At 32.4% G+C, this 72,089-nt stretch overlaps 3 protein-coding genes, 1 long non-coding RNA gene and 1 pseudogene across 5 annotated transcripts; all 5 read right to left on the reverse strand.

Annotated features, from left to right (window-relative positions):
* Window positions 1-10,182: 10,182 nt before the first annotated feature.
* On the reverse strand, window positions 10,183-34,787 carry LOC117910120 (annotated as a pseudogene).
* On the reverse strand, window positions 24,036-26,457 carry LOC117910125. Its single transcript, XR_004650546.1, has 3 exons — window positions 26,174-26,457; window positions 24,480-25,020; window positions 24,036-24,379 (listed from the first exon to the last, which is right to left on the reverse strand). It is a non-coding gene; the product is annotated as an uncharacterized LOC117910125 (long non-coding RNA).
* A 1,051-nt stretch (window positions 34,788-35,838) lies between the features above and the next one.
* On the reverse strand, window positions 35,839-38,513 carry LOC117910122 (receptor-like protein EIX2). Its single transcript, XM_034824181.1, has 3 exons — window positions 38,114-38,513; window positions 37,735-37,961; window positions 35,839-37,678 (listed from the first exon to the last, which is right to left on the reverse strand). The coding sequence occupies exons 1-3, from the start codon at window positions 38,511-38,513 to the stop codon at window positions 35,888-35,890; spliced, it is 2,418 nt and encodes an 805-aa protein (XP_034680072.1). The 3' UTR covers window positions 35,839-35,887.
* A 29,165-nt stretch (window positions 38,514-67,678) lies between these two features.
* Window positions 67,679-69,019, reverse strand: LOC117910123 (receptor-like protein 47; the record flags this gene model as incomplete). Its single annotated transcript, XM_034824182.1, has 1 exon — window positions 67,679-69,019. A coding segment is annotated over one exon (1,263 nt), but the record flags the coding sequence as incomplete, so codon positions are not given.
* A 683-nt stretch (window positions 69,020-69,702) lies between these two features.
* Window positions 69,703-71,656, reverse strand: LOC117910126 (receptor-like protein EIX1). Of its 2 annotated transcripts, none has more exons than XM_034824185.1 (2): window positions 71,320-71,656; window positions 69,703-70,486 (listed from the first exon to the last, which is right to left on the reverse strand). In XM_034824185.1, the coding sequence occupies exons 1-2, from the start codon at window positions 71,621-71,623 to the stop codon at window positions 69,741-69,743; spliced, it is 1,050 nt and encodes a 349-aa protein (XP_034680076.1). In that variant the 5' UTR covers window positions 71,624-71,656; the 3' UTR covers window positions 69,703-69,740. The 2 variants fall into 2 exon arrangements, with proteins under 2 accessions (XP_034680076.1, XP_034680075.1); XM_034824184.1 differs by having other exon boundaries at window positions 71,245-71,656.
* Window positions 71,657-72,089: the final 433 nt, after the last annotated feature.

A 72,089-nucleotide genomic window follows, 5' to 3' on the forward strand; every position in this document is an offset into this window, starting at 1 on the left:
TAAACAAGTTGGAAGCATATGCTCATTCAAGCCTTCATTTTTCCTTTTCGATTTGCTATAAAGTTGATTTTCTTTCCTAAAGAATTAAATATTTTAGAAAATTTTGAAAAGAAATAAAAGAAGTTATAAATTAAAACCACAATAAAAAATAATAAGAAAAATAAAATAATAAAAAAACAAAAACAAAAAACTTAAAACATGTAAAACACGAGTTATGTAATTTGCCCTAAAGCCTACATTCACAAACTTAACAAAGATAAAAACGAACTTTTACTATTATTTAAAAAGGTTATAATCCTATGACTCTTAAATCCTAAAGTCTAAATTAATTATACCTAGAAAAATAATTCTTTCTTATTATCTAAAATGTTTTCTCATATTTTCTTGATTATATTGGAATATTTAATATAAGGAATTAATTGTCTAATTATTAGAGATACCTAAGATATTTTCATTATAATTTGCATGAAAAAGCCCTATAATATTATACTATAAATGTAAAAATCCACAATAATAAATCATATTAAAAGCCTCACTACATCCCTAACAGCAATTTTTGAAATTATTTTAAAATATATACAAAATCGAACTTCCAATAGCATCAAACGGACTCATAAATATTTCTCTCTCCTACCTTCTTAAAATTTTTGGTCTACGCTTGTCACCATGTCAAGTCAAAATCATGTTTAATTTTTAGCCAAACAGAAAAAGACTTGAGCCACTATCTTCACTTAAACGTCAAGTTTTAATGGGGACAGATGAATTATGGGCCACAGAACATATTTCTTCATCTTGATGAGTTGTAGGTTATGAACCAAGTTGCTTGAAAAGGACGGTAGAGGACTAAAATATTTCCTCACAAGAGCCCTATAATATTATATCTTGATGACTTCCAACAAGTCAATACCACTTTCCCCACAAGAAGTCTTCAATGGGTCGAAATTCAAAATAAATGATTCATCTAATGTGATGGAAATAGGAATAATTTGCATGCATTTCTTTTACTTTATTTATTTGGCATATCATAACTCAAACTGTTTTTTTTTTTTTTTATCAACTTACTGTTGCATTATTTATTTAGTTTATCTTATACAAATATATACACTAAATAATAATAATTTCGTAAATAAAAAAGTCACCACCCAAAATATAAAAAAAATTAATGTTTATTTCTAATTTATTTTTAATTTATATTATCAAAATTGCTAAGCTTTGGACAATTTGATTAAATTACGAAGTCAAAAATTTATTGAAAAAAGCTAATTACAAAAAATATTAAAAATAAATTCCAAGGGATGCAAAGACAAATAAAAAAAAAAGAAAAAAAAAACGAGGACTTTTCCTAAATTGTTGAAATCCAAAACTCAAATCTCAATTTTTTGCATCAAACATTAACAAAAGTTAGTTTTTATTACTTATTAATGTGAAACTTGATTAATATATTGTAAAAATAAAAAGAAAAATAGTTGTCAAAGTAAATTTGTAAAAGTATATTGAAAATAAAACAAACTCTCTCTTCAGTACTCCTACTTCATCTAAATTCTTGAAACCCCTGGGTTCTCTATGATCTTTGCAAATATAAAGCTAATCATCTCTCTGAATCTATGGCAGACAAAGACTTTAACTAAACAGTTCAACTCCCCATTTATACTATGCAATTTTATTTGCTTATGTTCTGAAGGGTGATATTTGGTTATTGAGTTTTTTTTTTGTTTGGTGGATAAGAAAACACAGGAAAACGAAAAAGGGAAACTGGAGTTTTAGATTGTGGGCCTAATGCTTCCTCCATTGCCCATGAATTTAAGGACCATTAAAGAATCAAATTTATGTAAATCAGGTGTAACTGTTGGTTAAAAAAGATGGCATTGCCTACTATACAATGACTCCTTTAAACAAGTCTCACATCAAGCATCTTCTCGAGGTATGCTTTTAGAATACATTTAACGTATTTTTAGTTGTTTTTGTACAATGTTACGAGCATTGATTAGAAAGAGGAAACGAAATTTTTACATTGTATGTAAGTGTCCAATACTTCTATGAAAAATACTTTTTCTTTATTTTTATATTTTTTCTTTAACACATCTACATTGAAGTTGTTGTTGGCCCAATAAGTGCTATCAAAGCTTCCGATGACATAACAAGTATTTGTTGGAAAAATTGAAACACCTAAATACAATAAGAAAAAAAAAAGTGAAAATAAAAAAAGAGAAAATATTTACCTAGTTCAAGATAATCGCCTACATCCATGGGAAAGAAATATCAAATTTATTAATAAACTGTACACACTTCAAACTCTCTCGGCCTTTCTTTACTCAAAACTCATACACCTTTTGATTATCTCTATTCACTCCTTGCTCACTTTTTCCTTCTATCTTAAAATAATATATAAAACCTCATATCTATAAAGTCCTAATCTTGATCAAACTTAAAAGGGTAATTTACTCAAATACAAACTCTACAAATATTAAATTTCCTCAAAATAAATATAACTAAATAAACTGAGTCTATATATATAAAAGACTTTTTTTCTTCTAAACCCAAGAGACCAAGTCCCCCGACAAGGACTAGATATCATTTTATTGAATTTTCATGGACCAAACATAACTTGCTTCTATAGGAAGGTAGAAAATTTATGACAATGAAGAATTTTCCATATTTCCTTTCATTGAATTCCACATCCATAACAAATGAAGATTGTGGCCACTTTTTAAAGACATTTTAGTCATGTCATGTCAAGGGAAATTTAAGGATATTATTTTCTTCATTCATTTATTTAAGGTTTATGCTGTGTCTACCAAGGTAGCCATCGTGTCCACCAAGGTAGCCATCGTGTCCACCAAGGTAGCCATTTTTTCTTCAATTTTCTACCATGTCCTACTACCTTATCAAGAAAATTTTGCATTAGCTTGACTTTGACTCTATGTTTGGGTCATCTAGATTGGGGCCTTGTAATTGCCCGTGACTCAAAAAAAAAAAAAAATACAAAAATAAAGACTTAGAAACTAAAATTTCAGTTCATGTCAACAAATTTTAACAAACCACTCCATAATATATGAAATTTCTTAAAAATTGTATTTTTGTAATAATAGTTCTAAGCTTTTTTCCCCTTTATTTTAAGAAACATTTGAAAGTGTCAATTGCATTTTAAATTTTGTAAGACTTTGATGAGTATTTGTAAATAATAGATATTTTATATATTTTAATTTTTATTGAAAATAAATTTATTTTGGTAAAAAGAATTTTACACTAGCAATTCATTTCCTCACATGGATGTGTTAGAAAAAAAATTTAAAAATTACGTAATCCATATGGTGCTTTTACAAAGTATATATGATTTGGTTGTGCTTCAATGAATCAATTGATTTGGATTAATTAATTTCCAACCAACTAAATTATACATTTATATATGATGTAATTTTGATAACTAACATTTAATAGCTTTTACAAAGTGTATATATATATATATAACTTATTATAAACAAGTTCAAAGCATATGCTCATTCAAGCCTTCATTTTTCCTTTTCAATTTGCAAAAAGTTGATTTTCTTTCCTAAAGAATTAAATATTTTAGAAAATTTTGAAACAAAATAAAAGAAGTTATAAATTAAAACCACAATAAAAAAATAATAAGAAAAATAAAATAATAAAAAAACAAAAACAAAAAACACGTAAAGCACGTAAAACATGTAAACACGAGTTATGTAGTTTGCCCTAAAGCCTACATTCACAAACTTAACAAAGATAAAAGCGGACTTTTACTATTATTTAAAAAGATTATAATCCTATAACTCTTAAATCCTAAAGTCCAAATTAATTATACCTAGAAAAATGATTCTTTCTTATGTGCTAAAATGTCTTCTCATATTTTCTTGATTATATTGAAATATTTAATATAAGAAATTAATTATCTAATTATTAGAGATACCTAAGATATTTTCTTTATAATTTTCATGAAAAAAACCCTATAATATTATCCTATAAATGTAAAAATCAACAATAATAAATCATATTAAAAGCCTCACTAGATCCCTAACAGCAATTTTTGAAATTATTTTAAAATATATACAAAATCGAACTTCCAATAGCATCAAACAGACTTGTAAATATTTCTCTCTCCTACCTTCCTAAAATTTTTGGTCTACGCTTGTCACCATGTCAAGTCAAAATCATGTTTAATTTTTAGCCAAATAAAAAAAGACTTGAGCCACTATCTTCACTTAAACGTCAAGTTTTAATGGAGACAGATGAATTATGGGGCCACGGAACATATTTCTTCATCTTGATGAGTTGTAGGTCATGAACCAAGTTGCTTGAAAAGGACGGTAGAGGACTAAAATATTTCCTCACAAGAGCCCTATAATATTATATCTTGATGACTTCCAACAAGTCAATACCACTTTCCCCACAAGAAGTCTTCAATGGGTCGAAATTCAAAATAAATGATTCATCTAATGTGATGGAAATAGGAATAATTTGCATGCATTTCTTTTACTTTATTTATTTGGCATATCATAACTCAAACTGTTTTTTTTTTTTTTTTTATCAACTTACTGTTGCACTATTCATTTAGTTTATCTTATACAAATATATACACTAAATAATAATAATTTCATAAATAAAAAAGTCACCACCCAAAATATAAAAAAAAATAATAATGTTTATTTCTAATTTATTTTTAATTTATATTATCAAAATTGCTAAGCTTTGGACAATTTGATTAAATTACGAAGTCAAAAATTTATTGAAAAAGCTAATTACAAAAAATATTAAAAATAAATTCCAAGGGATGCAAAGACAAATAAAAAAAAGAAAAAAAAAACGAGGACTTTTCCTAAATTGTCGAAATCCAAAACTCAAATCTCAATTTTTTGCATCAAACATTAACAAAAGTTAGTTTTTATTACTTATTAATGTGAAACTTGATTAATATATTGTAAAAATAAAAAGAAAAATAGTTGTTAAAGTAAATTTGTAAAAGTATATTGAAAATAAAACAAAGACTTTGCAAATATAAAGCTAATCATCTCTCCGAATCCATGGCAGACAAAGACTTTAACTAAACAGTTCAACTCCCCATTTATGCTATGCAATTTTATTTGCTTATGTTCTGAAGGGTCATATTTGGTTATTGAGTTTTTTTTGTTTGGTGGATAAGAAAACACAGGAAAACGAAAAAGGGAAACTGGAGTTTTAGATTGTGGGCCTAATGCTTTCTCCACTGCCCATGAATTTAAGGACCATTAAAGAATCAAATTTATGTAAATCAGGTGTAACTGTTGGTTAAAAAAGATGGCATTGCCTACTATACAATGACTCCTTTAAACAAGTCTCACATCAAGCATCTTCTCGGGGTATGCTTTTAGAATACATTTTACGTATTTTTAGTTGTTTTTGTACAATGTTGTGAGCATTGATTAAAAAGATGAAACGAAAATTTTTACATTGTACGTAAGTGTCCAATACTTCGATGAAAAATAAGTTAAGAAAAATAATTTTCACAACAGAATTTTGTTTCTAAAAATAATTATCAATTATTTTTAAGAACGTAGAATTGTTTTCAAATACGTTGTTAAATAGACCCTAATTTTTTTATGAAGTATATACCATGCTACAAAGTTTTGTGGTGTAAGAAAGTATAATTGTGCTACGAAGTATATAACATTGAACTTCACAAATGGATCAACCGCCCTTGAGCCTTGAAAATAGCTAGAAAAACATTCCTTGTTTTCTTCTCTTCTCTGCCTCTTTTCTCCTTTCTTTTCACTACGCACGATCTCTCTCCAAAATGGTCTTCTGCTGTCTCTAAATACCAGACCTAGCTGCTATTCAAAAATGGGCTTAAGAATACCCTAAACCTTGAAACCCTAAACCCTAAACCCTAAACTCTAAAACCCTAAACCCTAAAACCCTATACCCTAAACCTAAAATCTGAAACCCTAAACCCTAAACCATAAACTCTAAACCCTGAAACCCTAAATTGTACAACCCTAAATCCTAAACCATCAATCCTAAACCCGAAAACCCTAAACCCTAAACCTTAAACCCTAAAACCTTAAACCCTAAACTCTAAACCCTAAAACCCTAAACACTAAATTCTTAAACCCTATACCCTAAAACCCTAAACCCTAGGGCGACACACCATCTCTCCCTAAGTGATAACACTCTCATAAACACTCATCCATACCATGACAATTACAAAGTCATAGTTGGAAATGGCAAGAAATTATCCATCTCACATGTTGGCTCCAAGTCATTTCAAACTCCTCACAAGTCCTTTTAGTTATGAAGCATTTCTCATCTTGCTACAAATCTTATCAGTGTTTCTAAATTTTGCACTAACAACAATTTATTTTTGGAATTTCATCCTACTTTATTTCTTATTAAGGACTGGAATACAAAGAAGATTCTTCTTCAAGGAAACATTGAGCATAGCTTGTACAAATTCCCCAATAACCACATTGGTACCTCTTTAACATCCTTTCCTTCTAGGCACTTAGCTCTCATTAGATAATAAAATAAGAATGAGCTAATCAACTGATGAATTCAACAACCATCTTATTAAAGAATATATACAATTACCCAGATAGTGTGATGGCCAGATAGGATAGTCTGATGGAAGATGGTGACAACCTCTCTTTTCTTAACATAAAGCATAATAGTTCCAAGTCCAGGATACTTTTCTTCTAATAAAGTGCTTGCTTTAAACTTTCCTTTTGATAAAGTTTTTGCTTTAAAGTTTAGTTACTTTTAGAGTCATGTGGTCTTGTCCTCTTATACAAAATCTTTTTCTTACCCAATTGCAAAAAATGATATGAGATAATGAATTAAGAATGAACTAATCCAATTATGGATCAACAACCATTTTATTATATATATATATATATAACCAATTCTAATCACCTAGTTACCTAGATAATGTGAGAGTTATAGCAAAAGTAATTCATTTAATGTTAAACTTGATTGACAATTAATAATCCTTCTATAAATTACCTTTTAAATTAGTTATATATTAATTAACATATTCTTCTATCTTAATTTATAAAAAGCTACTTAATCAATTTCACTAACTCCACCTAAAAAATACTATCGTAAGTTACAAGAGAGTTTGAATTAATGATTATCAATTCTTTTATATTTCATCCAAGTTGTTGAGTCATTACATCTAGCCCCCTACAAGATTGAATGATTTTAGAATTAGTATTTGATTATGAATTAAATATTTTTAAATTTGATTCTTAAATATTTGCTCTATTAAGCTAATAATTTGATCAAAACTATAAGGAAGTTGGGTTAAGACTATAATATTTCACTTAAGTGGTTCCTCCTCTAGACTGAAGTGGAATAACTTTCGATTTGTTAGGAGACCAAAGAATTTGATTAAGATTTAAGAATCCAAACTTCCAATTGATAGAGATTCTACAGGAGTCCTAGTTTTAGGTAAATAAGAAATGGAGAGTTTCATGAAAGTCTGACGGTTGGTTGCACCAAATTTTTGGTATTGTTTTAGATTTATAAGGTTGTTCTATTGGATTCATCAAACCATTGTGTAGATCTACTAACAAAAGGGAGAGCCAATTGATCTCTTTAATTTGTTGGATATTTCTACCTTTTAAATTTTGAGTTCATAGTTGGTAAATAATAGTTGTGCATTTCCACCAATATTTAGATTTTTTTATTTTTCTTTGTGAACTTTTGATCAAAGTTATGTAGTGATTGTATTCTTTGGCAAGATCTCTTATGCAATGAGTAATCCAACTTCGGTGATATTTTAAGTTACCAACCATGCTAAAATCTTCAAAGGACTCAATGTTGAGGTGTATCGGTTATAAGGGATTGAGAATAAAGGTAAAATGCCATGTGGAAGAGATGAATCAAATCCTAACAAAAGTGGGATTTGATTTATATGAGAATAAATTTTGTATTCTATACTCATTCCAAAAAATAATATATTCAAATATAAAATGAATGGAAAATGAAATAATTTTTTCAAAAGAGTGGTATCTTGCTGGATTAGAGTTCTTTGTTTCATAAATTTTTTCTTTCACAAGTTGCCAACAACAAATGCAAGCCGTCGGCTAGCCTTATATAGTCTAAGTAAGGTTTTGGCTCGTTCGAGGGTTGACTCGATCAAGAATAATCAACCTAGTAGTTAGATCAATAAACCAATTGAACCAATTGGGTTTGGAATGGGTGTTGATTGTTTTTTCTATAACTTCAAAATAACATATCATTTTGCTCCTATCCTAGATCCAAAAGTTGAAATTTAAATAAAATTTTGGGAAAAGCCCAAATAAATAGAGATGGTGTTGGAATTGTGATAAATTTTAATTTCTATATTTATATCTAGTTATTTAATTATATTACATTATTTTAAAAAAAATTCTTATTCAATAACCAATTCAACTTTAAAAACATTGATATGTACACCTCCATGATTTTAATATTCAATGGAGTTTATTTTGTTCTTGTTGTCACTTTTGCCATCAAGTAGAATTCCTATGAGAAAACATTTTTGGATTGACTTTTGAAAATTAGTTATGGTTTTAAGTCTAATAAGAAAGCATGTTCAATTAATTTCAGAAGAAATATTTAGGATCTTTCTAGAAAACAGTACTACTCAATACCATACCGAAAAGCACCATCCTAGTAGAGACAAGAAAGTCTTATTCCTTTATACCATAATTGAACCCAAAAAGAAGTCTTATTGCTTTGTCTTAAAAATAATCTCTTTTTTCTTTTATAAATCGAAGTCTCATTTTTTATTTATTTATTTTTTACATTCATCATCAAAAATTCCCATACCATTCAATACTTCAGTATTTTGAAAGCAAAGACAAATGCTTTCCATGGGAGGCCTCTTCTAAAAATTTACCTAAATATTTTTTCCTCATACTTTCTACAACCTAAACCAAGCCTTTAAGTTTTGAATTCTATAAACCCTAATAAAGGAATAAAATTTTCCCTCATGGTTCCTATGATTCACATTGAGTCTTAGGTTTTCAATTTCTAGAAATCCTAATGAGCTAGGGAAAAAAAAGTATTGAATAAGAAGGGGTTTAAATTTCCTAAAAGCCCTAATGAGGGAACAAAGTGTCAAGCTAGAAAGGAAGAAACTTGTTCCCTCGTTCTTTCTATGACCTAAACCAAGCTTTTGAGTTTCAATTTCTTAAAGCCTCGAGGGAACAAGGTTTTCCCCATAGTTTCTATGATCCAAACTAAACTTTGTGGTTTCAATTTCCAAAAACCCTAATAAGAAAACAATGTATCATGTTGGAAATGAAAAAAAGCTTGTTCCCTCACTTTTTACTATAGAAACTAAACCTTAGGCCATGTTCGATTCACAAAATATATCAAAAAAAAAAATTAAAAAAAATAATTTTCTCATGATTGATTGTACCATAGAAAATACCCAAAAGAAATTAAATATAATTAATTAAAAAGTTATGCATTTTTTAATCATTTAATTTTTATGAGTTTGAAATAACATGAAAATCATTTATTAATTTTAAATTTGTTTTGTTATTTTATTTTATGTTTTTTTTCCTTTTACACTTTTTTTTTTTCTTCAAGGAACCAAACATAACTTTTAGGTTTCAAATTTTAGAAACCTATTATAGGGAACAAAGGTTTCCCTCGTAGTTCCTAATTTCTATGATCCAAACCAACTCTCAAGATTTTGATTCCCGAAACCACAATGACCGAACAAAATGTGAAGTTGAAAAGGGAAGAAACTTTATTACTTCAAACTCTCTATGACCGGAACCAAACATTCGGTTTTCATTTCCTAAAAACCCTTATGAGTGATACAAAGATTTGAATCCTTAAATTTTTTGGAAACAAACATAACCTTAGGGTTTCAAATTTTAAAAACCTATATGAGGGAACAAAGGTTTCCCCCATAGTTCCTAATATCTATGATCCAAACCAACTCTCAAGACAAGATGAGCAGAAAAGGGAAGAAACTTCATTATTTTGTACTACCCATGACCGGAACCAAACCCTCGGTTTCCATTTACTAAAACCCTAATGAGAGCGAGCCTTAGGATTTCAATTTCCAAACATCCTAATGAGGGAACAAAGTGTAAAGTTGGAAAGGGCTCTCTCATTTAACAATTCTAAATGCTAAGGCAGGCAAAGAAAACTATCATTTAATTGCGAAGAAACAAGGGGTACAAGAGAGCATACACGGTTCAAGCCAAGCCTTCTTCAATTACAATATCTAGCCCATCTGAGCATGCTCCTATATGAGCTTTAACGACTGAATCCTAATGCGTTAAAAGAGTAATAAATCCTTTAATAACCGCCCAAAAACATGAGAATTACACACGGTATCCGAAAATCAGATGAAAGTGTAGAACTCATCCGAATAAACCCCTTCAAATAATAAAACTAGGCAAAATAGTCTATACCCTATGTTACATACCGATGGCTTTTATAATAAAGGGCACTGTAGCTTTACTAGAATACAACATTCCTCACAAGCCCAGATTGAGTGGAACTAGGGACAACATTATTGAGCTGAATGTAGAAGGCCCTTGGTTGATTTTCAAAAGCTATGGTATTGAACTCCTTGGCTCTTCAGCTAATTAGAGCCTGAAAATTTGGAAAGTGGTTCTGCCAAAAAAAATTTCTAAAAGAGGAAAAGAATCCTAATCATCAACTCACCGACCTTCCTTCCTACCACGCAACCTATAGAATTGTTTCTGTTTTCCATCTGATCCTCCAAGGTTCTCTCCATTGTCATGACGAGTCATGATTCTTATTGGGTGGGCTTCAGTGTTGAAAACCCACTCATCTAATGAAATGACTGACGAAGGTGAGAAAAGAAGATAGAGATATTTGAGTGTCTCAGCAAGGAAGAAGCTTTGCATCATATTGTCTTTGACGCCGCTATTTACCTGTGTGAATACCCAGAACCAGCAGAGTAAGCAAAGAGCACAGATGTAGCAGTAAACAAAAGAAAGTAACAATGAAAGAAAATGATAACCAGCACAGCCAAGAGTGTTTAGGATTAGATAAAATACATAATCAGTGAGCACATTTATTTCAGTGTAAAACCACCACACCTGCTGGGCTGGTCACTGTCATTCATGATTGAAACTTATCTAGTAATAATAGATAACTTCTAAATCAGTTTTTCGTATTAATAAAAATTATAAAAACTCAATCTACAAATATTCTTATATAACCACTGCGAAGATTGAGTCTCATTTTGAGGTAATGACAGCCCAAATCATTGTGTTATTTGGTCAGGGTAACAAGTAATGAGAGATATTTTCTAAGATTTCAGGAATCAAAGTTCAAAAGTATCAGTCAGTCTGAAGTAGGGATTAGTGAGTTTGAAGTGTACTTACATCCTTCAGTCCAACGTATCCTGACTCTATGCGGGAGTTCTTTTCAAATGCTTGAAATATCTTCCAACCCCACTCTTGTGTTGCCAGTTAAACGCCGGAGGTAAAACAGTGATTCAACCGTCTCGGGCCTCAATATGTTCCATGATGTACCCACACTCATATCCTGTAAATGTTTTAGATGGAAGTGAGATTGGGCAGTAAAAGAAATAACTAGCATATAAAAAGAAAAGAGAAAAACTAACCTGCCCAGAGTGGAAGAAATAGTTCTCTCCAGCCAATTTTGTTGGTGTTGACTGGTAGAAATTATAGCATGTCCAGGCAAGCTGCGAAAAATATCCCAAGCAATTCACTCATAGGAATCACATGAAAAGCATCCAAATGTTGGAGAAGTAAGAGAAAACTCAGGGAGGGCAGAAGGAATCATTACAATTCCTTCCCTTAGAACTGCATGTGAAATTTTCATCTCATATGGCTCTTTCATTATATGCAAAATGATAATATTACATGGAATAAATAAAAAATTGAAATACTATCATTATAAACCGGTTAGTGCTTGTGATTTTACAAGAAGCCTCTAGCTTATGAAGTTCTTAATGTCATGGGAACATCAAAAAAATCAGTGGCTAGTGCTAATGGAGACAAAAAAAAAAATGCTGCAATGGCAAATATGTTCAAGGAGCTAAACAACTACTAAAGCTTAAGCTCTAGATGGGTATTAAAGCCTAAGGTCGAAACATTTTCCCATCAAGCACAAAATATCAGAAATGGTATGAAGAGAATTTAAGAATACCTCTTCGGCAAGGGATAGGAATTTCTGAGATTCTTCAGGACCATAACCAAGTGATCCTAAAGCAATCATTCCTGGGGCAAAGCATGCTAATTCATCCATCTGCACATATATAGAAAAAACAAATAGCACCAAAATGCTAATGGTCAAATATTAGTGCAGTAGAACAAATGAGTATTTTGGTATCAAATATTACCTTGTCATGCAGAGAATCCCCATTTTTCTCACATATATATGTGAAAGATGATGGTGTTGTTCTTTTAGACATTGGATATTTAAAAGAAAATCTGTGAGTTGAATTAAAATAAAAAGCATGCACCTTTTCCCAAAGAAATGAGCAAATGAAAAGATTAAACAATAATAAGGAACCAAGGCTAATCAGACAACTTGTTAGTCAATCTAAGGTTCTAGTTAAATGCATCCACCAAATTCCTCTTATCCTAGTTACTGAAAAGCTAAGGGCCTTTCACAACTGACAAGACCCAATATATGACAAAAAAAAGTTCCCTCTGAAAATAAATTAAAAAAAGCCCATGCAAGACGCTTCCCTTGGACTCATTAAAAGTGTAAAGTTGTCTACTTCATATCAAGCCCAAACAAAGCCTCAAAGAAAGCATGGAAGAAGACACTCCCATGTTCCCACATAGCTCTTCAACTGCCCATCTGGCCCCCAAGGGAGCACACATCCTAATTAAGCCCAAGACTCCAAGTAGGAGTAGTTCATTGAAGTGTTGGCTGTGTTAAGGTTCCTCCAAAAATCAATATCCCAGGAGGGAAATTATTTAAGAGAATAAAGTTTAGCTTTACGACACTTCTAAAGGCTGATTTTCCACCAGAGTTTCACCCATGACCAAATTTTAGAGCCACCGCCAGCAACAAACCTCAAATTAGAAAAGAACAAAAGAAGATCTTGGGAATTAAATTTTCCCTGCAATGTCAAGTTTTAACAGCATGCCTAGTTAAATTCCACTTCAGGAATCTCCAAATCCCTCTTCCGATGGGAGCTCAGTTTCACAGAGTCCTCAAAAGCCTAAACCTTCTTTCCTAGGTGTAGACACCAGCTCCCACCTATTGAGGGTTCTCAAACTAGCCTCCTTGTGCCAAACCAAAAAGAAACTCTCAGTTTTCTTAGTAATAGAGGCAACCTTAACAGGAAACTTTTTTTTTTTTTGCTGTGTTCATTTGCTTTAATAGCATGAAATAAATTAGGATGTAAACAAAGTAGGACAGAGGAACAGTAAATCCTATCCCATAAAGAAAGGACCATTTTCTTCTGTACATCTAGAGGACCTCCACCACAGGATCCTAGAATTCTATAGGATTCAAGGGCCATTCACTAGTACCACAACTAATTAATTGTACCAAAGTAGCTCATTTCCTATTAAAAACAATTCATTTTAATTAGTCAAACAGGAAAAAGGAAGGAACGAGGATCGTGTCATTCAATAACAAGCCAGATATCGCAAATAAACAATATTGGCCCATAGTAGTTCAAGAGAAACTGTCTGACAATCAAAATCACAATCATCATGTGGTATTGATAAACACATGCCCAATGTAGCACACAAATAATATTTCACCAGAATTCAATGGGAGATGTAGGGATTCACCTATAATGCTTCACAGCAGCAGTTTTATTTCCTTGTATCCAAACTTTGAGTAAATATTCATAAAAGCTGCAATCAAGTTTTTCAAGTTAATCACCAATGTCAATCAAACTAACAAAATTATGCTCATAGTTCAGCTCCTCCATCAGGGAGATAGATAAAGTAGTAGAATTCCTATGACATAATGAGACCCAGATCTCAAGAAAGATATCACAAATCGTACAGAAATATTAAATGGTCACCCATGGCTCCAAAGGTTATGGTCGAGTAAGATGATGTTCCTCTAAGAGGATTAATATATATGGGAAGCAAACCATCAGCAGGAAATGTTTTATTAAGCTCAATGACAACATTCTCAACCTGAAACATCAGAATTCAACCCATTAAATTCAATGCCAGCAAATTAAACCTCCCGTGAAAATGCTTGTTTCTTTGGAAGCAGAAGTTAATGACCAATGTCTTCTGACTCTAGCTTCTTTACCAAAAAAATTTAAATGTTGTATAGAGAAGATGATAACTAATTGAAGTTGCTTAGTCTTAGGATTTAATCCTAGTCAATACAACAAGATAGTAATTGACATTACTTTAGATAATTGTCAAAGGTCATCTGCATTTTAAGACACATGAAAACAATTCCTTTTTCGGTGTGTGCATATATAAGCATAAGAAGAATATACCTTTTTCTGATACTTTGGATCACCAGTCCTTTGAGAAAGGGCAATAAACTCCAGCTGCTCTGTGCCGGAATCGGCTAGGATACTGTCACCCTAGGAACAAGGAAAATTATACATTTTAAAAAACAATGAAATCAATTACCATGGATATATGTTTGAATTTTTTTTTTTTTCCATTTCATGTATTTATTAATTTATTTGTGGACATTAAATCATTAGCATGAAACAATTCAAACAAGAAAGAGAAATTGCACCTAAAACAACAGAAAGAGATTTAGGCATTAGGATTCAATGGTTTTAGAGACTAAGATGGACTTCTGCACATAATTCATGTATTTATTAATTTATTTGTGGACATTAAATCATTAGTATGAAACCATTCAAACAAGAGAGAAATTGCACCTAAAACAACAGAAAGAGATTTAGGCAGTAGAATGCAATGGTTTTAGAGACTAAGATGGACTTCTGCACATAATTAAGAACACCGGGTTTGAGATGCATCTTAACATTGTTGTCGGAGGATAGGAAGCTAGAAGAAGAAATATAGTTAATTAAGGCCCTGTTTAGATTCACTTCCTCAAAGCAAAAGCCTTTTTTTTTTTCCCTTTTGAAAGCTCCATAAGAGCTTATGTATGATTTTTTTTTTAATTTCAGGGTAAGATTTTTTTGGCATAAAAAAGAGACTAACAGGGAAGCAAGGACCATGTAGGTTCCAGTGGAAGCCCTTTCTTGGTTTATATGATAAGCTGTTACATGTTTATTCAAACTTTTAATAATACCAAGATTCCTCCTTTAAAATCATGATTTTAGCTTCAACTTAAGCATCTAACAGAAGTCAAAAGCAAGAAGTGATCTGAAACAGACCTAAGCTATGTAGCAGTAGCTTGGACACTTTTAAAAAGGATCCATGACCATTTCAAACACCATGTCATACACATCAGTAGAAATCTTAGAATATTACCATTTTTCCTTTTTTCTCTTTATGTAGTTTTTTAAAGAATAAATAGAAGAAGAATAAAGAAAGAAAAAGACACACCTATTGAATCTTGGAAAGCACTAAGAGGATCTGTTTGTGTGTGATCCATTAGTCTTGGTTTGATAGTTGTTGCTAGAAGTTTCCATGAAATATTGTTAACTTATGAGTGGAGGATAATGGTCAAGGCCATTGAAATCCATATTTGCTCAAGAGCTTGATTGGAAATTGGAGTTGCTGGTATAGCCTTTGCAGCCAATCTACTCCAGAGTTGTTTGTAGTGGCTGGAAGGTATATTTGTTTGGCTGATTCATATGATGTCGCAGTATGGAAAAAGATGCTTATAAACTTTTCTTTTTTTTTTTTTTTTTGATAGGTAAAAGCATAACCTTGTAACCAATTGGCTAGAGGAATAGTTAGAATTCAGTTAACAGGTGTTGTGCACACAGAAAACGAAGAGGAATCAGTGGGCCACTTATTCTACAATGTGAAATGGGTAGCATTCTGTGATATCCTTAATTCTTCTAGTTTGAGTTATCCTTGATATTTCCTTGATCCATGAATGAATTGCTTTTGGGATGGATTGGAAGCTTTCTGGGTCAAAGGTATTTGAAGGTGTAGAGGATGACCCTTTATGTTTGATTTGGTGTATCTGGGGAGAGCAGATTAGCTGAGTTTTTAAAGATACAGTGTATAGTGATCGCTTTCAGAATTTATTTCCTCAAATCTTGTTTAAATGGTCAAGAGATCCTGTGGATGAAGCCAATATTTCTTTTCTAGAGCCCACTGATTGCTTGGGAGTGGGTTAATTTGTGCTGTGGCTGTTTTTCTAGTCTTTCTATTGCTGTTTTGGCAATCTTTGTATACTTTATGGATATGTGTATGAGGATCCATAGGCCCACAAAGGATTATGTTAACAAGTGCCTTACACCCCAAGGCACCCAATAAATAAAATATAATAGGGAAGAAATTAAGGACACCCCAAAATATCAAGCCATCAAAGAAATCTGGAAAGGATAGGTTTCATACAAACATATTTTTACTTGCAATTCCAACAGCTCCAAAGCATTGGAGATCCTCCTAATTTCATTCCTTCCATGAACAAAAAAATAGGCAGAGGGGAATAATTTGCAAAATTTCCTCCTCCCTTTGCAAACAGACCATCCCTGCCAACTGGCTAAGGTGTCCTAAGCTAACTTAGGAAATACCCATGAAATACTGAGGGATCAAACAAAAGAGACCACAAACTTCAAGTTGTTCAAGGTATCAAAATGCATAAACAAATTATTATACCAACCCATCCTATTTGCAAACAGTACCAACCAGCGATAATCCCACTCCACTAGTAAAAATGAACACAGGGAATGGGTAAGAATCCTTAAATCTGTCTATGCGGAAAACAGGCAAAGTTCCTGACACATGGCTTCACAGTGATTTCACATAGAAGCAAGTAGCAATCATCTTCAGATAACTTCCACTCGTTTATCCTCCCCGCTTACACACTATCTTGAATATGAGACAAGAACAATTCTACCATTTCTGACTCACAACTATGAAAACTTCAATAAACCTTCATTTTTATAATCCTGATCACCTTCCACATTTCGATGATTTGCCACCATGTTGTCTCAATTAATTGAAATGTATGACAGATCTGGAAAACGAAGAAAAGTTTTTCCAACACCAAAATCTGACATAGGAGATAAAACATCTCACCCTTTTCTAAGAGCATTTCATCACCCCACAACAGCAGCTACTCATTTCCTCACCAAATTTACATTTATGTGTGGAACACTCTCTAGTGTTCATGTTCATTCAATCATGCTACATATTTAAGTCAAATAAGGATTTCAGCAGAAGCCAAATCACATCATGATGTATGCAAAAATCCAACCAGTAGAAGATCAATTTTAGGTCAGCGTCAAACCAAGTCAAGTAAAAACTCCAGGTCATTGTTGTGAGTAAGCAAGTAGCAGCAATTACATAGTGAAAATGGTAAATGCATTCTATTTTCCCTCATGCCACACAACAAAGAAACATAATTTCCACACCTAAGCCCAAGACACATTTTATAACTTCACACAACTCAAAATAGAATAATAAATCAACAGAAGGCAATAATAAATAGATAAATAAAACAACTTTCCAATAAATAGTGACAAAAGAACAACCAGAAACCAGACACTTACTCCAGTCCATCCAGGGTTATGTGCATTTCCATGTGCCAAGTTAATAATGTTGTAGGGTATCCCAGAAGGTGTATTCCAGGCAGGTAGCAACCTATCTGCAATATCTCTAGCTTTTTCAAGGAAAAGTTTGTCCTCTGAGAGATCATATGCACTAAGTAGTCCACCGACAACTCCGGAGTTCAATTAAAAAAAAAAAAAAAAAACCAAAAATGATAAGTCAAAAATGCAAGATTTCAATCCCGAGTTCATCTTAGAGATTGCAAGGTCATCATAGCCCGTAACTGGCCTTCCGAACAAGAGAAAGGACAAATTAAACAATCTACATATTAAACCTTATAATGCAACCTTATGGTCGTCTCAAAAACGCTAGCCTCATAATTCTTGTTGAAATCCAATGAGTTTGCAACCCACCTGCCATGAATAGCACATTAGTATTAAGCAGGAAATTGAATTACCAAAACTACAAAACATGAATACCATAGGCATGTATTTAACGTGTGCTAAGGAAAAAAATTGTAATTTAAGATCGTCAGAGAGAGAGGAGTAAACAATTGAAATAGGTAAACAAGGACTAGAAAATCATTCTTTTGGAGGAAAGCAAATAGAATTAATTAGAGAGAAGGGTAGTAATTAATAAAAATCAAGAAAATAAATAATCTAAAATAAAGTTAACAGGATTCCAACAAATGAAAAGAGATGAGCCCTTCCAAACAGTGACCTTAGTAAACTATGGAAGCCCCTTAATGCTTTTTCTGGTACTATGAGAGAAAAAGTAAAACAATGTAACTGCTGCATTAAAAAGAGATAAAATCCTAGTAATTGAGACAGACGACAATAGAAAGCTAAAACTCACTCTAGCTCTTTGGAATTGCTCATCTAGTCCCATTATATATAATGTATCAAGGGAATCTATTAATGTTGCTCCAAGACCTCCAAAACTATTGACACCATTCTTGGATTGTGGCTGTTAAGGAAAAAAAATTGCATGTTAGTTGTAGAACTTGAATAAAATGAAACAACATCATAAACACTATGGAACTATCACGCCCCAAGACCCACTCCAAGGGCGTGACGGTCATTTCACACTTCAAACCCGAAGGTTTACAGTGTAACCTGACCCAAACAATTATCTTGTAATCGGAAGTTACCAATTACCAAGTACCTGTTCAGAGTAGCGGAACAAATCTAAAATCCTCAAAATTCAATTTCAAAACTAAAACATCCACTATCCAAAATCCATTGTCCAAATATTTGCAAACTTAAATAATTCAAGTACTAGAACAAATTTCAAAATCTCCAAAACTCAACTTTGATGTAACATAAAATTTGAAGGATCAATATCCAAATAGCTTCCAAATACCAAAAGATCCAAATGAACATAACTAAAGTTAAACAAAATCCAACATAAAATCCTAAGTCAAATCCTAATGATGACCACTCCTCAGCCTAGCCATCACTCCTCACCTGAACTAAGAGTACCTGAAAAATTTTCAACAAATGGGAATGAGCTCACAGCCCAATAAGGAATATTAATGCAGTTCATGGATCAAATATTTTCATTTCAAATAGGAGATATCATTTTTTCTTTTTTTTTTTCTCATCAAATATTAGAGTTTCAAAAATACCAATACATTCAAAATTCAACCAACCATTTTCATATCAAATTCAAACACTTTCACATAAGATTCAATCAAATCCATTCAATTTTCATTACTCTGGTTATCAAATATCAAATGCCCAGTTAGGTGGGACTTTTCAAATGGGTGGCTAGCCTCAAATTGTTCCTGGTGGACGGAACCAAACACTACTAGTACTAGTAACCTCTAACCAAACCCCTAGAGGCTGGGGTCCAAATCAATTACATTCCCACCATGAAATGTAAAGGTCAACTATTATATCCCGTTGACAGGGCCGAATAGTCAACTATTATATCCCGTTGACAAGGGACAAATAAACCAGAGTGATGTTTTTGTTCAAGTATTCAAATTTACACAACATAATATCTCCATATTTTGTGTCATAAATAAAACAAAATATTCCAACATAATATTTAGTGCAAAACAGTTTGATCCATGCATGGTAACCAAATATCATTTTCTTTTCCACAATTCAAAATAACATATAAAATAATTTAATTTTATAAATATTGCATTAACTTCCCTTACCTCAAAATATGCAAAGACCTTGAAGGAAAAATAACCCTGAAAAGTCTACTCCTCACCTAACACAATAAAAAGACCACTATTACTATTTACCTCAAAATATAAATCTGATAATCCTAAAAATTTCTAAATGTTAAGATTAATATTTATGATTAACAAATTAATAATTTAATTACTCTATTCCTTATTTAATTAAAATTAATAAATTCTCAATTTGTTTCTAATAACACATTACTAATTTAATTAAATTACAATTTTATTTCATTATAAAATTCTATATATATAATATATATATTTTGCTAAATCTCTCATTCTATTTATTAAAAAAAAAAAGACCATTATTACTATTATCTTATTTATTAATCTAAAACTAAATATTATTATTATTATTATTATTTTAATTAACCAATTCAAAAGCCACTCATGTCTCGGGTACACCAAACCAAAAAAGTAAGTTTTTTTTTTTTTTTTTTCTATTGCCATCATCATTATATATATATATATAAAAGGCTTCCTTCCGGCCCATGCCCCCCCCCCCCCCCCCACCTTTTTTTTTTTCTTGCTTCCAGCACAGCACGCGTACGCCCCTTTTTTTTTTTTCCTTCTTTCCTTCCAGTGTTGTGCACACGCGTTCTCTTTTTTTTTTTTCTTTTTTTTTTAATAAAATTAACCCTAACCTAAAATCGAAACTTTCCAAGGAATTTTTTTTTTTTCATCTAATAAAATTTAAGATCTCCCAAATTCCAACAATAAAATCAAAATCTTAAATTTTTATTATTTTGATATTAAAACGAATTAAAAATAAAATAAACTAACCCTAATCTAGATTTGGGTTTTCCAAAAGATATCTAATGTATTTGAAATTAACCAATGAATCTAAAATATTAAACTAGGGATTAGAATCTTACCTATAGAGATCTGTTATTCAACCTTGAAATCTGACTCCAACCTTACGTTCTCTGGAATTCTGCGAATAGGAACTCTATTCAGAAAAGAACGGAAAGAATAAAATTTCTAATTTATACCTAGGGTATTTATTCGTAAAATTACACTTTTACCCCCTCTTCCTTTTTATTAAATTAATTAATTAACTAATTTAATTATTATTAGTAATTTCCTAAATTACCCTTAAAAGAAAATGCTTGGGCGTTACAATACAAATGCCACAAATCTAGGAATGTCCATAAAATCATAGACATCTAGTTGCAAAATTGAAATTTAATTACTCTTAATGTAATTTGATTATTTGAGAGTTCACCGGAAAGAAATGAATTTGGGATCTTGTAACAGGTGGGTTTTTAAAGTAGTTATAAAATTTAAATTTCCTTTTTCTTCTTTTGATTCCTCAACAATCCAATAGAAAGAGCATGAAGACATCCTACAGAGTAAGCACAGGAACGGGGTCTTAATACTGATAATACTCTTAACATATTACATATCTTTTGAAGCTCCAGATGCATATCTATATATATAAGGTGAACCTTACATGTATAGTTTCCTCCCCATCATTGTCCTTCAGTGATTTAAGATTGAAGTCTTTTAAAAGCTTTTGATGAAGCATTTGTCAGAGTTGTCTATAAAAAAATATAGTATTACTTCTATTCTAATATGCCAACTATCTTTGATTGATAGAGAGATTGAAAATATTTTGTACTAAAACTACAAAATATAGGAAACAATGTAGCAAAGAGTTTTCTCATATTCAAAATTATGATTATACCGTCTTTTGCATTGCTAGTGGGGCATTGGACATAAGTACAAGAGCTATATATGTAGACACAAAATATATGTGATGAAATAATTTAGAAAGATTCACCATTTGATCCTATTCAAACAACCAAAACAGAAAGAAAAGTAGAAGACGAAGAAGAAGAAAGCAAAACAAAACAAATCAAAAAACTAAAAATGAAAAAACAGATCAATGAAACCTGAAGTTCATTTTGTCCCCACGCATACTTCTCATATGAACTCCATGCATGAAGCATAGCATCTTTTACTTTCTTCCTTCGATGAATGTCAATGGGGTCATCTGGAACAGTACTTTTCTTGGAGGATTTACTATTTCTGCCACTGAGGCCACCGACATTTCCTCCAATACTCTTCAATTCATCCAGCTGCCAATATAACCACACATTCAGTCTACACATACATGTAATGTAATACCAATGGTTTCAAAATGAGAGTAAAGTAATGACAAGTCAGTTGACAGAGAACCTAAATCAATGGGAACAAGCTACATGGAGGCAAAAAACTCTCAACTGTTTTCTAGGAAACTGGAGAAAATATAATTTGGGGAACTTGGAGAAAATAAAATTTGTCTGAGTATTTTGAATTGGCCAAAAATTTGATTGAATTCACACTGGGAAACATATAGCCTAGAAATTTTCTAATTTGTAAACAATAGGTATAGTATTCCGGAAATTAAAAAAACCAAAAAAGAAAATAACCATGGCATGAACTGCTAAGCATATTCTAATGGTTGAAGCTGGATGACAACCAAAGAACAAGCATTTTAAATTTCTTACCAAATCTTGCAAATGGACCAATTCTGCATTTAGCCTGGCAACCTCAATCTGCAAAATCCACACAAATTTCTTTAAATAAAGGCAACTGGAGAAGCAATTGTCCCTCAAATTGAAACAACAAGCTTCAGTTTTTTAGCATAAATTTTTACCTAGGTGAAGATACTCATTACTTAAAAATTCATATGGAAACAGCTAATTACGGAACACTAATTTGCTATTTTAGGAGGAAAAAAGCCTGGTGTACTGGGGTTGCACCCCTTATTTTTGCTAGGATCCCTAATACAACCTTTTATGATACGAGAACTTCATTACAAACTGATGAACATAAGCACAAAGTATTTTTGCAGTAAACTGAGGCATTGTCAATGGTACTATTGTGTTACTTTTAGATATAAAAATATAACTTGGGAAAGGATTTACACCCTTTCCATCTCTCTTCTATTGTCTTTTATTCTTTCTTCTCCTCTCTTCTCTGCATCCAAATCCTCATATCATCTCCAACTCAGTATCAAGTTGATCCGGGCGTAATCATATTAGAAACTTTAAAATAGAATTTAGCAATAGCAAATGACAGGAGATGACAATAAACTTCATTTGTTACATCATAAAAATTAAATTACTTATTAAGACATTTATTTTTACAATAGTTTATGGAATAATAAATTAGAAAATTCTAAAAATATGTTACAAAGATTCTTTTCTAGGCCAAAAACGATTGATTAGTAAGTACCTAACAAAAGGAGGAGCAACCTAGGTGTAGTGGAATACAAGGATCACTCAAACATCAAAATACATGGAAACACTGCCTGCTCACTAGCCTGGGATTAAGGCCAATAGGTCCTGGAATTCCAAGAACAAGAGCACCTCCTATCCAAAATCTTCCTGAGCATATAAATAAATAGCTAACAAAATTTCAGCTCTAACTCCAATTGCCCAAGACCATACAAATGAGGTTTCTAAGATTTGTTTCCTTCTTATGCCAGTATATAAGGATTGCCTCCATTTAGGGAATTTCTTGCAATTCAATTTATAAATATAGTCTTGCACAAGTAGATTAGGAATGCCTTCATATGAGAATTTCTTGCAATCCAATTTACACATATACCAAATTAGGCTAGACAGCCACCAGCCACCACCTCCCTCTATAAAATTCACATATTCTAAAGATGAAAATTCCCAAGTTGAGAAAAATTGTCTCATGATTATCTTTTCTTGGTTAGAACATAGTTTTCTTCTTTTTGCTCATGAAGACATATTTGCGCCTCTTGGAATATTCCAAGGGCCCAACCAACTAATTTCTTGCTACATCTTTCCCATACACCTAATCTCTTCTTCCCTAAATTTCTGTATTTCTTGCCATTATCTTTTCTTACTTCAATTTTCTGTTCCCATGGCCTTTCGGTAGCATTATTTTCTTGAAATTTGCATTCATTCCATCCATGTCTCTGTTTCACTTAGTAAGGTGAACCCAACCTTCCTATAGTTTATCTCTTCAATCTTCTTGGTTTCATCTCTTCCCAACTGTTCTCCATTTCAAACTGTTTTTGCTTTTCCCACGACAGGAGCTTATATTGGACCTTGAACATACCTGTACCTCTACCTGAAACCAAAATAGATAGGAGGGGAAAGAATATGTAAGAGTATGACCTCATTCTAAGGAATTCAACAAAACAAACACAAAACTTTGTAAGAAGAGGTGCCTTCTCATAAGGGGGTTGCAGTGACCAGTTACCAAAAAAGGAAAGCTCTATTTTCCAGGCTCTCCCATAGTTGATACTTTGGAACCACAAGAATTCTTACTAAGAATGAGGATTGATTATCTGAGATCCTTTCTTTCTCATCCTTTCTTTCATCAAACAGGACAAATATATATAGAATCAAACTGAACCCAATAAATGCCTATTCATGGAAGAATAAGCTTCAACAGATTGAAGACCTTCAATTTCCCATACATCCACCATTTTCAAGAACTATCCCACTAGAATCATCCTTCTACTAGTGCTCTTTGCCCATCTAATATCGATTCTCTTCCTATTCCCCAAAGTCAAACTGATTTCTTAACTAATCTCCCAAGTTTGGTGAAAAGCTCTGGTAAATATAAACAGGAACTGCAAAAAAGAGTGCTAATAAATCAAAAACAAACTACAAAAAATAACTTTTCAAACATTTATAATTAATCAAAAACCAAACTAAAAAAAATCAACTTACCTTCCCATGGCTGCGTGTGTGAATCTCTTCTCCATTATGCTGCGTCAAAAGTGACAGCGGCTTTTCTTACGTCCAATGTGCGGCTACTACCACCATCGTATGGTGTGTCCTATGGAAATCTGTTCAACTATGTATTGAAGTCTTTATGTGGCCGTGTGTGGAGAATTCTCTCCAACGGAGTCCCGTGCAGCTGCTTGTTGTGGAAGATGCCACCCAAACTGCGGTGCGTGGTTGCCTCTTCTGTGTGTGCCTCTTGCAGCCGCAATTGGTGGACTCCAACTTTCCAATGGTGTGCTGTGATGCTTCTAGAATTGATGGTCCCTTTCCTTGGTGTGTGATGCTAGGAGGGATCTCTAATGATGCAGACTGTGTGGCTGTGAGGGTGGCTGTGAAGAAAATCATATTCGCGTGTAAGAGAAGGCCCCTCTTATAGTGCGTGATTGACTCCCTCAGCGGACTCTGCATTCTTCCAAGGATTGTCTCCCTTTTCAGGCTGCTGCGTGTTGGTGCTTCTCCATGGAGAATGCCGACTACAATGAAACTTTAGTTTTGTAGTTCGACCAACTTCCATATGGTTAATAATTGCTCTTTCCCCATCATTCAAACAGAAGATAAGGTAACTTAACATTAAAAATGCATTCTTGCGAAGAAACCTTGAGAGGGATGTTTGCATGGAGCAACCGTTGAGGTTCATTGATTCCACCAAGCAAGGCCATGTTCTTACTTAAAAAGTCTTTCTATAGATTGAAGTAGGCACCTCATTCTTGGTTCGATCAACTGTCTTAATATCTACTACAACTTGCTTCTATTATAACAAATTTAATGCTTAATTAACTCTTCATCTATCACACCAATGATATTACAACTATTATTCTCATATGCATGGATGATGTTCTTCTCATAGTGAGTAATGATGATTTTGTTCAAATTTTAATTGAACGTCTTGGCTAAGAGTTTGAATTAAGGAACTTGGATCACTGAACAATTTTCTTGGAGTAGAAGTGAAGCCTTTTTTCGATGATGTATTCTTGTCTCAACAAAAGTATATGCGTGATTTGCTTCACAAAAAGTAAATGCCACTCAAAGACAAAGAAGACCTCTTTGGTTACATGCATAGAATCATTTTCAGAACTTCATCAATGATTTGTTTATGATATTTGTTTTTTCAATGGAGCTAAATGGCAAAATAAGATTAGTGCAGCCCCTAGTCCCTGTAGTATGTTAGAGACCCTTAAAACTACTAAGCACTTTTAGAATTGATATCCAAGTTTTAAAAACTTATAGAATTGATATGACAACTGAGCAAACAATTGATTGTTCTCAAGGTGAACAATAGAGAAGAATATTCATTAGCTTAATTTTTTTTCATAAATTACCATGATTAATAGAAATATAGGATAAGTCATCTAGGCTTACTATCTTCAAGTGTGTCCATCCAATAAAATCAGGTGTTGGATATAAGAAAGGTTGTCGTTTTCAAAATTACCATATAAGAAAGTCACTCTTACAAGGTATGTTTACCATATAATAAACATGATTATTTAATACGGTTTGGAATCTGAAATGTGATTGCTTGAAACCATCACTCCTTAAGAGGTTTTTAATTACATTACCGAAAACCAAAGATTTGCATTCAACAGTCCTAAATCTATAGAAACCTAAAAGATGAGCATAATCTAGGGTTTTGAATTCACCTTATGAGAATTTTGGATTCCGTTGAGAACAACACGTAGGGAAGCTATAGAGCATTTGTATCATCAAGAGCTCCACCATCGACAATCTCCATGTGGTTCTAGTAATCAAGTGAAGTGTCCTCATTCAGGGATGCAGAGGAGTGGAAATTGACGACAACTATGGCAGTGACTGGAGACGAAGAAGTGGACGCTAGGGCATCGGCCAAGTCCAGTACGACTTGGTCGAGTTGTATCTGCCTCGGACCTTTCCCAGTCGAGTCCGATATCTGATACCATTTTCAACTCAAACTTGTTGTAACTTCATGTTTTCTCCATTAACACCAAAACACACATACAGAATATATTCAACAATCAGTCATTAGATAGGAACCAACCTGAATCCATTTTGACGCTTTTGATGAAGAGGTATCGATCTTCTAAGGCTAATGGAGGGCACCACCTTTCTCTGTATTCTCTCAGGCAATGGGAGCGGGAGAGAGAGCGGTTCTATTCTTTCAAAGATGTGATGATTCTGAAAAGACATAAGCCTCACCTTTTATACCCTCCTGCCTTAGGGACCATACCCATTGGTTATTGGGCCTCACGGGCCTTAGGCCCATCATCTAAAGCCCGTGATTGCGTTGGGCTCTACACATAAGGTGGCCCATACTCTTAAAACGAACATTAAATCAAAATGTCCATAATTTGAATAGCTTAATCATGAATCATTGTTAAATATGTGAGTCCATATTTCAACAATCTCCCACTTGGACCACATATAGTACAAAACAATGTTCATGATAGTACTTTATTGAGCTCATCTTGCTATTCTAACTTAATATCCTTAAACAATCCGGTCTACTAGTTATGCTAACATAGGATCAAAGCGGCCTTCGTTAATCTTAATTATAACTAGACCCATCAATGATCACAACATTAACAAAATTAGCAACATGGATCAAGTATGGATGTGTAGCATGGAAATTACATAGAATGTGATATTTAATATGTCTATTTCCAATTGGTCCCACTTTATGACTAAAAAATTAGTCAAATTCCACTTTCAACACTTGATGCTAATCTGCTTTTGAAAGTCATCATTTTAATTCAGAGAATTCAAATACAATAGTCTTTAAAATCAAGATCTGTATAGATAACACAACATAATTTCACATCAAGAAAATAAACACAAAGTCTAAATACAAACTCCCACTATTCTGACACATCATCAATGTGTACAACACCCATATGTGTGACGTGCTCATGATATACTTTGGGTGGCAAACCCTTAGTGAGCGGATCCGCAATCATGGAGTTTGTGCTTATGTGTTCAATCGATACTTGAAGACTCTGAACTCTTTCTTTCACAACCAAGAACTTGATATCAATGTGTTTGGACTTTGACGAACTTCGGTTGTTCTTAGAATATAATTCTGCGGCCTTATTATCACAGTTGATTCTCAACGGTTTCTCAATCCCATCAACTATTCGTAACTGAGTGACAAAATTCCGCAGCCATATCCCATGGTTTGATGCTTCGTAGCAGGCTATGAATTCTGCCTCCATGGTGGAAGAAGCAATAAGTGTTTGTTTAACACTTTTCCATGAAACTGCTCCTCCAGCTAACATGAAGATGTAGCCTGAAGTGGATCTCCTACTGTCAAGACATCCTGCGAAATCGGAGTCCGAATATCCCACAATCTCTAAGTGACTTGATCTACGGTATGTGAGCATGTAATCTTTAGTTCTTTGTAAATACCGCATAACCCGTTTTGCCTTTTTCCAATGATCCATACCTGGGTTACTTAAATATCTGCCTAACATTCCAACAATGTACGCAATATCCGGACGCGTACAAACTTGTGCATACATGAGACTTCCTACTACCGAGGCATAGGGAAATCTCTCCATATCTTTCTTCTCAAGTTCATTTTTCGGACATTGGTGCAAACTAAACTTATCGCCTTTTGCTACAGGCGTGTCTCCTGGTGCACAATTGCTCATGCCAAATCTACTCAACACCTTATTGATGTAGGCCTTTTGTGATAATCCAAGTATACCTCTTGAACGATCCCTATGGATCTGTATACCCAGCACAAAAGATGCATTACCAAGATCCTTCATGTCAAATTTACTAGACAGAAATCGCTTGGTTTCATGCAAAAGTCCCACATCACTACTTGCAAGTAGAATATCATCAACATATAACACCAAGATAATAAATTTGCTCCCACTGAACTTGAGGTATATGCATTGATCAACGGTGTTCTCCTTAAAACCAAATGAAGTAATCACTTGATCAAACTTTCGGTACCATTGTCGGGATGCTTGCTTTAAACCATATATGGACCTTTTTAATCTGCATACAAGTTGCTTTGAATCTTTAGACTCAAAGTTCTCCGGTTGCACCATGTATATTGTCTCATCAATGTTGCCATTAAGAAACGCAGTTTTAACGTCCATTTGATGTAGCTCTAAATCATAATGAGCTACAAGTGCCATGATGATTCTAAAGGAGTCCTTTGATGAAACTGGTGAAAAAGTCTCCTTATAATCAATGCCTTCCTTTTGAGTGAAACCTTTTGCAACTAGGCGTGCCTTATACCTAACAATATTGCCTTTTGAATCCCGCTTGGTTTTAAAAATCCATTTACAACCAATTGGTTTTACACCTTTAGGCAATTCTACTAGGTCCCAAACACCATTGTCTTTCATTGATTTCATCTCATCCTTCATGGCTCTATCCACTTTTCAGAATCAGAACTTTGTTTGACTTGACTTACTGAAATTGGATCGTCTTCCAGACCCATGTCAAACTCATGTTCTTGGAGATATACAACATAATCATCTGAAATTGTACTTCTCCTTTCTCTAGTGGATCTTCTTAGTGGCACTTGTACTTGAGGTTCTTGAGGTTGTTGAGTTACCTCTTGATGAACTTGAATCGGTTCCATAACTTGAGCAGGAGGAATCTCAGGTGTGTCTTGAATCCCTGTTATCGACTGTACATTCTGAATAGTGTCATTAAACATAATATGACCATGTCCAGTCGTAATAATAGGAATATTAACAGATTCCTCCTCAAAGACCACCTTTCTTATTGGCTCTCTCCCACTTAACTCAACATCCTCAATGAACTTAGCATTGCCCGTTTCAAAGAAGGATCTAGTTGAGGGATCATAAAATTTGAAACCTCTCGACCTTTCAGAATACCCTACAAAGTAGCAGCTCACTGTTCTGGAGTCCAATTTCTTTTCATTTGGCTTGTAAGGCCTAGCTTCAGCTGGACAACCCCAGACATGCAAGTGCCTAATACTAGGTTTCTTGCTAGTCCATAACTCATATGGGGTTTTGGCTACTGCTTTGCTTGGTACTCTATTCAAAATATAAACTGCAGTTTTTATGGCTTCGCCCCAAAGTGATTCTGGTAAGGTGGAATGACTAATCATACTTCTTACCATATCCTTAAGAGTACGGTTTCGCCTCTCTGCTACACCATTTTGGCTCGGAGTCCCTGGCATGGTGTACTGAGGAACGATACCACACTCCATCAAATATTTGGCGAATGGCCCTGGACGTTGTTCACTTGATCCGTCATATCTACCATAGTATTCACCTCCACGGTCAGATCTGACGGCTTTTATTTTCTTGCTTAGTTGGTTCTCAACTTCAGCTTTGAAATTCTTGAACACATCCAATGACTGAGACTTTTCATGAATTAAATAAAGATACCCATAACGCGAGTAATCGTCAATGAAAGTGATAAAATATTGTTGTCCATTCCAAGAAGGGGTAGGAAATGGACCACAAATGTCTGTATGTATCAATTCCAAGACGTCACTGCACCTATTGGCATTCTTTTTCTTCATATTTGTTTGTTTCCTTTAATGCACTCTATACAGACTTGAAAGTCTGAGAAATCAAGTGGATGGAGAATTCCATCTGACACAAGTCTTTGTATTCGTTGATTTGAAATATGACCCAAACGCTTGTGCCATAACATTGATGAATTCTCATTCATTAATTTTCGCTTAATGCCATAATTACTTGAATGCAAGGTTTCATTTCCATTAGTGGCCTTTATGTTCAATTTATATAGTTTGTCTGTTAGACTACCTGTACCAATAATATTTGAATTTAGATAAAGACTAACCATTCCATTTCCAAATGAACAACAATATCCAAATTTGTCCAAACATGAAACAGAAATTAAATTTCGTCTAAACGACGGTACTACAAAAGTCTCTTCCAAATCCAATGTACATCCAGAGTCTAACTGTAATCTGAAAAGACCAATAGCCTTGACTGCAGCCTTGTTGCCATTTCCCACATAGATGTATCTTTCACCATCAGTTGGCATTCGGCTCCTTAGGCAACCCTGCATAGTGACACTTATGTGAGTAGTTGCACCCGTATCTATCCACCAAGTGTCAGTAGGCACTACAGCTAAATTAATTTCTGAACAAACAAAGTTGAGAAGTGTACCTTTCTTTTCACGCCAAGCAGCGTATTTAGTACATGTCTTCTTCATATGACCAGCCTTTTTGCAAAAGAAACAAGTGATCTCCTTATCTTGTTTCTTTTGCTCCTTTTGCTTTGATGTCCCAGAAACTGCAGTTTGTTTTCCTTTATTGTCCCTCTTTCTTTTCTTATTGGTACCAAATCCCTGAGATGTGGAAGCCAAGTGAGCACTTTCTATCTTTTCTTGCTTCAATCTTTCTTCCTCTTGCACACATTGAGCAATAAGCTCATTCAAAGTCCATTTTTCCTTTTGTGTATTGTAACTAATTTTGAATGGACTGAATTGTGTAGGCAGAGAGATCAAGACCAAGTGCACGAGTATGTCTTCCGACAACTCTAACTTTAGTGCCTTGAGTCTCGTCACAAGATTAGACATTTCCATAATGTACTCCCTGATATTCTCTTTCCCTTTATACCGCATAGAGACAAGCTTACTAAGAATAGTGCTTGTCTCAACCTTTTCGTTTGCAGCGAATCGGTTTGCTATCTGGTCCAAGAATGCCTTGGCTTGGGTTTCCTCAGGTATTGCACCCCTTATTGCTTCTGGAATTGAGTGCTTCATAATCATTAGACTCATGCGATTGGATCGCTCCCATTTTTCCATAGTAGACCTTTGCTCAGCAGTGCTGGCACTAGTAAGATCTGAAGGGCGATCCTCCCTTAATGCAAAGTCTAAATCCATGCACCCGAGCACAATTATAACGTGCTCTTTCCATTTCTTGAAGTTTGTACCATTAAGCACAGGAATGTTATTCACATTTGCAGATATAGAAGATGCTGAATTCATAATAATAAAGCTCACAGTCAGTCACATAAGCATCATACATACATGAATAAATAAACATCATGTAAGATACATAGCACAAACATTAATATTCAATCTTTGGACAAAAATATTAACTTGTAATTAGTATCCTTATACAAAATTAATTCATAAATATTGACAATAAAATCAAACACAATATGCCTGTCTTTGGACTAACATATCAATGCAAGATAAACATTATATGTCACATATTTATGACTATTTTATCTATTAAAATAATCTTCCTTTGGGCCGATTATTTTAAATAATAATAATAACATGTTTCATACTTCAAAATGAATAAAATTATATAATATAAGTCACTTTGGCAACAAATATATAGATAACCTATTCATTTTGAAACGTTAAACATAAACGTAACAAGAAATAATAAATTCTAAAAAAAAAAAACAGAAATTCATCAAAAACATAAATTTATTATAGTACAAAATTCATAAGTAATGTGAGAGTCTTATAGCCTAGTTGGTCAAGCACAAGGTTGACAACCTTGTGGTTGTGGGTTCGAGCCCATTGGAGGCCTTACTCATTTTTTTTCTTTTTTTTTTTTTTTTTTTTTTTAAAAAAAAATCAAAAAACGCCATTCATGGCGTTGGCCTCCAACAACACGCCTTCTAAAGTGGTGCCTCAAGCACGCCCTGAACGGCGCCGGAAAAGGCACCTGTGGTGGCACCGGCAGTGGCGCCCAACGGCGTCTGGGGAGACGCCTTAATGGCGCTGCGGACAGCGCCGGAAGTGGCGCCTGAAGGAATTGAAGCGGGGGGTCAAAACGGTGCCGGAAACGGCACCTTTCCGATCCCTTTGAAGGCGCGCACCAGCGGCGTAAGCACCAGTGGCGACGCCTGCAAACGTGGCCCTGAAAGACGCTAGAATGGCGCCCTGAAGCGCCCCTTAATGGCACCCTGAAGCGTCCCTTAATGGCGCTGGTTGAACCGCGCTTTGAACGGCGCTAAACGCCGCCTGAACAACGGCCCCACTGGCGCCTGGACGGCGCCCCACTGGCGCCTGGACGGCGCCCCCACTGGCGCCTGGACGGCGCCCCCACTGGCGCCTGGACGGCACCCCCACTGGTGCCTGGTATGGCGCCTCCATTGGCTCCTGAAAGGCGCTGCATAATAGCCCTTAACGGCGTCTGAACGCCGCGTCTGAGTGGCTCCTTCATGTGGCGCCTTAAAGCACACTTCCTATGGCACTGTAAAGGATGTCGCGTCTGAATCCATTTTCTATTTAATTACACTTTACTAGTTAGATGTAATTAGGATCCTTTAAAGGGTCCTGGATCTGTTTGATTCCCAATGCAACATGCAACGGGAAGAACTTGAACGTGGTTTTGGGGAAAATGGGAACCTATGCTCTGATACCATTGTTGTAACTTCATGTTTTCTCCATTAACACCAAAACACACATACAGAATATATTCAACAATCAGTCATTAGATAGGAACCAACCTAAATCCATTTTGACGCTTTTGATGAAGAGGTATCGATCTTCTAAGGCTAATGGAGGGCACCACCTTTCTCTGTATTCTCTCAGGCAATGGGAGCGGGAGAGAGAGCGGTTCTATTCTTTCAAAGATGTGATGATTCTGAAAAGACATAAGCCTCACCTTTTATACCCTCCTGCCTTAGGGACCATACCCATTGGTTATTGGGCCTCACGGGCCTTAGGCCCATCATCTAAAGCCCGTGATTGCGTTGGGCTCTACACATAAGGTGGCCCATACTCTTAAAACGAACATTAAATCAAAATGTCCATAATTTGAATAGCTTAATCATGAATCATTGTTAAATATGTGAGTCCATATTTCAACAAAACTCTGCCAAGAATTGGTTAAACTCGGTCATCAGCTCAGTCGAGATTCCGAGTTGACTCGATTGAATCCTCCGAGTTATCGAACATTTCTTGGATTATTCCCCGTTTCAAATCATAACAAAAGAACATCCAACAACAATGAAAACTAAGAAAACTTTTTAAAAAAATGAAGATTCTTTTCAGAAGAAAAGTTTTTCAAAGATCTATGACTCTATACCCACATTGAATAAGAAGAAAGAAGACGTCCCCACAAGATCACAGATGGACTCCAGGGCCTTCCTGTTGGATATGTCACTGTGGTGATGGTCTGACCGGTGGAATAAACATCACATTCTTTCATCAATGTCTATCTCTGTGTGTGGGTTTCGCCTTTCTCTATTTTGTGACTTCGTCTCCGTGTTCTCATTGATGTGGCATGGATGTACTCCATAGAGGAGGGCAATCTGGGTACAGCGAGCCTCAGACTACCCTTTTGAGCCTCTCTCTGAGTCTCTCTCTTTTTGTTGGGATGTGAAGAATGTGCCTTGGCTACTAGTATTTGGGATTAGGGATTCGAAGAAAATGAGGTATGATAGTGATTTATTATTTCAATGCACATTGTCTTGTATGCTAATTGTACTGAATGAAAATTCAATAATTTATTATTATCATATCAATTGCATATATCATATATTATTTTACATGGTAATGTTACCGTATATATAATGAAATATTTTATATGCTAATTTATTGTTAATAATAAATTGAATGTTATTATATTAATATATTTTTAAGTTTATTAATTTTTTAAGCTTATTTAATTCTACTTATTTTTTCAGTAATTTTTTTAATATTAAAAATATTTTATTTTGCCTATCATTCAATACTGAGTTGAGAAGTTGAAATTCTTGTGTCTTAAGACCCTCCAAGTTAATGATTAATACTGCGATTTTGAACCATGGTAGACGCACTTTTACTACTGAAATCATTAGCGAAGTCGAATAGAAAGAGAAGTTACATTGTACATAGAGAAATTAATTTTTCACATAGAGAGATATCAATAGAACTTGTGTATACTGTAGTGAGAAATGAGAGGAAAAAATGATTTTTGAGATGAGCATTGTTGGGTGTGAAATTAGAGAAGCTGGGATAGAAGCAGAAATGGTGTGAGAGAAGCAACATAAGCCTTAAAAAGAGTATATATATATATAGATACACACATGTATGTACACCTGACCCTCCAAAGTTCTCTCCATTATCATGCTGGGTAGGGTGGGCTTCTGTGTTGAAGACCCACTCATCTAATGATATGACCGGAAAGGGTGAGAAAAGAAGATAGAGATATTTTAGTGTCTCAGGGAGGAAGAAGCTTTGCATCATATTGTCTTTGACGCCAGTGTTAACTTGCAAATACCCTCAACCAGCAGAGTAAGCAATGAGCAGCACCCTCTGATCAGCAGCCACATGATAGGTGGGCATGCAGTAGAATCGAGAATCCATTATTTCAAATTCGTGATATCAAAACAAACACCATAGTCTTCACTGACAACAAAAGGAAGTAATTGATGAGATAATTGGGCAGACTACATTGCTGGGTTGGTGTGTCAGGTTTGTCAGATTTATATTTTCTCAGCCTTCATGGATGGTAATCTGAAGTAAATGCAACAAAAGTATGGAATCAGACAATCTGAAGTGTAGACTAGAGAGTTTGAGGAGTGTGCTAACATCCTTCAGTCCGACATATCCTGACTCTAAGCGGGAGTTCTTTTTAAACATTGTCTCTTTCTCAAACATTGTCCCAAATTACAAAAGTTGTAATTTAATGGGTTGAAAGTATTCACCATGTATAACCATTCCAAATACGTACTTTCACCATTGCTTTACTGGCCAAGTTCACATTCTACATCAAAAAACTTTTGACAGATGACACTAGTAGCCTTCTCATCCTTCTCTTCAGACATTTCATCTATCATATACTTGATATGCAGAATCAAGTGAAAACAAATAACAAAACAAAAATAAACAAGAAAGCAATTACATGAAAACATAAAATATTAACACAATTTGATAATATGCCCACATCCATTGGAAGAGAAGAAATCAATTTAAATTTACTATACTACAAGGAGTAATTATATTTCCTACAGACTCTCATATGTCAAAATCCCAAATCACATAAAAAAGGACTCACCATGTTAATCAAAATACCTTTTTATATTCTATGCCCTTAAAGGTTGATTCAAGTGATAAAGAGAGGGTTTGTGGGTAGTTCTAGGTTGAAGTCTCAATAGAAACAAAAACTTGAATATATGACTTCTTATAACTTATTTTTATAATAAAAAAAAAATGGTTTCATAAGACATTCCCTTTATAATAATAGACAAAATATTATCAAAATAGAAAAATATCGAATATCCAAAAGGAAATTTGAGACACTTTTAAATAAACATAAAGCAAAATATTTATCTCAAAATAGAGGAAAGATCAAGGTTCTTCCCAATCTTAAAGTATTCTTCACAATTAATGTGATTATTTTCACATTTAAAGCTTGTAATTATACAATTAAGTATACCCAAAATTACAAATAATATTACTTCTGTCTAATGATTTCTACCATGTAATGCTCTTCCTCTTTTCAAGCATAATGATCTATAGACAATTTTATCCACAATACTGAAGTAGGCTTCACACCAAGATTTCTTGATTGCTAAAACAAAATATGGACCTAAAATACCCAAAGCAAATCCAAGCCCGATACTGAAGTAAAACCACTGATCAATGGAGTCATCATCATTTTCATCTTCAACAATACCTTGCCCCTTATCTAAATCATCACCTTGGCATTTAGCAACAAGTGGAGGTCCACAAAGATGAGGGTTTCCAACATAGGCAGACTCACTAAAAGTTGTCATTTGTCCTGTAAAGGGGATCTTGCCAGAGAAATTATTATTTGATAGATTCAAATAACTCAAAAATGTTAATAAAGACATGCTCCAAGGAATGAGACCATAAAGAGTGTTACTTGATAGATCAAGAGATGACAATTCATGTAACCCTGAGATGTTTTCCGGAATCGAGCCATTAATATGGTTTCTTGACAAGTTGAGAATCATTAAACCATATAACTTTGTTACGTCTTTTGGAAACTCTCCACCAAAGTTGTTGCTGGATAGATCTATGCTAATTATGAGAGAAAGAGTCTTGATATATTCCAGATCTTGGCCTTTTGCAGTCACGATCAAACTATCATCATAAACTCGCCTTGTATAAGAGACTCCGAGTGTATAGCGACTTATATTTTGCTTTTGAGCCATTGCTTTAAGATCACCCAAACAGGCTGGAATGCTACCACTCAAATTGTTTTCAGCAAGGTCTAAGATATGCAATGAACTTAAATTTGACAGCTCAAAAAGAAGCCCTCCTGAAAATTTATTGGACCTCAACTTAAGAATTCTAAGGGATGTGAAAGCAGCTCCAATCCATGCTGGAATATTACCCGATAATGAGTTGTAACTGAGATCAAGGATTTCCAAACTCAACAGGTATCGGAAAGACGAAGGAAGTTCTCCTGACAGATTGTTCTTGTCTAGGTGAAGTGATTGAAGCCATTCTAACTTACCAAAAGATTTTGGAATAGTCCCAGATAAATTGTTCTTTCCAAGGTGTAGCATGCTTAGGTGAGGGCAATTACTTATGGTTGAAGGAATGCTTCCTGTCAAACTATTCCTTGAAAGATCAATGATCCGAAGACTCTGCATATATCCTATAGACTCAGGGATGATTCCTGTTATTTGGTTGCCTGAAAGAAAAAGGAAGCGCAAGTGTGGCATGGATTCACCGATCTTGGCTGGGATAGGACCAGAAAATTTATTGTTGGATAGATCAAGTGAGAGGCACCCAGATTTTGGTAGAGGAATTGGACCCTCAAAGAGGTTGGAGCTGAAATCAATAGATGCCCCAAGGGTCATATTTAACTGATTTGGTAACTGACCCTGTAACTGGTTGAAAGAAAGACTTAAAAACCATAGTTGATGAGAAATATTCCAAAACCAATTTGGGATGGAACCTGAGATGCTAGCATTTGACAGACCGAGAGTGATGGCCTCCTTTTGAAACTTGAGCCAAGTCGGAAATGAGGGACCTAAATTGCATGAACTTAGATCAAGATAAGTGATTTGGAATGGAGGGACCCAGGTGGAACTAACATTCAAAATGAGACCAGAATTTCCATCCATCCACAAAACCTTCAACTTACTTGACTTTGAAAAGTGTTCTTCAGAAAGAATTCCAGTCAAGTGATTTTCAGTAACTTCCAAGAGAACCAATTCAGAGAGTTGTCCAAAGCTGACTGGGAGACTCCCATTAAGTTCATTCCTTCCAAGCCACATATACTCCAAGTTTTGGAATGTCCCAAAAGAAGCTGGATAGTGCCTTGAAGCTTGTTGCTATATAGACTGAGAGTAGTAAGTTTTTCCAGCTGACTCAACCATTCTGGCAATCTGCCATTTAGTTGATTGTAGGACAAGTCCAAATACAACAGTTCTGGTAAAAGACCGTCAGAACTGCAGTTTTTGGTCTCTTTGAGAAATTCAGGTAAGCTTCCTGTCAAGGCATTGTAACTCATATTCAAGTATTTTAAGTTGCAAAAACTCCCAATAGAGCTTGGGATTGTACCTGCAATCACATCAACAGTAAAAGAAAAAAAATTAAAACAATTTAATTTAAAATATTTTTAATAAATAAAATGATGAGTGATAAAATAATGAAAAAAAGTATGAGATTCTAAGAACATTGAGAATAACAATTTTTCTAAGTAGGAAACTTACCAAGAAAGTTGTTTCCTGCCAAATTCAGAGCTTCTATCTTCTTCCAACTTCCCCTTAGCATTTGAGAGCAACTACCTGTGAGATTCATGTTCCAAGATAGATCCAAGTGCTGCAAGTTAGGTAATTCACCAAAGCTTGGTGAAATCTGCCCGTATAACTTATTATAGCTTACATCAATGGATACAAGGCTGCTAAGGTTTAGAAGCCATATTGGAAATTTTGAATTCAAGAAGTTGTCACTGATTCTTATGACAGAGAGTGAGGTAAGATTAATAGAGCTCGGAGATGAAACTGAACCAAACAGCCCACAGTCATGTAGATGCAACTCTATTAAAAATGGAAGCTTGTTTAATGCCTCTGCCCAATGAGGTCCTACCATTGAAAGGTTGACGTAGTTCATCCTAAGATGCTTCAAGGAAACAAGACTAGTTATCCATTCAAGGTTATTAACAAATAAATCATAAGACAGATCAGAAGAAAGATCGAGAAATTGCAAACTAGTGAGGTTTCCCAGGTTTGGAGGAATGGCACCTGTGAACCCACAATTTGATAGATTTAGGTACCGTAGATTCTTCAAAGATCCAAAGAATTTTGGAATTTGGCTATGCTTAAATGAGTTGCCACTCAAATCTAAATATCTCAAGGATTTGAGTTCTATCAATGAAGGTCTAATCTCCCCATTCAAGTTCATAGGGCTCCATTTTTTATATGCATCCTCGTGAGCATACGAGCTATGAAGATCTATTGAAATAATAGCTCCTGTATTATTTTTGCAACCAATTCCCTCCCATTGACAACAATTGCCTCCTCTCCATGATGAAAGCCGATCGCTAGAACCTTTGAGACCACTTTTGAAGTCAATAAGAGCATCTCTATTTACCCTTAAGCAATTTCCCAAAAGAATTTCACCTTTACAAGTGAATTCTCTTGTTGTTAAACATAGAATGATTGAAAGGAAACTAAGAATTGAAAATTTCTCCATCCGGGAACACCTGTAGAAAAAAGTAACAATAAGTTCCATCACAACAATAAAAATAGTGACAAAATTCAATAAGCAGCGGCATCATGATATTAGACAATAAATAACATATTTAATTTAACTACTCATTAGTTTAATAAGATAAAAAATGTTAAGTGAACAACATACTTGAAGACATATCAAGAAAACATTATTGTGACCATCTCACCAAATGGCAAATATGCTCAGATGATTGCTATGGATCAAAACATTCAAACTACATAAATCAACCACAGGGAAAAAAAAAGGCATTAGGAATAAACACTAGGAATAGTGGCATTATTACTCATGAAGTAGGATTTTACCTATTATCTCTTTTTAGGTTGTCCTCAATCCTTTCGTTGCAGAGAAATATATAGAAGACAATTCAAAAAGAAGCCAAGTGGATGATAGTGATAGTCAATCCCTCCTTTAATTTTAGCGATATTTTCAAAATTAGATTGGACAAATGGTTCAATTACTAACCAGTCCCTTTTGGTTTGGGTGGCCTTTTTTTGACTATTTTGGGCTTAAATAGGTGGAAAACTGGTGGTTACTACTTGATTATGAATTAATATTATTTTAAACTCGATCATTGAAAATTCCAATGCTTCAACACTTCACCTCATTAATAGCTTAAATAAAAAAAAAAAAAAAACATCCATAAAATTTAATCACTTGACATCTTTTAAGTCCAAAATTTTGATACCATTTTATAAGCTAATAATTTAGCATGATAATATACATTACCAAACACTTGGTTTAATAAGAATAAACCTAATCTAAATTCTCATAACTATTTATTGGGTTGCTACTATATATCAAGAAAAATCTCATCATTAACGATGCTTTTTAAAATTATCTTCTAATGAAAAAGACTTAAGTTATAATCTCTTTAATTTTTTTCAAAAGGAAAAGGAGTCAATCTATCATTTTGGTCCATAACTTTGACTTTGTGCCCTATCCACTTGTCCCTTTGAGCATGACTTTGTTTAATTATGAAAAAAATCTTTATAATATCCCACAAAAGGCTATACAAGTCATGTTTCAGTCTTATAAAAAAATTAAGAAAAAAATAATAATATATCAACAAATTTTAGCATACCACTTCAAAATAAATAAATTTTTTAAAATATTTGAAAATTTTATAATGAGGCTATCATTTATGATAGAAAGACCATAGTTATAATCAACCTATCCACTAAAGTCAGCTTTGGATGGTTGCAACTGTTTCAAGGATTGTATCTATCATATTTAAGGTCATACATTGCCTCTTTGATTAATTCAAAGTTTGTGTCGTATCCATCACAGTGACCACTTTTTCTTCCATCATTTTTAATACATTTTTTTTATCATGTCTTGGTACCTTATCAAGGAAAAGTCACATTGTCAATGACCCAGAAAAAAGACAAGAAATATCTATAAATTAAAAATTCAGTTAATGTAAATATAAAAATTTTTAAAAAAATTGTATTTTAGTAATTTAAAATGTGTAAGCTTTTTTTTAAAGTGTTTATTGCATTTAAAATTTTATTGGATTTTGATTCATATTTGTAAATAATAGATATTTTGTGTATTCTTTTCTTAAAAAGAAAATTGCAAAAAGAATTTTTATACCAGCACTTCAACTATAGCCTTCCTAGCACAGAAATGCATGAACATTTTCATGCATTTGGATATAAGATAATTTGGACATCTGACATTTAACAATTTCATAATTTCTCTATTTAAGTTGTAATTGTCTAAATTTCTATGATTATTTTTCAATGTTTTTCTAATTATAATTCTATATTTGTTGAAAATTTAAACTTGATTTATAAACTTTTTAAATATTAGAATTAGATTTAATCTCTAAGAGTCAAGGAAAAATATTTATTTTGAGTGATTACTTTAATTTCTATTTTTGAGTTTTCAAGACATTAAAGGTTTTTATACTTTATTAGTAGGAGTTTCAATTTTATTGAGTATCTATAAATAAGAGATTATGTAATATTTGAACAAGACAGAGTGGTGGAGTACAATAAATATTTATTTTTTTCAAATTTTATATTCTTTGTAGATGTTTATGTTTCTTTATCAACCCTATTACTGAAACAAATTGGTATCAAAATTTTTGTATATCCAATAAATTTGTATGAGAGTCATACAAAAAGATGCATGACAAATGCAATGTATCCTTTTCAAGTTCCTCGACTCAATAAAGATAATTGTAATATTAAGATAAAGGTTTTACTTAGCTCATCAAACGCATAAAAAGTTGAGAAAAGTTACAAAGAGTCATGAAACCACTCTATCCCCAAATCAAAAGGAATTTTTGAATGATATGAGGAACAGAGACAAAAACTCCCACTATCATCCATTAAGTAATATATAAAGGTGTTTTTCAATAGATTTCAAGTACAACTACCTCCAAGCAAGTATGAAGATATTACAAAATATACACGAGGGAGTTGATAAGATACAAAAAGTTTATCTCCAAACTCAATCCATGACTTAGATTTTCTATCCAACTTATAATTTACTCAAGTCATGTGCAATTCAAGTGGTGCAAACCAAAATATGCAAATAAGGATATAGTGGAAACTAACTTTGTTACACTATTTCTTACTTTTAAGGGTTCTATCCTACAATTCCAATTCATTTAACTTTTAAGGATATAAATCTCCAACGATTAAAAAATTTTATAAATTTTTAAATAAATTTAATTATAATTGATTTTATTTTATATTTTTTATGGTAAACCAAACACCAAAAAATCATTTCACTTAGTTTTGTTTTCTTTTCTTAATACTTTTTTGTACTACATATATATAGCCTAAAAGTTACATCACAATGATTTTTTTTTTTTTTTTTTTGGAGAAATCACAAAAAAAAAAAAAAAGATATCGTGGCCACAAAGGCAACCACTTCTACCTAGGCGCATAGACAATCACCATAAATACATGGGTCCATGAAAAATTTAAATTTTGGATTAGAATATAGAGTTAGAGTTGGTACATGTCCTCTTCTATTCTCCGATTCAGTCTTTGCTTGATACCATGTCAAGTCAGTCATATTAAATGTTGGATTGACTTTGTATCAAAAGACTTAATTTTATTAGTAAATGTGAAAAGTATCATCTCTTGTTCTCTTCTATTCTCCAATTCAGTCTTTGCTTGATACCATGTCAGACCACAATCATATTAAATATTGGATTGACTTTGTATAAAAGAATTAATTTTCTTCTTCCACACCCGAGAGACCAAGTCCCTCAATAAGGATAAGATAGTAATGGGGCCAATAACCATGATATCGCTTACAAGATAAATCATTTTCATGATAACAAATATCAAGAGTTCTACAATATCCTCTACACCCTTATAAATCATGTATTATAATTCAAAATGGTTAGAAAACACCGACAAGTCTCAACAAAGTTTGTTAGACCATTTATAAATTTTTAAACTTTTAATGAAAATGACTATCTATTCACCCCCTTCCCTTTTTTTTTTACATACTTGTGTAACCAAGATCACAAATTTTTAATATACACACCATTTTGAGGAAATTTCTTGAGTTGCAAGTGATGATTTGATAAAACCAAACTATAGAGGATTGAGTATATGTAACAATCATTTTTGGGTAGTTCTTATAATCTAGTTCAATATACTTTATGTTCCATGAATTCTTTAGAAGAATTTAAAAATTAATTTTGGTATCATAAAATAGAAATATTATTGTAATCACTTAATTTGCTTGCTATTATTACTAAGTCCACTCCATGGAGTTGAAAAAGTCTTATATTTTTAGTCTATGTTTATAACCACTATGTCAAGTCAAATTTATTAAATTCTAACTAAATGGAAAGGGATTTGAGTTGCTATATATCTTGACTTCAATTTTTAATGAAAACTAATGAGTTGTGGGACTTCTTGATGGGTTGTAGGAGCATGGAGCAAGTTGTTTGTTTGAAAATCACACTAGAGGTAATATCTTCTCACAAGAGTTGGTTATATCTCCTAATGACAATAAAGCGAGTTTAAGGTAGGTCATCTTCATCTTAATTCAATTTCGATTACTTAAATTTATTTGCATCCCCATCAAAAAGATAAAAATATAAATGTTGTAAGGTGGGTATGAAAATTTCCATGTCTTTTTTAATTATGAAATTAAATAAAAATTTTGTTAGTTACAATGAAAAATAAAATAATAAAAACTACTATTAAAAATAAAAATATTTCCTACTATATATTTATCACCTTTTTTTTTTTAATATTATCTTTTCTTTATTTATTTCTTCCATGTCTTTTCTATATCTAATTCTTTCATTGATTATTTTTTTCTTAAAAATAAAAATAAGAATGGATGAAACTCCATAATTCTTGATAGGAGATTTTTTCTTTATCAAAAAATCAAAATAAATAAATAAATAGAAAGGGTTTTTTGGTCATGTGATATGATGTTTGTTTTTAAAAATTCCTTTTGAAAGAACAATGAACATTTTTTTAGTATTTTATAAAATTAAGGGTGTTTGGCAAGTTGTTTTAAATATATATATATATATATATAGAAAAATAAATAGTAAAAAACTTGTTTGGATAAGTTGTGTTTAAAGATAATTTTTCTATTTTGATTTTGTAAAAATATTGTAAAATCACTTTATATAATATTACTTAAATTTAATTCAAGTCTTATTATAAATGAAAATGGTTTTGTAATTACAAATAAATTTAAAAATATTTTTAGTAAAATACTAATAATAATATTATAATAAAATCATAAATTAGATTTTTTATAAAAAAAATACTATTTTAATATATGTTATAGGAATATTGATATTAACATTTTGTAAAAGCATAATTAATTTTTTTTCAAAAAGGAATACTAATAATTTCAAAAATAATTATTAATAATGTTTGATTTAAAATTCATTTAAAAACAAATAAAGTTTCAATTTTTAATGTGTAAATGAGCTAAGTTTTTTTTTTTTATCACATATACGCATTTAGAACTCAATTATAAACACTAAAATGTTTTGAATTAATTTTCAATTAATTGGATTTTTTTAAACTATTATTAAAAATTAAAATATTCATTAAAGAATTTAAATTGTTAATTATATTTAAGTTAGAATCTATTTATATATAGAGAAAATTCAAAAAATATAGTTGTGTGTTTAGGAGAAATCATAAAGTCATGATTCATAATGTATCAATTTTGGTTTATTAATTTGTTATAGTAATTAAATGTATTTTTTGAATTTTAAATTATTTTTAAAAGTTATTAATTAATAAATTTAATACAAATTATCTCTTGATTTGATTTGATTTGCATTTCTATAAATTTTTTATATTAAGTGGTTCATTATTTGAGTTTCAAATTATTTTTGAAAATTATTAGAGTTATTAATGAGTCTAGTGCATTAAGTCTTTTTAAATTTAGAATTTATTTATCTAATGAAAAAAAAAAATTAAAATATAGCTCTCTGAAGAAAAGAAACAATAGTCATTTTAAACCAATTTTTTGCCCATAAATAAGTTTTAAGTTATTTTTAAAAATTATTAGACTTGTTAACGAGTGCAATGCATCGAGTTTGCTTGATTTAAAGTTTATTTTCTTAATGAAAAATTTTATAAAAATATGATTATATGCAAAGAAGAAATTAGTCAAGTAATTCAAAATGAATTTTGGTATGTCTTTATAATGTTATTAAGTTCAAAATTTTCTAATACTAATTAAATTAAGTTTTGAATTAGTTTTAAAAATGAATAAATTTTATTTATTTGGTGAAAACAACTTTTATTTATTTTCTAAAAATAAATAAGAGTGTTTGACAATCTTATTAAAAAAAAAAATCTTATAAAAAATTGAATAACATATGAACAACTTTTATTTATTTTCAACAAATGATTCGATTCAATTTTATTTGTGTTTAATTTTTATTCTTGAGAAAGTTTTTTTACTCATATTATTAAAAGAATTTATTGAATTGTAATTTTAAAAAATCAAATTGATTTTATTTACAGGAAAATTGTTATTTATTTATTTTTTCTAGAAAAATAATGATTTTTATAACTTTTTTTTTACAAAGTATTTCAATTTAATTTTTATTTTTACAAATTATTTACAAAAAATAATTTTTATAAATTGATCAACAACTATATTTCAATTAAATTTTATTTGCAAGAAAATTGATTTTTATTATTTTTATATAAAACATTTTATTTACAAAAATATCAAAATTCAATCCAAATTTATCGGTAAAAATAATTTTTAATAGTAAAAATGGATTTTTTTTTTACAAAATATACTTCAATCCCTTTTTTATTTACCAACAATGATTTTTTTTCTTATTTGATTTTAAAAAAATTATTAAAAAAATATCTTTATTTGGTTTGAGGTAAGTTTTTTCCATTTTATTATAAGAAATTTGGAAATTACTTCAATTTTATGAAAATAATTTCAACTTTATTATTTAAAAAAAGTTTCAAATTTATTAAAAAAAATTGAAAATATTTTTATCCTTTTAAAGAAGAGATTTCCATAATTTTATCCACAAAAGTATTCTAATTTATTTTTACTTAAAAAAAGAATTTTCTTTTTACTTTTATTTAAAAACGTTTTTTCCAATTTTATTTTGAAGAAAAAAAATTCAGAAAATAGTTTTTTTTAATATAAAATTAAAATCTTATCTTTTAACAAAAGCAGTTTTCCAATGTTATTTTGATGAAAAATAGTTTCAAACAATAGTTTTTATTAATATAAAAATAAAAATCTTATCTTCCTCGTAGCCTGTCTTTTCTGTCAATCTATCCATCTCCCAATCATCCCATGCAAACAAAGGCCCAGAGCAATCAGCAAAGCCCAATCATAGAAAGCCCAAATGAATATAAAGCCTAAACTCAATAAATGAAGCTTAATGCCCACATGAACAAATTTAGGCCCAAAAATAATCACAACTGAATGCCTTGAGAGCCCACCGATAATATATTTTCAAAGTTTTGCTGCTTTTTATATTTAATATCTTTAGTAATAAGCAATTTTTTTGAGAAAAATTATACAAAGCAAGAATAAAAATATAAAAAATTTACAAAATATTAGTAATTGGATTTTATGAAGATATCGAAAAATATTACATAAAAATTCCTAAAAAATTCTGCTGTGATCAAAATTGACCACACCCCAAAACAAGAAAGGAAAATCTTTAATTTTCTTTTCAATCCTAAACTTTAAATACTCAAATCCAAATTTTCATACAAAATTAAACTAAATATATTTTTGGAAATTTTAATTAACTTTTTTTTTAGAAACTAGTTAAACTACCTTCATGTAGTACAATTTAAATAAAAAAAAAAAAATGAATTTACCATAAATTAATGAAACCATCATTCTCAAAAATTTAATATGACTAAAATAAATTTTGTTTTGATCTAAAACTTTCCCATGAAATGATAACTCAAAAACCACACCAACAATATAAAAGTGGAATCAATATGTAGACATAAAAAAATTAGTGGATTAAATTACCACTAATTTGGTCTTCTAAAAAAAAGAAAAGAATCATCTTATGGATAAGTCTCTCTCATCTCCAACTATAAAAAGGATAATAATAATAATAAGAAAATTATTATTATTATTATTATCTTGTTGGTAAAACCTCCGGATAAGAAAATTTGCTAAAATTAAGGAACTAAATCCCTTGAATTAAGCAATTAAAATTGGGGATTCTGAAATTCAAATTCCCTATCTTCACCTATAAATAGAGGTGTCTTCCATCAAGAGGAAAGGGATGAAAATTCTAGAGGAGGAAAATCAGAAAATTCTAGAGAGGAAAATCCTAAGGAGAAAATCCAAAGGTAACTTTGTATAGGAGAAGGGGCTTCACAGCAATAAAAAGTTTCATCAAATCTCCTTGCAAGTTCGGTAAGCGGCAAAAGAACTAATACACTCGTTCTTTGCCATTCAACAAGGTCATTCGGGAATAAGCCACTTGTGGCCCTCGATTGACCTTCAAAATCAAGAAAACGTCATCGTCGTCTTCCAAAGTGTGATCAAATCAAAAGAATCAGAGGGAAAAATATTCTTTTGGAAAGAATATTATTTATTTATGAGATTGTACCTGCACTACATTTTTAAATTTAATAAATCTTTTGTTCGCGTCAATTTTTCCTATTTTATTTTGCTAAATTCGCAGGATAACATTTCATGAAATTTGTGCGTACAAATTTATGGCACGCCCGGTGGGACATCTCTGCCTCTCATCTCTTTTGTTAGAAAATTGATCTCTACTACGTTGATGACACCCAAAAGAACTCAAGTTGTGCATGTCAACAAGGGCAATGACAAAATCGTCATTGCACAATCGACACATGGCACCGCTACGAGCCCCATGACTCGTAGCAAAGCAAAATCAACATCTTCAATCTCAACAAAACAAACAAGTGAGTCTGTTTGTTTGCTAAAACAGGTAAGAACACACGATGAGCACCAACCACTCATCACCTTGGTTTCTTTGGGGCAAAGGGCCATAGTCCTTGTAGTAGGGGAAAACTCCCTTCAACACTATAGGACTTTGGGGATAAATCTCCTTGCTCTATTATCAATGCCAACTCTAGCACCGGCTCACACTCTGGGTCGCCAACTGAAATGTCAAATGAGGAAAACTACTCCAATCATTCTGACTCTTTTACTTCTCCCTTCTCGATGACCATGCCGGTAATGACAACGGGCACTACATCTGTAGAGGAGCAATTGGCAGAGATGGCCCGTGCCATCGCCAAACTCACCAAGATGGTCGAGGAGAAGGATATGCAGATAGCCTCCCTCATAAACAAGGTTGAGGCACAAGTACAAAATACGGGTGAGTCAAGTCACGGACTCAACCACCCTTCGAATGTTGCATCTCCTCTTGATGATGCACCACATACGTATAAGACAATGCAAAGTGAAAAACAAATGACGGAATTTGCCTCAATGGCGTCATTATCTGTCCAACAACTTTAGGACATGATAACTAACACCATTAGGGCGCAATACAGTGGACCCTCACAGAGTACACTCATGTACTCTAAACCTTACACTAAGAGAATTGATAACCTACGTATGCCTATGGGTTATCAACCTCCAAAATTTCAATCATTTGACGGAAAAGGCAATCCAAAAGAACATGTTGCCCATTTCGTTGAAACTTGTAACAATGCAGGTACAGATGGTGACTTATTAGTTAAACAATTCGTTTGTTCTCTTGGAGGGAATGCTTTCGATTGGTACATAGGCCTTGCACCAGAGTGTATTGATAGTTGGGACCAAACGGAACGTGAATTCCTCAACCGTTTCTATAGCACCCGACGAACTATAAGTATGATGGAATTTACTAACACTAAGCAATGGAAAGATGAACCGGTTGTAGACTATATCAACCGTTGGCGATCCTTAAGCCTCGACTGCAAAGATAGATTATCGGAGGTATCAACCGTGGAGATGTGCATACAAGGAATGCATTGTCTCCTATACATTCTCCAAGGGATACGACCCCGTACCTTTGAAGAATTATCTACCCGAGCACATGACATGGAGCTCAGCATTGCCAACCATGATGCTAAAAATGACCTTATCATTGACCAGCAAAGAGAAAGACACAATGGGAAAGCAAGTGATAAGATTTCAATAAAACCCATCCAGGAGTCAATGATGGTAAATGTGACTCTTGCGCAAGATAAAAAGAAAGAAGTAAAAGAGGTTAGACCAACCCAAGAAAATGAGAGGTGTCGGTTCACCTTTAAGGAATTAAAGGAGAAGAGGTATCCTTTTCCTGACTCTGATGTGCGTAGCATGTTGGAAGACCTGCTCCAGAAAAAGGTTATTGAGCTACCTGAGTGCAAACATCCAGAAGAAATGGGTCATCTTAATGATCTGAACTATTGTCATTACCATCGAATTGTCAGTCACCCGGTGGAGAAATGTTTCATCTTAAAAGATCTTATAATGAAACTTGCAAAACAAGGAAGAATTCATCTGGATCTATATGAAATAGTAGAGTCAAATCATGCTACAGTCACATTTGGGTCCATCGATCCTGTTTTGTTACATGTTCCACCTAAGACACTGGAGGCATGCGCCGATACTATCCAATGCCAGTCACCGAAACTAAAGCAAACACAAGTGTCATGTCAAGACACCATTCGTCACTTCTATTTTGATAATGAATCAATGTCATATAATGAAGAAGGTTGGACATTGGTGACACGAAGAAGACCTCACAAGAAGCAAGAATCTCATCCCTACCCAAATCTTCCTAGGAAGGAATAACGTAAGCAAAATATTCATCGATATGCGAAGAAGAAAGAAGAAAAGAAACCTAAAAGAAAACAAGCGATTGTACAAGTTGATGATCTCTTGGTACAAAAGCTCATCACCCTATCACCTTAGAAGAATACTTCCCTCAGGAGTTCTTCAATAGAGGGATGGTGACATCAACTCATATGGTCTCTTATCATGAGATTTCGAAAGAAGATGAGTTAGATAAAGATGAAGAAAACGCTTTCGGTGCAGAGCCAAGCAAAACCAAGGAAGATGATGAGAAACATGGGAATCCATCACTATATGCCACAAAAATAAAGGGGGCAAAATGATTTGAAGACAAAGGCCATGATTGTGCAACATGTTGTGCAAACATCACCTACACCAGCGGCGATGAAAATGGCGTGACATCAAGTTTTACCACAATTGTTTTCAAACCTCAGCATTCTAGTGATGCTCCTTAAAGCATGAGCCTAAACTGCATATTGCTCCTATCCTACAAGAGCTTAAATTGTAGTTAAAAAATAAATAAATAAATAATTCTTGGCAAACTTCTTAAACCGAGGAACAATTTCTTTGTATTAAAAAAGTCAAATTCGGAGATTCCAAACTAAAATCTCTAACTTCTCTACATACAAGTGTTCTTTTCTTTCAGCATGACGCGTTCTCAAAAGGGTGATGCAACCCAGAAGCTAAATCTAAAAATGAAGCTTCAAAAGTCAAAATCAAACTCCAAACATTCTTCAACAAGCTCGTGGAAGAATATCAAACACAAACAAAAGTGTCATTCATCCACTTTCAAAGCTAAAGAAGACAAGGTTGGGTTTTTCAAAACACTTGAGGAAATTGTTTATAAGTTTACTTGAGATCAAGTCATCATTGACCCTCAATTAAATTTTGCTCCAAGAACACGTGGTTACCACCCTTGGACTAAAATCAAGTCCAAGCTTGACACATTCTTCAACAAGCTCGTGGAAGAATATCAAACACAATACAAAAGTGTCATTCATCCACTTTTAAGATTGAAGAAAATCAAGACAAAGGACTTCTTTTGTTCTCCAAAATGCTTAAGAAAAGTCTTCATAAGTTTGGTTGAGAATAAGTCATCTTTGACCCTCAATTAAACTTTATTCCAAGGACGTGAATTTATCATCCTTCGATCAAACTCAAGACAAGTGATGCTCCTGGCTTGCATGAGTATAAACTACGTACGACGCACAAAAAAAAAAAAAAAAAAAGTTTGCTAAGTCGAAAACCTGAAAAGGCGACTTAGGCAAAAGTTAGGACATATGCTCGCAAGATTAAATCTTTCTTTTAGTCTTGGTAAAAGTTAAGAGCGAAAAAAAAAAAAAAATCTTTCTTTTAGTCTTGGCAAAAGTTAGAGTGTAAAAAAAAAAAATAAAAAAATGGAACTACGTTTGACTTGATCCCTCTCTTTGAAGGGTACGTAGGCAACTCGGGGAAACCACTCGAATTCAGTCACTACCACAAAAATAAAAAAATAAATAAAAAAAATTATTACTTCAAGACTCACCCCATCTACATGACAATGCATGTACGTGATGAGTCTTGAAGTGGGGGCATTTGTAGACATAAAAAAATTAGTGGATTAAATTACCACTAATTTGGTCTTCTAAAAAAAAAAAAAAATCATCTTATGGATAAGTCTCTCATCTTATGGATAAGTCTCTCTCATCTCCAACTATAAAAAGGATAATAATAATAATAAGAAAATTATTATTATTATTATTATTATCTTGTTGGTAAAACCTCCCGGATAAGAAAATTTGCTAAAATTAAGGAACTAAATCCCTTGAATTAAGCAATTAAAATTGGGGATTCTGAAATTCAAATTCCCTATCTTCACCTATAAATAGATGTGTCTTCCATCAAGAGGAAAGGGAAGAAAATTCTAGAGGGGGAAATCAGAAAATTCTAGAGAGGAAAATCCTAAGGAGAAAATTCAAAGGTAACTTTGTATAGGAGAAGGGGCTTCACAGCAATAGAAAGTTTCATCAAATCTCCTTGCAAGTTCGGTAAGCGGCAAAAGAACTAATACACTCGTTCTTTGCCATTCAACAAGATCATTCGGGAATAAGTCACTTGTGGCCCTCGATTGACCTTCAAAATCAAGAAAACGTCATCGTCGTCTTCCAAAGTGTGATCAAGTCAAAAGAATCAGAGGGAAAAATATTCTTTTGGAAAGAATATTATTTATTTCTGAGATTGTACCCGCACTACATTTTTAAATTAAATAAATCTTTTGTTCGCGTCAATTTTTCCTATTTTATTTTGCTAAATTCGCAGGATAACATTTTACGAAATTTGTGCGTACACAATATATATAAAATAAATCCACAAATTTCAAAATCATAGAACCAAAATTCTATGTTTTTTAATAAAATTTTACCTTAACGAAATAGTGAATTTTTTTAATTTTTTTTTAAATTTTGCCTTAATAACAAAGTTATTTTTTTATACAAAAATAAACTAAATTTGTTTTTGAAAATTTTAGATCACTCTCGTATCAAAAACTAGTTAAACTACTTTAATATTATACAACTTGAATAAATGTGTATACAAGTGCATATATATTGTAAATCCAATCATGATTAGAACAATAGCAATAAGGAAACAATGTAGGTCAATAAAAGAAACCAATGAAAACTAATAATATCAATATCACCTGTGCTGATCATTGATATCAATGTTCTTAACTTCCTTGGCTCTAGTAAAAAAATCTGCAAAGATCAAAGACAGCCAACATCAACCCACAAAATGGAATAAGAATAAAAATAAAACCACACCATTCACCCACCTTTAAAGAAAAAAAATACTCACTACGATTGATATAGTGGCGATTAGAATCTAAAGAGGTCCCACAACTGCACAGAAAATTCCGCAATATGGGCCTTGGAGCGAAAAAAAGGCCTCCATTTTCTGGGAATTTACAGTAAGAGCTGGGTTGTTGAAGGCTGTGGTTGAAGGATGGAGAGGAATGTAGGAATTGGGAGAGAGTGAGGAGGCGAGAGAGGGGGAAATGGGAGTAGTGGTGGCGCGTGAGGAGAGCTGGAGATGGGCTAGGCGTGAATCGAAGAAGGCAAGAGCCTATCTTCTTGTTGATGCTTCTCTGCATGCTCCTTGCTACTCCACCTCCATGGAAGCCCTCGTTTCAGAGATTTCAGGGTTTTGAGCTTTTTGGTTTTGTGAGTTGGAAGGGTTTTTGGAGAAATGGGAGGAGAGGGGTTTCTGGAATTGGAACATCTGATGTGTTTTTCCACTTTTGGGTAAAAATAAAAATAATAAAATAAATAAATTTATTATTATTATTATTATTATTATTATAATTATATGACTCTATATGTTCAAGTTAAAATTTATTTTATGATACAATTTATTTTATAAAATTGAAAATGTTTATATTATAGATAAAATAAATATTATATAAAAAAAATTATTTGAGAAAAAAAGGTAAAAAAAAAAGATGGTATTTATGTTAAGGAAAAACTTTCCCAATTTTAAATTTTAGGTTTTTTCATATAATAATTATAGAAAAATACTTCATTATCTAAAATACTTCAAAGGTTGGCTTCTCTTGCTACTTTTGTTTTTATTATTTAAACAATGATTTTTCTTCTTCAAAAAAAAAACCCTACTCTTAAACATTATTTGAGACAAAAGGTTTTTTCAATTGCTATTAGAGCAAACTTTTCTAAATAAAAATCATATTTTTATTGATCTTGCAAGTCCAATATGGAACAACCAAGGTCTGAAGCTCCCTTAAATAGTCCACCCTATTTCGATGGGAGTAATTATCCCAACTAAAAGGCTCGAATGATTTTTTGAAAATACAAGGAGAAAAGGTCTAGAATGCAACGAAATACGGATGAAGACTTCATTGAAACTAGATGTGAATGGGAAATCTACTGATGAATTAAAACACAAAAAAGAATGGCATAAATTAGATAATGAAGAAAGTGATGCCAATGCTCGGGTTCTCTTTAGCATATTCAATAGGGTAAGTCCTAATGAGTTTTGCAAGATAGCCACTTGTAAAGATGCTAAAAAAGCCTAGGACATTCTCCAGGTTACTCATGAAGGCACTTTAGTTGTGAGGTTGGCTAAATTGCAAATGTTAACCTTCAGGTTTGAAAACATTAAAACGCAAGAGAATCAAACTTTCTTTGCATTTTATGCTGAATTAAGTGACATTGTGAACTTCTTTTTTAACTTAAGAGAACAAATCCCTGACTTTAAAGTAAGTAGAAAAATCTTGAGATCCCTTCTTGAAAGGTTTAGACCTAAGGTCACCACAAAAGAGAAAAACAAGGATATTTACTCCATGAGGGTTGATGAACTTGTTGGTTTTTTTCAAATCTATGAAATGACCTTTCTAAACTCTCACAAGCCTAAAGAGTCTACTTTTAAGGATAATGAAATTGAAGAAAAAGAGTCTGAAAATCATAATGAGATAACTAGGGATGAACTAGCGCTCATGGCTAAACGTATTAAATGGGTTTGAAACTTAACAATAGACCTAATAAAAACAAGGACTTAGGAAAGGAAAAAAGATTTGGTAGGTCTTCTAAAGAAAAAGATAAGGAAGTTACAAAAGAGAAAAAAGGTAAAGTGTTTTAATTATGGAGGTTTGGAACATTTTTCTATTGACTATGTATTAGTCTCAATGACATTAAAAAAATTTGTGTAGGCTACATGGAGCGACACTTACTCTGGTGAGAGTGACTCTATGACTTCTGAAGATGCAAGGTATGAGCAAACGGATTATTTAAAATTTATTGCATTTGTTGATTCTAAGCATGATACTGATAGTCATGAGAGTGAGTATACTAATGAATAGAATGCTAGTTTTCTTAGAAATATTTCCATTGAATATCAAAAATTGATTGAACAATATTTGAAGACTCATAATATTCTTAACTCATAAAAAGCTAAAATTGAATATTTTTACTGAAAAAAAGACTAATTATCTTGCAAAAATTTGATTTGTTGAGTTTGAATATCATTCTCTTCTTGAGAAAAACAATATTCTAACTTAAAAAAGTTGAGACTAAAAAACCATCAATAAGGCTTTTCACCTTGGGACTAGTGTTGGATGAAATTCTTGAGAAATGCAAGTCCCAAGGAGATAAGAAAGGCCTCGACTATATTAGCAAAACCAAGACTTCCACAAGTGGAGGCATAATATTAGTTAAAGGTAAGGAGGAAACTCCTAACCAAGAAACATCTTCTAGCACTCTCACTATTCACACATTGTAAGAAGTCTGAACATACTCAAAGTAGGTGTCACACTAGATTTCTTGAGAGCTATGAGTCTCAACTGAATAGGCTTGTGAATGAGTTTAAATCTCTAAAGAATAATATTTTGAACACTATGAAGGGAAGAAAACCAATACAGAGCTCAAGACTCAACAAAGCTCCTTTAAGTCACCACCTAAAAGAAGTGTGGATGAGAAAAGATAGGCTTAAGTGTCAGATTGTTTTCACAGCCCTTAGAGCTAAAGCCCTTAGTGAAGCTCTAGGCATATGACAGGTGATAAGTCTTTCGTCACCTCTCTTGAGGATTTTAATGGAGGAAACATCACTTTTAGGGATGGTAGTGTAGCCTGTGTGAGAGGTAAAAGTAGTATATCTATCCCCATATGCCTAGATTTAGATGGAGTCCTTTATGCTAATGAACTTAAGGGTAGTCTTCTTAGCATTAGCCAAATTTATGACAGTGACAATGGGGTAAACTTCTTTTAAAGTTTGTGTGAAATGATAAACAAGGAGGGAGAAGTCATTTTCATTATGCATAGAACAGTGGATAATTGCTATGCAATAAATTCTAGTTCTAAAACCTCTTTGGTTTGTAGTAGGGCTAAGCTTGATAGCATTGAGTCATGGCATAGGAGGCTAGATCACATAAACTATAAACACTTGGTCCACATAACTAACAAAGACCCAGTTAGAGGTATCCCTAAGTTGAGTAGTCAACATAAATCTATTTGTGGAAAGTGCTTAAAAGGTAAACAAGTAAAAAACTCACACAAAAATATTCAAGGGAATAACACTTCTAGGTCTTTAAGCCTTCTCCACATGGATCTCATGGACCCTATATGAAAATGGAGAGTAAATGATGTCCTTTGTCATAGTTGATTTTTCCAGGTATTCTTTTGTTAGTTTTCTAAAGGACAAATCTGAAACATTGAGCACTTGAAGTCCTTGTGCACTAGAATTCAGGTGGAAATAGGTAATCCTATTGTTAGGATTAGGAGTGATAGTGGGAGAGAGTTTGACAATGTAGAAGTTGATCTCTTTTATGAATTAAAGGAGATTAAACATAATATTTTGCCTTTAGAACTTCTCAACAAAATGGAGTGGTAGAAAGGAAGAACCGTGTTCTTTAAGAAATGACCTGAGTAATGATTAACATGCATGATACTTCTATGCAGTTTTGGACTGAAATAATTAACATGACTTGCTATACTGCCAATAGGGTTTTCCTTAGGCATGGAACAAAGAAAACATCCTATAAATTGTGGATTGGAACAAAGAAAACATCATATGAATTATAGATTGATAGTGAGTGCTATATTCTCAAGGATAGAGAAAACCTAGGTAAATTTGATTCTAAGTCTAATTTGGGCATTTTCCTATGTTATTCTAATAAAAGTAAAACTTATAAGGTTTATAATCAGAATACTAAAGTTATCCAAGAATCTTCAAATGTAGTCATCAATGATTTTGGATATGATTAGGAAGTCACTGACTTTGAAAGTTTAACCTAAAAATCAATTGGGAATAACCTTGAAAAAGTTGACTTAGATGATAGTCTTAAAAGTATCCTAAAGAGGTAATTGACCCCAACAAGGATGAAAAACCACTTGAAATTGCTAAGTTAATTAGGCAAAGTGGAAAGTAAACATAAATCCAGAGTACCCAAAAATTACCTATCTCAAATGTAATAGGAAACATGGATGATTCCATGGTTACAAGGAGACAATCTAGACAAAATGAGATAGATTTTTTTTTTTTTTTGTTATACCTCCTAATTAGACCTAAAGAATGTAGAGGAAGCCTTAGGAGATAAATCATGGACTACTACACTATAGGAAGAATTAAATCAATTTGTTAGGAAGGATGTGTGGTACTTAGTCCCTAGGCTTAAAGACAAACCTATAATAGGCACAAAATGGATATTTAAGAATAAACAAGATGAAAATGGGTTCATTGTGAAGAACAAAGCTAGGCTAGTAGCCCAAGGATATTCCCAAATTGAGGGGATTGATTTTGAGGAAACTTTTGCACCTTTAACTAGGTTAGAATCTATTAAAATCCTCCTAGATATTGCATGCTCATTGAGAATGAAACTTTTTCAAATGGATGTTAAAAGTGTCTTCCTAAATGGGATTCTTAGCGAAGAAATCTATGTTGAACAACCTAAGGGCTTTGCAAGTCCTAAACTTCCCAATCATGTTTATAGGTTAAAGAAAACCCTCTTTGGATTAAAACAAGCTCCTAGAGCTTGGTATGAGAGGCTTACAACTTACCTTTTGGAACAAGGGTTTGAGAGAATGAGAGTTGATAGAATTTTTTTTTCATTTATAGGTCTAAGTCTAAATTATTAGTGGCTCAAATTTATGTTGATGGTATAGTTTTTAGAGTCACACTTACCCTTAACTTTGTTGTGGATATGAAAAAAGAGTTTGAAATGAATATGGTAGGTGAACTCAATTTCTTTCAAGGACTACAGATTAGACAACTGAAAGATGATATCTTTCTATCTTAGTCTAAATATGCTAGGGAGTTAGTAAAAAAATTCGGACTTGAGTCCACTAAACACTTTAGGATATCCATGAGCACCACTACTAGGCTTTGTAAGAACACATTTGGGAAGGATGTTGAGAAAAAGCTTTATAGGAGTATGATAGGGAGTTTGTTATATCTTATTGCAAGTTGTCAGGACATCTCCTTTAGTGTGGGAGCTTGTGCTAGGTACTAAGAAAATTCCAAAGAGTCACACTTAACTTTTGTTAAAAGAATCATTCATTACATTAGTGGGACTTTGGATTTTGGGTTATGATGTCCTTATGATTCCTCTTGTGTTATTATTGGATATTTCAATATTGATTGGGTCAAAAATGTAGAGGATAGGAAAAACACTTTTGAGGTTTACTTCTTTATTGGGGATTGTTTAGTCGCTTGGCTAAGTAGAAACAAAATTTAATTTCTTTGTCCACTGCACAAACGAAATATATGGTCATAGGAAATTGTTGTACCTAACTCTTTTGGATGAAATAGATGCTTAGTGACTATGACATTGAGTAGGGCACTATGAGTATCCATTGTGACAATCTAGTGCTATTAACATTTCAAAAAATTTTGTTATTCATTCTTGAACTAAAAATGTAACGCCCAAGTTTTCTTTTAAAGGGTAATTTAGGAATTCTTAATAATGATATTAAATTAATTAATTAATTAATTTAATAAAAAGGAAGAGGGGTAAAAGGGTAATTTTACAAATAAATACCCTAGGTATAAATTAGAAATTTTATTCTTTCCATTCTTTTCTGAATAGAGTTCCTGTTCGCAGAATTCCAGAGAACGTAGGTTGGAGTCAGATTTCAGGGTTGAAGAACAGATCTCTATAGGTAAGAATCTAACCCCTAGTTTAATATTTTAGATTCATTGATTAATTTCAAACACATTAGATATATTTTTTTTGGAAAACCCCAAATCTAGATTAGGGTTAGATTATTTTTTTAAATTTGTTTTAATATCAAAATAATAAAAATTTAAGATTTTGATTTTATTGTTGGAATTTAGGAGATCTTGAATTTTATTAGAAAAAAAAAAAAAAAATCCTTGGAAAGTTTTGATTTTAGGTTAGGGTTAATTTTATTAAAAAAAAAAAAAAAAAAAAAAAAAAAAAAAAAAAACAAAAACAAAAACAAAGGGGGCGTACGCGTGCTGTGCTGGAAGCAGAGAGAAAAAAAAAAAAAAACAAGAGAACGCCGCGTGTCCACAGCACTGGAAGGAAAATAAAATAAAAAAAAAAAAACAAAACAAAACAAAAACAAAAGGGGCGTACGCGTGCTGTGCTGGAAAAAAAAAAAAAAAAAAAAAAAAAAAAAAAAAAAAAAAAAAAAAAAAAAAAAAAAAACTTACTTTTTGGTTTGGTGTACCCGAGAGTCATGGCTTTTGAATTGTTTAATTATAATAATAATAATAATAATAATAATAATAATAATAATAATAATAATTAGTTTTAGATTAATAAATAAGATAATAGTAATAATGATTTTTTTTTTTGTAATAAATAGAATGAGAGATTTAGCAATATATATATATATATATATATATATATTATATATAGAATTTTATAATGAAATAAAATTGTAATTTAATTAAATTAGTAATGTGTTATTAGAAACAAATTGGGAATTTATTAATTATAATTAAATAAGGAATAGAGTAATTAAATTATTACTTTGTTAATAAAAAAATATTAATCTTAACATTTAGAAATTTTAGGATTATCAGATTTATATTTTGAGATAAATAGTAATAGTGGTATTTTTATTGTGTTAGGTGAGAAGTAGACATTTCAGGGTTATTTTTCCTTCAAGGTCTTTGCATATTTTGAGGTAAGGGAAGTTAATGCAATATTTATAAAATTAAATTATTTTATATGTTCTTTTGAATTGTGGAAAAGAAAATGATATTTTGTTACCATGCATGGATCAAATTGTTTTGCACTAAATATTATGTTGAAATATTTTGTTTTATTGATGACACAAAATATGGAGATATTATGTTGTATAAATTTGAATACTTGAACAAAAACATCACTCTGGTTTATTTGGCCCTTGTCAACGGGATATAATAGTTGACTATTCGGCCCTGTCAACGGGATATAATAGTTGACCTTTACATTTCATGGTGGGAATGTAATTGATTTGGACCCCAGCCTCTAGGGGTTTGGTTAGAGGTTACTAGTACTAGTAGTGTTTGGTTCCGTCCACCAGGAACAATTTGAGGCTAGCCACCCATTTGAAAAGTCCCACCTAACTGGGCATTTGATATTTGATAACCAGAGTAATGAAAATTGAATGGATTTGATTGAATCTTATGTGAAAGTGTTTGAATTTGATATGAAAATGGTTGGTTGAATTTTGAATATATTAGTATTGTTGAAACTCTGATATTTGATGAGAAAAAAAAAATGATATCTCCTATTTGAAATGAAAATATTTGATCCATGAATTGCATTAATATTCCTTATTGGGCTGTGAGCTCATTCCCAATTGTTGAAAATTTTTCAGGTACTCTTAGTTCGGGTGAGGAGTGATGGCTAGGCTGAGGAATAGTCATCAGTAGAATTTGACTAGGGATTTTATGTTGGATTTTGTTTTAACTGTTAGTTATGTTCATTTGGATTATTTGATATTTGGAAGTTATTACAAAATTGAATTTGAGGATTTTAGATTTTGTTCTGCTACTCTGAACAGGTATTTGGTAATTGGTAATATCCAGTTACAATATGATTGTTTGGGTCAGATTATACTTTAAGCCTTCGGGTTTGAGGTGTGAAATGACCGTCACGCCCTTGGAGTGGGTCTTGGGGCGTGACAAAAAATATAGACATCTGTCATCATTCTATTAAGGATTTAGTTGAAGATAAAGTCATTTCTCTAGAGTTTGTCTCAATGAAACATCAATTGGCAGATATTTTTACTAAACGCCTGGATTCTCTTAGGTTTGAATTCCTTAAGAAGTCCTTGGGTTTATGACTAATTGACTAAAAGTCAAAAAGGGTATAGACCTAAGGATTTGTGTTTTTTTATCTATCTTCTTTCCTTTGGTCAATCCCATCTTCCTCTTAGAGCACTGGTCTTATACCCTTTTTCATTTGTCTTATTAGTAAGAATTTCAATCTCTCAAGTTTTAAGTCTGAGTGAAATATACTAAACCTACAAGGGTTGATTTTATTTTCCCTAGAATTTTTTTAATTACTTTTGAGGTAAAGAATCAAGGTATATAAAAATCTTTGTATAGTGGGATATCTAAAAATAAATAATTGGCAAGTGATCCATGAGGAATCTTCTTAAGCTTAACTAATAAAATAGAATTTGTTTTTTTCTTTGGAAGTAATATCATGCCTAATTCTTTTTCATTCACTTGCCTTGTTTGTCTAAGTTCAATATTATTTTTTTCCCAAAGTGTCTTAAGGCATTCTTGGATTCTTAGTTAAAATAAACTAAAATATTCTTTCCAAGTTTATATACTTTCACTTGCAACATTTGGAAACACCTTCCTGTGTGGAACAAGACAACCATAGTGAAAGTAAGATTTCCATAAATGGTGTACAATGCCTCCACTTCTCGGAAAAAATAAAATAAAAAAATCATGTTATGATTAAGAAGTAGTCAAAGTTGTGTTATATGTAGATCAACGAATGTCATGTCAAATAGTCTAATGAAATTAACACAAATTGACTGAATGTGAATTTATTGGATCACGACATGACTCAATGACTTTTAGAAATTCAAATTTGAAATATGAAATTAGACAATAAGTTGTTTTCCCTTGAAAATCAATGCCATTGAATTCTCTTAGATTATTATATGCTTTGATTGTTATTCATCTGATTTCCAAACTAAGATCATGATTAACCTTGTTCTTTAGATTTGAAAATATCAATCTTGTTTGGTTGAACTATGTTTTTTGGGCGTTCTATTTGTTTTATTACTTTTCTTTCTAATTTTGCGAGTTATTTGATTTGAATCTTGCCTTAAGTTGAATGTTTGACCTGTTTCTAAGGTTTTTACATGTTTCTATATTGTTAGTTGGTTTCTTAATTTGTTTTGTTAGTTCACTTTTAGCGTTCATAATCCTTTTAGAGTTTTTCACATAGCCTCGAGCGTTTATCCCAACGCTCAAGCATTGGCTTCATCGCTTAAGCGCTCAAGTGGCCTAAGTTGTTTCTAGTGTCGCTTCATGTGGTTGTATCACTCAAGTACTCCTTAAGTTACATCCAACGCTTGCATCTCTCAAGTTCTAATCTTGCATCCAATAGCCCAAGCAACTATTTAGGTCCTTTTAGCCAAGGATAAAAATATCGGTAATCACGGATATATCAATACTTTGATTTTAAGGATATATCAGAAATATCGTTGGATATTTTTCACAAATATCAATGGAGCAAAAATTATTCAAAATTCATAAGAATTCTTGGAAAAACTCCAAAAAATGATAAAATAAGCAATAATACAGATTTTAAAGTTATTTTGTATGTGTAATTGACATAGATATGATCAAGAAGAAAAACATCAGTAGGTAGAGATATATCGGTAGATTCGATACTTGGATTTTAAGAAGAATAAATATGAATTTTAGAAGTGCTTTGATTTTATTGAATAAAAATAATTTATGCATAAATATAATACATATGACATTGCATAAATACTTTCATTAAAACATGTTTTATTACATTTTAAATGAAAAATTAAATTAATTTATATAAAATATTTTATTTGAGATTTAATTTCTAAAATTTTATTAAAAATATGTGATAACAACTTTTTCTATTAACATTAATTTATTTAAATAATTAAAATTATTAATAATTTATCTTATCAAATTAATTTTAATAATAAAATATTAGAACTTTCTTAATTTTTTATATTTAACAATTGTTTGGGTAAAATTATATTTTTAATATTTTAAAATAAAAACATTTAAAATTTAAATAAAATTGAAGGATAAATGTAAAAAAAATAAAAATTAAGAGTGAAGTGATAATAATTTTTAAAAATAGGATTAATAAGATAAATATGAAAAATGTTAAAAATAAAAGGATAATATAAAATAAAATGCTAATATAAAAACACGGTTGAAATTTGGACCATCTCAAAAATTCAAATCTAGAAAATTTCAAAATTTAAAAAAAAACCCAAAAAATCGTCGATTTTTCGAAGATTTTTTTCCATTCTCCCCCGCGTTGTTCCACCGGCGATTTTATCGCCGATTTATCGGTTCCAGATCGATATATCGTCGATATTTTGATGATTTTCTCGATATTTTTTTGATATTCCTCCTATTCGATAATTAGTGCTCAAAATCGTTTTGGGGCCATCTGATATCCGATATATCAACGAAATATCGTCGATAAAAACTGAAATTTCAATCCATGCTCCTAGCACACCTTTTTGAATCTATTTCACTTCTTTAGTTCATTAGAGCACTTTGGGTTGTTGCTTTTCGGCTTCCAGTGATCTGTTCATGGCTTGTTTCATCTTTTCATCTTCATAGTATTGTTTAAGACTACTTTTTGAGCATTTCTAATGGTTTAGTTTCCTCATATATTTTTCTCGATTTTTGAGCTTTTTTACTTGTAGTTTTTGTATGATAGGACGTTGTTGTCTTAGGGAAGTGTCTTCTCCGAAGCCTTACTCTCACAAAGTTGTTCAGGGCATCCCTATCTAGGGTCTTTTCGACTTGGATAATCTTCCCTTGGAGCATTTTCACTCTAAGGAGGCTCAAGATAGATACTACTCTGTTCTCCGGGGTCATTGAGTCAAGGTAGAGCTACCCATTGATCTTAGAGCTTTTAAGGACACTTCTTTCTTGGTTTCTTCCATAAGGCTTATGTAGATCAAAAATTTGGAATGGGAATGTGGCATTCCACTCGTCACCAATACGGAAGGATGTCGCTGAAAAGAGTGGAACGTTGCTTCGCTCTACTAGATGCGTCGGATTATGACTGTCTGAGAGGCCTCGTATCCTCATTACATTCAGATGTTCAATTCAAACATCCATTCTGTAGTTTGTGGTCTCATATTTTGTGTTACCATGTATGGCCAGACCTTCATAGTCTCTACTTGATCTATCAGGTGTGTTATGGGCATGTTTTTTCTTACTAATCAGCTAGCTTTTACTCTTCTTTCTAGAGGTTTAAGCACTCGCTAGAGGTGAGCTTGCCTCTATTCCTGTTACTTTGTATGGCAAGTCCTATCCATTGTCAACTTACGTTTCCATTGCTAACTTCACTAAGTTAGCTTGGGTCCTCGCTATGTTTATGTCTTATTCCTTCTACTCCTCCTTCCATCGTACTCAAATTCATCACCTTGTGGCTTGTTTTATTCATACCATTCTCTTTGGGTAGTAGTTCGACATTGCTTAGGTGATCCTTGACACCATGACATCATACCGCGATCCCACCATGCGCAGTGGAGCTCTCCTATTCACCCTTCTTATTACTATGATTCTGGAGCACATCAGTTTCAATTTCGATCTTGCTTTGGTAGCTTGGGTGTCTCACACTCTCATTAATGCGAGTTCCTGGGTCAAGCACTATAGCCATGTGTACGGTCGATAATCCCTCTAGCCTCAGCTCAATCAACCTCCATTCCTCTAACTTCAATGTCATAAGAGGTGGCTCAAGAGACCGCAATAGAGAAGGAGGAGATTAGGGCAACGGAGTAGGATTCTCCCATTTTAAAGGTGGTTTCAAGATGGGGAATAGGGCCCTTGTTTTCACCCGTCTCCAATTCTGGATCTTTAACATTTGTTGACCTCAACCCTAATTATTTGTTCCAATCTACTGCCCCATTACAAGCATTTTTTGTTATCTCCTTATCCCCACTTTATGGTGGGCATGGTCCAGCACAAATAGGTTGGCGAGTTAGTTAAGGTTTGTCTGGAGGCCTAAATGGACCAGACATGAGCCTAGTTTTTTATAACACCTACTAGTGGTGGGCCTTTGGCTCTTCTAATGTAAGCTCCAAGGCTTCGCTCCAAGGCTTCATTGACATAACATGCATGATCAGGCAAAACCATTTTATATTTTTTATTGTTAGCTATTATATTTTTACTTTTAACCTTAAGTAAGGAGAAAGGGGCTAGGTTCCTTGGCCTAAAAAACCCTTGTATTCAAGCTTATGACCTAGGCTAGGGTTTCAAAATTGGGCCTTCTAGCCAAGAAGAATTTGGGCTCAGGGCGTTAGATAAATCATAATTAATGTATGATTGTTGATTTATTTCTTTTAAGCAAGTTCAAAATCATTGAATGTGATAGAAATTTACTAGACCTGTGTGGATTAACAGAAAATGTTAGGAAAAATAAAAGTGAGGAAATGAATTTAAAATTTTAAATTGGATTTTTCATGAAAAATGTGAAGAAAAATAATAAAATATAATAAAAATACCATAAAATTTTTCAATTTTCAAAGTTTTCGTTCCTTTTATAAAAGAAATAAATAAATTTGGAGATTTGTTTTATAGCTCTAAACGTGAAAAGGGAATAGAGGTGTTGAAATGGTAATCAATAAAAACCTACAAAATTTTCAATAGCTCTAAATGTGAAAAGGAATAGAGGTGTTGAAATGGTAATCAATAAAAACCTACAAAATTTTCAATAAAGTAATTTTTTCCATACCTCTAATGATGATGATGATGATGAATATATATTTCCAATTTTAAAGGTTTATTTTCAAATTTGATAAATATATTTTCAAAGTTTTGCTGCTTTTAATATTTAATTTCTTTAGTAATAAACAATTTTTATAGAAAAACTGTATAAAGTAAGAATAAAAATATAAAAAATTTACAAAAGATTGGTAGTTTGATTTTATGAAAATATCGAAAAATATTATATAAAAATTCCTAAAAAATTTTGATGCAATCAAAATTGGCCAAAACCCATAACAAGAAAGGGAAACCCACCTGTTTCTTTTCAATCCTAAACTTCAAATACTCAAATTCAGTTTTTCATACAAAATGAAAATAAATATATTTTTAGAAATTTTAAATAACTCTTGTTTTAGAAACTAGTTAAACTACCTTCATGTAGTATAATTTAAATTAAAAAAATGAATTTACCATAAATTAATGAAATTATCATTCTCAAAAATTTAATATGACTAAAATAAATTTTGTTTTTTTCTATTTTTTCTCTTCTTTTTCAAGAAAATTTAGATCTAAAACTTTCCCATGAAATTATAACTCATAAACCACACCAACAATATAAAAGTGAAATCAATATATATAAAATAAATCCACAAATTTCAAAATCATAAAACCAAAATTCTATCATATTTAACTACTATTTTGAACTTAAATTTCAAGGTTTTTAATAAAATTTTACCTCAATGAAATAGTGATTTTTTTTTTTTTACTTTAATAAAAAAGTTGTTTTTTCCTCAGTTATCTTTTTCATCTTCAACTTTATTATAATACTCAAATCTAATTTTTTTTTTTATACAAAATTAAACTAAATTTATTTTTGAAAATTTTAGATCACTCTTGTATAAAAAAACTACTTAAACTACTTTAATATTATATAACTTGAATAAAAAAAATGAATTTATCATAAATTAACAAAGATATAATAAAAATAAATAAATATGACTTAAATAAATTTTATTTTTATTGATATTTATTGACAAAACCATAACCTTTCAATAGCCTGATTGTGCTGGACCAAGCCCACCTTAAAGTGGCATGTAATAGTAAGGAGATAATAAGAAATTATGCTACTCAACCAATAGGGAGAGATGGTGCCAACTTATATTGTGTTTTCCATTGTATTGGATTATTGGTGTTTGACACTACTTTGAAAGTTTATTTTGGGTGTTTTTTAGTCCTTTTTAGAGTGTAGGATCAGTAAAAGAAAAAAATTGCATGAATTGAATCTTTGTTGTGCTCTTAATTCATGCAAGAGAATAACATCTTGTGGGATGAGAATTCTTTGATCCCTAAATTTTTTATATCACAAGCAACCAACAAACAAATTCCATACACCAATGTTTTAAAAATGTGACCAGCCAATCAAATTAGTTGGCTCTACTCGGTTTGGATACGATCTTGACGATTGGTAAACTGGTGGAACCAACTAGGTTTGGAACCGGTCTTGATTTTTTTCCATTTAGGTTAGACAAAAATTTTGGAAAAAATCAATAAATAGAGATGATGTTGAAATTTTAATAAAATTTATCATTTATATTTATGTTCAACTATTTTTCGTTATAATATAGTTATAGAATGTAGTTGCAAACTAGAAGAATATAGTTGGAGGAATGGTGTATGCTCTAGTGGATGGTGTCTCAAACTCAATTCCCATGGATAGAGGAGTAAGAGTCAGAGACACAACAAATGGAATTGGCACTAAAACGGGTTGTGAATTTGATTGAGAAATAACTAGTCTCATGATAGACAAAGGAACGACTGTGCTAAGAAGAAATGGGGTTTTGTCGCGGTTCTTTGTAGGTTGATGAGTTCTTCGGTCTAACATGTGTGATTTTCTCACTTTTGAAACTTCATTTTTGGTTTTGATCCATTTTAGAGAAGATATGTGACACAATCCGCTTTTGGCTGTTGTTATCATTTGTTGCCTTCATATGGTAGAATGATGTTTGTTAACTAAAACTTCTATGACCAAGTTTGAATTTGATACATGGGTGGAGCTGATTTGTTTAAATATTCATGTTTTGGTGAATACAAGTCGTTTTAATTGAGCAAAAAATACATATAATGTAGAAGATGGATAAAATTAAGTTAAATACTTACAGAAAATTAAGATTTTAAGACTCTTCAATTTAATAAAAGTTTTGTTGTACTAAGGATTATGGGTTATGCATTCAATTTTGGGTAGAAGGAAAATACTATCCAAACAAGGCCTACATATAATCTAAAGCATTCTCATCCTTAGGAAGCTTAGGGAATGGATTAGATTAAATAAGTTAGCTCAAAAGTGATGTAAAATGTGGGTATGTTGTATAAAAACACACATCTTTTCTTCTTGTTTTTCACCATTCAAAAAGTTATGATCTGCTTAATTTGATTGAAAAAAAAAAACCATACTACTTTTTTTTTCCCAATTATAAATTTTAGCCACTTTTTGTCAAAATTAACTAGAATTCTGTAGACACCAAAAAGGGAGAAAAAGGTCATAGATTTAGGTTAATAAAGAAATATAGTTGGGACAAATAATTAAAATATCTTACATTGGTCGATCATCATATCGTACTCAAATTTAATAAGGTAGTGGAAACATAACTAATAATTATATTTTCAAAGAGAAGTTGAAAATTTGAAATTGGAAATTTCTTCTATTCATTTTTAATATTTTTTAAGGGCTACTATAAATTTTATCCACAAAGGGATAACATACTCTTTTTTTAGTAGTTAAACAAGCTATAACCTTTGAGAATCACTATTGATCTTAATAAAGGTCCTTTTTATATCAAGAAATTTCTCTTTAAATAAATTAAAAGAGAAATTTTGCTTTTTATTGCAACTGTAATGAAATTCACTTTCAAAGTTTGTAATTATACATAGAGCATATAAAGATCTACAAACAAAATTTATTACCTTCGCAGGTGATCTTTGGCATAGGTTGCTCTTCCTCTCAACAACCATTTGACAATTTTATCCACAAAATCAAAGTAGGTCTCACACCAAGATTTCCTTGTTGCCAAAACAAAATATGGAACTAAAATACCCATCGCAAATCCCAAGCCAACACTCAAGTAAAACCATTGAACAATATAACCACCATCATTTTTGTCCTCAATAGCACTATACTTTTTATCTAGATCTTCATCTTGGCATTTTGTGACCAATGGAGCTCCACAAAGATTAGGGTTTCCAACAAAGGCTGACTCATTGAAGGTTGTCATTTGCCCTATAAAGGGGATCTTACCAGAGAAATTATTACTCGATAGATTCAAATAACTCAAGAATGTTAATGAAACCATGCTTAAAGGAATGCTGCCGGAAAGCTTATTCCTTGACAAATCAAGAGATAATAACTGGTGCAACATTGAAATCCTTTCAGGAATTTGGCCACTGATGTGATTCCCAGACAAGTTCAAAACCAGCAAACCAAACAATTTTGTTATTTCTTGGGGAAGCTCTCCATTTAAATTATTATCGGATAGGTCTATGCCTACAACAAGAGAAAGAGTCCTGGTGTATTCAAGACTTTGACCTTTCATAATCACCACCAATCGTTCTTCATACTGAGAGTTGCTCACATTGTCATACAAAGGATATCTATTCTTGTTATACTCCGGAACCATGGCTTTAAGCTCAACCAAAGTGACTGGAATTTCACCCATTAGATTATTTTGTGCAAGGTCTAAGACATGCAGGGAGCTTAAATTTGAAAGTTGGGAGGGAAGTCTTCCAAAAAATACATTTGACCTCAAGTTGAGTATTACAAGATTTATGAAAGCAGTTCCAATCCATGAAGGAACCTTACCCGATAATTGGTTATAACTGAGATCAAGGAGTTCCAACCTTGATAAATTTTGGAAAGATGAGGGGAGCTCTCCTGAAAGCTTGTTGTCGTTCAGATGCAATGATTCGAGCCATTGTAATTGGCCCAACGACTTTGGTATTATCCCAGATAAATTGTTATTTCCAAGGTCAAGAACAATTAGGCTAGAGCAATTACCTATGGTATAAGGAAGGCTTCCAGTCAAATTATTCCTTGAAAAATCAATGACTTGAAGAGAGGTGATGTGTCCTATGGAATCTGGGATGGTCCCAGATAAATTGTTATTTCCAAGGTCTAGAACAATTAGGCTAGAGCAATTATTTATGGTAGAAGGAATGCTTCCATCAAATTATTCCTTGAAAAATCAATGACTTGAAGAGAGGTGATGTGTCCTATGGAATCTGGGATGGTCCCTGTTATTTGATTTTCGAAAGGAAAAGGTAATTCAAGTCTAACATAGATTCACCTCTGCTCAGTGGGATAGGGCCAGAAAATTTATTGTGGGAGAGATCTAGTAAATAGACCCCTTTGATTGAAAAAGGAATAGGTCCCTCAAAGAGGTTGTAACTGAAATCAATAGATGCATCATCACAGAAGGAAATTTTAATGAATTTGGTAGCTGACCTTGTAACTGATTGTCAGAAAGGCTTAAGTACCACAGGTTAAAAGAAATATTCCAAAACCACTTGGGTATGGAACCTGAGATGCTAGCATTTGACAAATCTAGATAGGAGAGCTCCTTTTGAGACCTAAGCCAAGTCGGGAATGAAGGGCCTAAATTGCATGAAGCCATACTCAGATCAGTGATTTGGAATGGGGGGACCCAGGTGGAACTAACATTCAAAATGAGACCTGAATTTCCGCTTATCGACAATGTCTTCAGCTTACTCAACTTTGAAAAATGTTCTTCAGAAAGAATTCCTGTCAAGGTATTAAGAGTATTAAAATAATTTCATTTATTTATTTTATGAAAAATAAGAAATTTCAAGAGAAATGAATTTTCAAAAAATGTATAATAAATCAAATGAGTGGAAAAAAGATAATTTAAAATATTTTTTAAAAACAAGTGTTTACATGGAATCAATATATACACGATTACCAGGAGAAAATTTTAATGAATTTGGTAGCTGACCTTGTAACTGATTGTGAGAAAGAATTAAGTACTGCAGATTGAAAGAAATATTCCAAAACCACTTGGGTATGGAACCTGAGATGCTAGCATTTGACAAATCTAGATAGGAGAGCTCCTTTTGAGACCTAAGCCAAGTCGGGAATGAAGGGCCTAAATTGCATGAAGCCATACTCAGATCAGTGATTTGGAATGGGGGGACCCAGGTGGAACTAACATTCAAAACGAGACCTGAATATCCATCCATCCACAGAGACTTCAACTTACTTAACTTTGAAAAATGTTCTTCAGAAAGAATTCCAGTCAAGCGATTCCCATAAACTTTCAATACAACCAATTCAGAAAGTTGTCCAAAACTAACTGGGAGACTCCCATTCAGTTCATTCCATCCAAGCCTCATTACATTCAGATTTTTGAATGTCCCAAAAGAAGCAGGGATAGGGCCTTGAAGCTTGTTACCAGATAGATCCAGATATGTAAGTTTTTCCAGCTGACTCAACCGTTCTGGCAATCTGCCCACTAATTGATTCCCGAACAAGTCCAAATACCCCAGTTCTGGTAAAGGACCTTCAGAACTGCAATTTTTGATATCTTCGAGAAACTCAGAGAAACTTCCTGTCAAGGTATTGATACCCAAATCCAAATGTTTTAAGTTGCAAAAACTTCCGATGGAGGTTGGAATTGTACCTGCAATTATCATCAAGAGTATTAAAATAATTTGTTTTTAATAAATTGTTTTATGAAAAATAAGAAAGTTCACGAGAAAAGTAAGAAACTTTGCCTTCTTAATGCATTATCAAATGAACGGAGAAAAGATAATTTAAAATATTTTTAGAAACAAGTGTCTGCATGGAATAAATTGAGAATATTGGTTTTAGAAATTAAAGTTTCCAAACAAAATTTTGTTTCAAAATATAATATAATATTTGTAAAAATTATTATAAAAAACTCAAAATTTGATTTTGAAAAAATATTTTAAAAATGTTTACAAGAAACCAAATACATTACAATATTTGTAAAACTATTATAAAAAAACTCAAAAAATTATTTTAGAAAACTATTTTAAAAATTGTTTACAACCAAAACCTAGATTTTGTAGTGTAATCTTTCAAATACATCAAAAGCCCTAAAAAGTTCCCTTTATTGGTCAATTGTACAATGAATTTATGACAAATCATGCATAATCAAGAGTTAAAATAATTTAATTTAAAATAATTTTAAAAAAAAAAAGAAAGAGAGTTTATGAGAAAATAATTTAATGAGTGGTGAGAAGATAATTGAACTTGCTTTGATGGTCTAATGATAAAAGTAAGAGATTATTGGAAAGTCAGAATAATTTAATGCGAAATATTTTTTAAAAACAAGTGTTAAACTGTAGAACCACTACATTATTTTGATGTATCAAAATCAATAAGCAATATAATTTTTCTAAGCCAAAAACGTACCAAGAAATTTATTGATTGCCAAATTCAGAAATTCTATCTTCTTCCAGCTTCCGCTTAACAGTTGAGAGCAACTACCTGTGAGATTTTCATTCCAAGATAGATCCAAGTGCTGCAAGTTAGGTAGTTCCCCAAGGCCAGGTGAAATCTGCCCATATAACTGATTAGAGCTTACATCAATGTATACAAGGCTGCTAAGGTTTAGAAGCCATATTGGGAACTTTGACTGGAAAGAGTTGCCACTGATGCTTATGATAGACAGTGAAGTAAAATTGATAGAGTTTAGAGATGAAATTGAACCAGAGAGCCCACAATCTTGTAGGTGCAACTCTGTTAAAAATGAAAGCTTGTTGAATACCTCCATCCAATGAGATCCGACCATTGACAGGTTGACATAGTTCAACTTGAGATGCCTTAAGGAAACAAGACTAGTCATCCATTCAAGGTCCTTAACAAATAATAACTTTTGAAATTCATTGGAAGAAAGATCAAGAAATTGCAAATTAGAAAGGTTTCCTAATGTTGGAGGAATTGCACCATTGAATCCACCATTTGATAAGTTTAGATACCATAATTTCTTCAAAGATCCAAAGAATTTAGGGATTGGGATATGCTCAAATGAGTTGCCACTCAAATCTAAATATCTCAAGGATTTGAGTTCTATCAAAGAAGGTCAAATCTCCCCGCTTAATTTCATTGAGCTCCAATTCTCATATGTTTCTTTAGGAGAATATGGGTTATGAAGATTGATTGAAATAACAACTCCTGTGTTGTTTTTGCAACCAATTCCCTCCCATTGACAACAATGGCCTCCTGTCCATGATGAAAGTCGATTGTTAGAATCTTTA

The sequence above is a fragment of the Vitis riparia genome, unplaced genomic scaffold (assembly GCF_004353265.1).
Source record: "Vitis riparia cultivar Riparia Gloire de Montpellier isolate 1030 unplaced genomic scaffold, EGFV_Vit.rip_1.0 scaffold613_pilon_pilon, whole genome shotgun sequence".
Taxonomy (NCBI): domain Eukaryota; kingdom Viridiplantae; phylum Streptophyta; class Magnoliopsida; order Vitales; family Vitaceae; genus Vitis; species Vitis riparia.

Coding starts and splice junctions, on each gene's coding strand:
- LOC117910126 (XM_034824184.1), bottom strand. CDS start 71,623: ATGGTCGGATCTCATTGGATGGAGGTATTCAACAAGCTTTCATTTTTA. Junction 70,487..71,244: donor GGCAATCAATAAATTTCTTG/GTACGTTTTTGG, acceptor TGATAATTGCAG/GTACAATTCCAACCTCCATC.
- LOC117910122 (XM_034824181.1), bottom strand. CDS start 38,513: ATGAACTACGTCAACCTTTCAATGGTAGGACCTCATTGGGCAGAGGCA. Junction 37,962..38,113: donor GGCAGGAAACAACTTTCTTG/GTAAGTTTCCTA, acceptor ATGTGATTGCAG/GTACAATCCCAAGCTCTATT. Junction 37,679..37,734: donor TTACTACTCTCAGTCTATAT/AGCAACAAGCTT, acceptor CAAAACTTGGAG/TATATGTGGCTTGGAAGGAA.